The sequence below is a fragment of the Oryx dammah genome, unplaced genomic scaffold (genome assembly GCF_014754425.2).
Source record: "Oryx dammah isolate SB20612 unplaced genomic scaffold, SCBI_Odam_1.1 HiC_scaffold_28, whole genome shotgun sequence".
Taxonomy (NCBI): domain Eukaryota; kingdom Metazoa; phylum Chordata; class Mammalia; order Artiodactyla; family Bovidae; genus Oryx; species Oryx dammah.
Window position 1 is genome coordinate 46,637,190 of NW_024070212.1, and position 60,948 is coordinate 46,698,137.

The 60,948-nt window shown below is 39.7% G+C and overlaps 1 protein-coding gene across 3 annotated transcripts; it reads right to left on the bottom strand.

Annotated features, from left to right (window-relative positions):
* Positions 1-41,851: 41,851 nt before the first annotated feature.
* Positions 41,852-52,618, bottom strand: RWDD3 (RWD domain containing 3). Of its 3 annotated transcripts, none has more exons than XM_040232254.1 (4): positions 52,462-52,618; positions 44,548-44,988; positions 42,420-42,535; positions 41,852-42,321 (listed from the first exon to the last, which is right to left on the bottom strand). In XM_040232254.1, the coding sequence occupies exons 1-3, from the start codon at positions 52,544-52,546 to the stop codon at positions 42,447-42,449; spliced, it is 615 nt and encodes a 204-aa protein (XP_040088188.1). In that variant the 5' UTR covers positions 52,547-52,618; the 3' UTR covers positions 41,852-42,321; positions 42,420-42,446. The 3 variants fall into 3 exon arrangements, 2 of the variants coding, with proteins under 2 accessions (XP_040088188.1, XP_040088187.1); XM_040232253.1 differs by having other exon boundaries at positions 44,501-44,988; XR_005719498.1 differs by lacking the exon at positions 44,548-44,988 and having other exon boundaries at positions 52,462-52,586.
* Between the last annotated feature and the right edge of the window lie 8,330 nt (positions 52,619-60,948).

A 60,948-nucleotide genomic window follows, 5' to 3' on the forward strand; every position in this document is an offset into this window, starting at 1 on the left:
TGGACCAGGCATCTGCTTTGTGGGTGACATGAGATGGCAATACCATCATGTAGACGTTAGCATCACCACTTTACCGAGCAGGAAATGCAAAGTGCTTCGGCAGCTTACCTGAGATCATGCTAGGGAGTTGCTTGGCTACTTGAAAAACTCATCTGACTGCAAAGCCCCTGTGACACAGTATGCTCTGGGCTGCTGCTCTTCTCTCAGACCCTTTCCCATGTGTGCCCTTCACTAGCACTGCCTCCAACCCAAAAACTAATCCCTGGAGAAAAGACCTGGGCCCCGTACATATCCCTGTACCAGTTCTCCTTAGGCAGGCCACAAAAAATTAATATAAGTGGCAGGATAACAAAGAAGTTAACAGTATAGGTCATGGCATCATATGACTTAGATTAGCTTCTCTGTTCTATGACTTCCTTGCACAGGCAATTTTATTCCTTGTGCCGTGGTTTTCTCCTAAATAAAATGGAAGTGATAATAATGCCAGTACTATGAGGTTAGAGTGATAATTGAATGAGTTACCAAATGTGAAATTCTTGGTGCCTGACTCAGAAAAAATGCTGAGCAATGTTGGCTGTTATTTCTAGCTCTTTTGCCCACACTGCAATGAAGATTTGGTTATCCACAACTCAGCAAGTTAGTTGATCAGCTTCCAAACACCAGGTTTTATTGAGCCTCTAATACATTGCAGAAGGACCTGGCAACCCACTCCAGTGTTCTTGCCTGGAGAATCCCAGGGATGGGAGAGCCTGGTGGGCTGCCGTCTATGGGGTCGCACAGAGTCGGACACGACTGAAGCGACTTAGCAGCAATACATTGCAAACTAAACAGCAAATAGCCTGAAAGTAGTTCTCATCCAAGATGTACATGCATGCTCAGTTGTGTCCAACTGTTTGCGACCCCATGGACTGTAGCCCACCAGGCCCCTCTATCCGTGGGATTTGCCAGGCAAGAATATTGGAGTTGTTGGTTGCCATTTCCTTCTCCAGGGCATCTTCCCAACCCAGGGATCGCATTCACATCTCTTGTGTCTCCTGCATTGGCAGCTGGATACTTTACCACTTGTGCTACATGAGAAGCTCCTCATCCAAGACGTTAGGTTGTAAATGTGTTGACATAATGGACCATTAGGCGAGGCCTCCCTAAATCCCTGTGGTATGACTGTGTTCCACCACACGTAGAAACACTTGATCCACATCCAAGACTGAGCGACACAGACGAGCTGATCTGCATCTGCTGATCATTTTCATTTTTGAATTATTTAGTGTTTAACCTAAATCAATGATTCCATCTTTCTGGGGTTAATTTTTCAACTCTTAAATAATAACAAGGGGTAGAGATGAGCAAGTGGTAGTGAAACAGAATAGGAGGAAAGAGTTGTCATAAGCTTTGCCTGTTAAATCACTACAGCTTTCAAATAAACCTATTCTTTTAACATTGAGGAAATAGGTAAGCCATAGTTACTCTTGCAACCTTATTTCCAATGTACAAATGTAGAAATTGAGGTTCAAGATCACCCAGCCAGTAATTACAATTTTGAAAACTGAACCCTCAACAGTTCAGTTCAGTCGTTCAGTCGTGTCCGACTCTTCGCGACCCCATGAATCACAGCACGCCAGGCCTCCCTGTCCATCACCAACTCCCACAGTTCACTCAGACTCACGTCCATCGAGTCAGTGATGCCATCCAGCCATCTCATCCTCTGTCGTCCCCTTCTCCTCCTGCCCCCAATCCCTCCCAGCATCAGAGTCTTTTCCAATGAGTCAACTCTTCACATGAGGTGGCCAAAGTACTGGAGTTTCAGCTTTAGTATCATTCCTTCCAAAGAAATCCCAGGGCTGATCTCCTTCAGAATGGACTGGTTGGAACCCTCAACAGATGCCTGCTATTTTTGTAGTTTTAACCTGCTCTTCTAATGAAAAACTTCAAACATCCTCTTTCATTGCTTTTATTTGATAAAATTCATCTTACACATTACAACTATTTGACTCTTTTAGCTGATTATATAAAATAATAAAAATATATTGATAACATAGAAATCTTTAAATGAGAATAGCTTCAAATGCCACCTTCCATATAGGCTCCAATATATGATAAAACTAAGTACCTAAAGATTTTATAATTTTTATTAGAATTGATGCAACGCTGAATTAAAAATCATGAGTCCTTCAATGCCCACACCCATATAACCTAAATTAGTCGTTTGAAATACAATATTCATAGAATGAATGTTGAATAAACACTTGCATTTCTTGCCAAGGGGAAATAGCAATCACATCACATAGATATTAGCATTACCACTTTACCAAGCAGGAAATTCAAAGCACTCCAATGGACTCTGTAGATACTCTTGGTGAACACTCTCTAATCCTTTCCTCTTGGTTGGAAAAAACAAAGGGACTTAATTTATGGAATAAGGATAATTAAGATAATAAGGATAAGGTAAACTGAATGAAGTATACATTCATTCTTTTCGGAGGAGCCCAACTCTTCATATCCTAAGTCACCCTCAGGTGAAAATGTCTTAAGAGACACTCTGACCGCAAGTCAAAAATCTATATGACGGAAGTGGACTGTGCTTGTTGTGCCTTTTTCTAAGCTATATTTCATAAAAATACTCTCTCTGGATCAATAAAATGCAAATCTTAAAATTATCTTGTAGTACCATCAAAATAAAAGGAACCTTGAGAATAAAGTTGTCATTCTTAATTAAAATGAGCTTTTTAATTTCTTTACTCTAAATAACTAAAGTAGATATTAATACTATAAACACTTAACTGACTAAAGAAAGATTCTACCCAAACCCCCAATTAGAGAACACTTAATTTATATATGATGCAGCTTGTAACTGCGTAGCAGAGTGGTTGGGGTAAGTCTCTTTGGTCTACTTTTTAAATGATTAAATACTCTCCATCCAACTGAAAAGATGTCTTTAGAGTTGCATTTTGCATGCTAAAACATTATTTAAACACATAAGCCATTGCTCAAGATTGAAGGGAAAAAAGCCTTAATGACAGTACATTTGTTATATCTTTATTAAAGATGGACTGTTCCATAGGATTATGTGCAGTTGAAAATGAGGCTCAGTTTAATAACAAGCAAGCTTTACTAATACTACAAAAATTATAAAATTTTAATGTTTAATGTGTTCCTTAATTATAGAAATCTCTGCAAAGAATAACATCCTTGAAATTTACTATGCAAATGCTCTTAATTTATGACAAATTGCTCCTTAAAACACAAGTATTAAATCTCTATTAGATTTGTTGAGGTAATATACTAATATCCATCACTAAGGTCTTAAATTTCTGAGTAGCAATGCTGTTTGTTAGATGCAAATAAGGATTTCCTTAATTAAAATACACTATCCCCAGTCTCTCAGCAGATTTAACTCAGTCTTTATATAGGACAGGTTCATTATCTACCTCAAGTTAATAAAAGTATGACCTACTGTGGTTATTTCCTTTAAATTTTAATTTTAATTACTATTTTGTTAATGGAAATAAAGCACTAAAGAATTGTGAAGATGATCCAAAAGCAATTTTAAAAACTTAATTAAAATACCTCTTGAAAGCTTAGAAAGGAATTTAGCACTTACATGGTTTGATAACTGATGGCCTTACAAATATAGCATTAAATACCAACTCCATTTAAAAAAAAAATCTTTGGATGAATCATACTTTAGAACTATAGTGCTTCCTTATTCTGCATCTTGAACTAATGGTCCAACTAAATAGGATAAACATAAAACTTGTAATTCCGAACAGGCAAAGGTTCTTAACAAAGAAATGAAATGAATAACCGTTACACAATGCCTTCACAATACATAAACCTTAAATGCATTCAGAGTTTTTGCATAAAACCATCATGGTTTAATCCAGATAATTGCAGATGTGTTCAGTTTGTCTTTTGGTCCTTCGGGACATGAATATAAAATTAAAAAACTGGTAGGATGTTGTATAAAATTCAGTACCAGAGTTTTATTAGGCAGCTTCCTCTCCAATCTAAATTTCAAAGGTTTACACATATATTATTGATCTTATCTGTGAAAATATTGGTTCAGTAAGTAGCCTTTAAACATAACACAATCCATAGATTTTATTGAGATTCACTGCTTCTCATGAAAAAGATAAGAATATGAGATGCAGGATATAACAAAGAGCATGCTCCAGGCAAGAAACACAGTCTTTGTGATGCTCAAAATATATTTAGCAGCTCTTATATTACAAACCTTGCAGTGTTATGGTTCATAATGCAATGTGCATTTTGTAGCAGACTATTTGACTACTTCCAGTAAGTAAAATCCCTGAATTCAATAGCAATAATAACTTTTCTCTTCTTATAGATCTGTTTAATGGAAAAGGCATTTTGCCAGACACCACCCTCTACCCTGTCAAAAAAAAAAAAAAATACGTATGCCATTCTATTAGCATCAAGTTGCAGATCTATTCCTTTAAACACTGGAATTTCAACTTCAGAAATTAAAGATTTTTTATTAAAAATGAAAAATAAATATATGACTAAAATGATCAGATAGCAACTAAGTTGAAGCACAACCAAATTTCTGTAATTCTGTATTACACTAGAAATGTGATTTAGATTCAAAACCCCAAATTTTTACGTTATTGAACCAGCAGAAGAAATTTTGTAAAAATAGGAGAGACCATCTTTTGGTTTTGTTTCTTTTTTTCCCCCCAGTTCACCACACAAGAATTGCCAAATTGTAACTGAGTTATTTTCTGAGACTTTATTTGCATGTCAGATTTTTTAAATTTAAGATGAGCATTACCCTAGAAGCAATAAATAAGAATTAAGTTGGCCCTAAAAAAATTTATAAAAGCTCAATTTAGCCTTATAGCATAGCTGAAAGATTTACAATGAAATTTAGCAGGAAGCAAAACTGCTTCTACACCAGTAATTAAAGAAAATGGAAAGTTAAATTGAATAAAAGATAGTTTATTATTCTTAAATGCTCTGGGAATAATAGATTTAATTTGAAGAGAAAGCAAATGTAGATGAGACATTTGTCAAAATCCTGAAGGGAACTTGTAAGCTTTTTCAAGGTCTTTGGAGGTTGTTGTCATCAATTCTGTTTTAGGGCTTCATTTCATATGCATACATAATAATCTGTGTTACTTGTGCAGTCAAGGTAAATTTAAACTTGAGTGCCTTTCTCTTCTCTTATTTTTTAATATTTTTTAGATATATAAATATATATATTTTTTAAAGATATTTTTAATATTATCTTGATTTTTACCAACAATGATAAGAGTGATTTTTAAGTGATAATCAGCATTGGAAAAAGAACACTGATGGAGAAAGACTTTTCTGGAGATAACTAAACATTCATTGGAAGAAAGGAAAGGAGGGAGTGAGGAACAGTTAAAAAGATTAGAGACAAGGAGTAGGGAGCTAATAAAGAAGCATGGACATCATAAGAAAATAGCAACTTGAGGTCTGTTCTTGAAATTTTATATTTGGTTGGTTGTATATGTGTGTGTTTGTGTATTAAAAAAACAGGCAGAAAGAGAGGGAGAAAGAACAGTATGATTTCCTGACATCCATCCTTCCATTTAAGTTAGTTTTTTTAAATCTCAGTTGTTTCTTTTGAGAGCAAAACATGCCAAAGTGGTGGACCATTCATATGATTGCTTAACTATAGTGGCTTATGTATCTAGATTAATAAGCATTGAGAAGAGGCATAATAAATAATACTTGCTGCTGCTAAGTCACTTCAGTCGTGTCCGACTCTGTGCGACCCCATAGATGGCAGCCCACCAGGCTCCCCCATCCCTGGGATTCTCCAGGCAAGAACACTGGAGTGGGTTGCCATTTCCTTCTCCAATGCAGGAAAGTGAAAAGTGAAAGTGAAGTTGCTCAGTCGTGTCCGACTCTTTGCGATCCCATGGACTGCAGCCTACCAGGCTCCTCTGCCCATGGGATTTTCCAGGCAAGAGTACTGGAGTGGGGTGCCATTGCCTTCTCCGAAATAATACTTACAATTCAGAATTTTTACATAAAACCACAGTGGTTTAACTATATTATTATAAAATATTTTGTTTGTATTTTGGCCCTCCAGGACCTATGCAAATTATTGAGCTTATAATGAACTGCATAAAATTCAGTACCAGAGCTAAAAGCAAGAAACAAAAACAAGAAAAATTCAGAGCCTTTACCATATTCAAGTGTATCGGGATTCTCTAAGAATGTATAGCCCTTCCTGCATGAGTCTGAACTTTTCTCAGGGGGTATCCATCAGTGTTAGAGTTCTGTGAAACACACTAAGTTAGAATCAGGAATCGGACAGAAATTCCTACCACCACCCATGTTGTTCAATAGTGCTCTGGAGGATCTAGCCAGTGTAGTAAAACAGGGTAAAGAAATGTGGCATAAGTCAGAAAGGAAGAGAGAGCATCATACTTTGCAAATGAGATTAGAAAATCCAAGAGAATCAACTAAAATCTATTAAAACCAACAAAAGAGTTCAGAGGAGTGGTAAAATACAAAACCATTAATTTTCACTTATACTAACAACAATCAGTTGGGAAATATAATAGAAAAAATACTCTACTGAAAATAAGAATTTAAAAGGGGATGGGGGACAGAGAGAGAGATTACCCAAAAGAAAAATGGGTAAAGAATATTAACAAGCAATTAAAAGAAATATGCAGATAGCCAATTAACATGTTAACAGATGTTCAAACTCAATGATAATCAAAAATATATAAATTAAAACAAGATACCATTTTCCCCTTATGAGAACTGAAATGATTAAAAACATGGATAATACCCTGTCTTGACATGAAATGTGGAAGCAAAAGACAGTTATACAAGTAGTATCATTCAGAATCCACATAAGAAATAAAAAACACACTCAAACTGGGAAATCTGAAGAACATTTAATAAAAGGATTATTCATGAGGGTGTGGGCAAGGGTGAAGGGAACCCAAAAGGGATAAGGCAGTACCCAAGGCTAAAAAGCTGTGCAGAGAATCTCACCTATTAGAACTGTGACCTTGGGTGTTCCGAGTCAGCCAGCCCTCAGCAACTCCACAGGAAGAACCAAGAGAAGCAGTACCTCAGTCAAACTCTCCTCCCCCTCACCTCCTGTCAGTGACCTACCCTGCAACCCTTCTATTATTAGCTCAGCCCTACCAGAAGCCAGAAGCCAAAGGATGGTACTCCCAGATCAGCCTCTGTGGGCACAAAACAAGGAAGAGAAAAGAAGAGGGTGCACTTGAAGAGGCAATAGAAGATACCTAGCCTATGAGTGTTGAGGGAAATACACTTTAGCAAAGACAAATTGTATGATAATTCAGCAGCACATACATTTAAATACTCATGCATACGTCAAAGGAAGCAAGGACTTAAAATGGAGAAAAGCAGTCTCTTTAAGAAGTGGTGCTGGGAAAACTGAAGAGCTACATGTAAGAGAATGAAATTAGAACATTCTCTAACACCATATACAAAAATAAATTCAAAGTAGATTCAGTCAGTTCAGCTCAGTCACTCAGTTGTGTCCGATTCTTGGTGACCCCATGGACTGCAGCATGCCAGGTTTCCCTGTCCATCACCAATTCCTGGAGCTTGCTCAAACTCATGTCCATCAAGCCAGTGTTGCCACTGAACCATCTCATCCTCTGTCGTCCCCTTCTCCTGCCTTAAATTTTTCCCAGCATCAGAGTCTTTCCCAATCAGTCAGTTCCTTGCATCAGGTGGCCAAAGTATTGGAGTTTCAGCTTCAACATCAGTCCTTCCAACGAATATTAAAGCCTGATTTCCTTTAGGATTGACTGGTTGGATCTCTTTGCAGTCTCTTTGCAAGAAACTCTAAAGTCTTCTATGATACCACAGTTCAAAAGCATCAACTCTTCAGCACTTAACTTTCTTTAGAGTCCAAATCTCACATCCATACATGACTACTCTTCAAGAGATGGGAATACCCAACCACCTAACCTGCCTCCTGAGAAATCTGTGTGCAGGTCAAGAAGCAACAGTTAGAACTGGACATGGAACAATAGACTGGTTCCAAATAGGAAAAGGAGTATGTCAAGGCTATATATTGTCACCCGGCTTATTTAACTTATATGCAGAGTACATCATGAGAAATGCTAGATGGATGAAGCACAAGCTAGAATCAAGATTGCTGGGAGAAATATCAATAACTTCAGACATGCAGATGACACCACCCTTATAGCAGAAAGTGAAGAACAAAAGAGCCTCTTGATGAAAGTGAAAGAGGAGAGTGAAAAAGTTGGCTTAAAGCTCAACATTCAGAAAACTAATATCATGGCATCCAGCCCCATCACTTCATGGCAAATACATGGGGAAACAGTCGAAACAGTGGCTGACTTTATTTTGAGGGGCTCCAAAATCAATGCAAATGGTGATTGCAGCCATGCAATTAAAAGATGCTTACTCCTTGGAAGGAAAGTTATGACCAACCTAGACAGCATATTGAAAAGCAGAGACATTACTTTGCCAACAAAGATCCATCTAGTCAAGGCTATGGTTTTTCCAGTGGTCATGTATGGATGTGAGAGTTGGACTGTGATTAAAGCTGAGCGCCGAAGAATTGATGCTTTTGAACTGTGGTGTTGGAGAAGACTCTTGAGAGTCCCTTGGACTGCAAGGAGATCCATTCTAAAGGAAATCAGTCCTGAATATTCATTGGAAGGACTGATGCTGAAGCTGAAACTCCAATGCTTTGACCACCTGATGCAAAGAACTGACTCATTGGAAAAGACCCTGATGCTGGGAAAGATTGAAGGCCAGAGGAGAAGGGGATGACAGAGGATAAGATGGTTGGATGGCCTCACTGATTCAATGGTATGAGTTTGAGTAAACTCCTAGAGCTGGTGATGGACAGGCAGGGCTGGCATGCTGGCAGTCCACAGGGTCACAAAGAGTTAGATAAAACTGAGCAATTGAACTGAACTAAACTGAAACATGACTACTGGAAAAACCATAGCTTTGACTATGCGAACCTTTGTTGGTAATGTCTCTGCTTTTTAATATTCTGTCTAGGTTGGTCATAGCTTTTCTTCCAAGGGGCAAGTGCCTTTTAATTTCATGGCTACAGTCACCATCTGCAGTAATTTTGGAGCCCAAGAAAATAAAGTCTCTCTGTTTCCATTGTTTCCCCATCTATTTGCCATGAAGTGATGGGACCAGATGCCATGATCTTAGTTTTTTGAATGTTGAGTTTTAAGCCAGCTTTTTCATCCTCCTCTTTCACTTTCATCAAGAGGCTCTAGAGTTCCTCTTCACTTTCTGCCATAAGGGTGGTGTCATCTGCATATCTGAGGTTATTGATATTTCTCCCAGTAATCATGATTCCAGCTTGTGCTTCATCCAGCCCAGCATTTTACATGATGTACTCTCCATGTACGTTAAATAAGCAGGGTGACAATACACAGCCTTGACGTACTCCATTCTCAATTTGGAATGAGTCCATCATTCCATGTCTGGTTCTAAAATTTGCTTCTTGACCTGCATACAGATTTCTCAGGAGGCAGGTCAGGTGGGCTGGTATTCCTATCTCTTTAAGAATTTACTACAGTTTGCTGTGATCCACACAATCAAAGGCTTTAGTGTAATCAATGAAGCAGAAGTAGTAGATGTTTTTGTGGAATTCTCTTGCTTTTTTATTGATCCAATGGATACTGGCAATTTGATCTCTGGTTCTTCTGCCTTTTCTAAATCCAGCTTGAACATCTGGAAGTTCATGGTTCACGTACTGTGAAGCCTCACTTGGAGAATTTTGAGCATTGCTTTGCTAGCGTATGAGATGAGTGCAATTGTGTGGTAGTTTGAGCATTCTTTGGCATTGCCTTTCTTTGGGATTGGAATGAAAACTGACCTTTTCCAGTCCTGTGGCCACTGCTGAGTTTTCCCAATTTGCTGGCATATTGAGTGCAGCACTTTCACAGCATCATCTATTTGGATTTGAAATAGCTCAACTGGAATTCCATCACCTCCACTAGCTTTGTTCATATGATGCTTCCTAAGGTCTACTTGACTTTGCACTCCAGGAGGTCTGGCTCTAGATGAGTGATCACACCATTGTGGTTATCTGGGTCATGAAAATCTTTTTTGTACAGCTCTTCTGTGTAATCTTGCCACCTCTTCTTAATATCTTCTGCTTCTGTTAGGTCCATACCATTTCTGTCCTTTATTGTGCCCATCTTTGCATGAGATGTTCCCTTGGTATCTCTAATTTTCTTGAAGAGATCTCTAGTCTTTCCCATTCTGTTGTTTTCCTCTATTTCTTTGCATTGATCACTGAGGAAGATTTTCTTATCTCTCCTTGCCATTCTTTGGAACTCCGCATTCAAATAAGTACGTCTTTCCTTTTCTCCTTTGCCTTTCCCTTCTCTTCTAGAATAAATACCTTAATGTAAAACTGGAAACCATAAAACTCCTAGAGGAAAACATAGGTAGAACACTCTTTGACATATGTCATAGCAATATTTTTTGGATCTGTCTCTTAAAGCAAAGGAAATAAAAACAAAAACATACAAATTGGACCTAATTAAACTTTAAAGCTTTTGTACAAGCAAAGAAAACCATTGACAAAACAAATAAACAACCTACTGAATGGGAGAAAATATTTGCAAGTTATATGACCAATAAGAGCTTAATATCTGAAATACATAAACAACTTATACAACTCATCCTCCCCAATTAAAAAATTGGCCAAAGACCTGAATAGACAGTTGACCAAAGAGAATCTGTAGATGACCAACTGGCAAATGAAAAGACTTAACATCACTAATCACCATGGAAATACAAATGAAAACCACAGTGAGATATCACCTCACACATGTCAGATATCATCAAAAAGAGTACAAAAAATAAGTACTGGCAAGGATGAAAAGGGAATCCTCATACACTCTTGTTGGAAATGTAACTTGGTATAGTCAGTGTGGAAGAACAGTGTGGAGGTTTCTCAAAATGTTAAAAATAGAAACACCATATTACCCAGCAATTCTAATCCTGAGGATATATCTGAAAATACAAAAACACTAATTCAAAGAGATACATGCACCCCAGTGTTCATAGTAGCTTTATTTACAATTGCCAAGATAGGGAAGCAACCTAGTGCTTACCCAACAGATTAATTGATAAAGATATGGAGTGTGTGTGTGTGTGTGTGTGTGTGTGTGTATACACACACAACAGAATAATACTCAACCATTAAAAAGAATGAAATTTTGCCATTTACAACAATATGGATGGACTTGGGGGAATTACACTCTAAAATAAGTCAGACAGAGAAAGACAAGTACTGTACAGTACCACTTACATGAGGAATCTAAAAAAAAAAAAAATACAACAAACAAATGAATATAACAAAAAAGAACCAGGCTCACAGATACAGAGAACAATCTAGTGGTTACCACTGAGGGGTGGAAGCAAAAGGGAAGCAAGAGAGGGGTAGGGGACTAAGAGGTACAAACTATTATGTATAAAATAAGCTACAAGGAAATATTGTATAACACAGGGAATATAGCCAATATTTTATAATAACTAAAAATGAAGTGTAACTTTTTTAAACTGTCACTATATTGTACACCTACAATACTTTGGCCACCTGATGTGAAGAGCTGACTCATTTGAAAAGACCCTGATGCTGGGAAAGATTGAGGGCAGGAGGAGAAGGGGATGACAGAGGATGAGATGGCTGGATGGCATCACTGACTCGATGGACATGGGTTTGAGTGAACTCCAGGAGTTGGTGATGGACAGGGCGGCCTGGTAAGCTGCAGTTCATGGGGTCGCAAAGAGTTGGACACGACTGAGTGACTGAACTGAATGTATGAAATATTTTTACATTCACTATATTTCAATTAAAAATAAATACATAAATATTCCCATATAGTCATATTTGTTCAGTCAATTTAAAAAAGAAGTTGGTAAGAAAAACATCTATTAGCAGTCTTCCTCTATGAGAAGCAAAGGGAAGAAGCTTAGACTTCAGACTCAGCCCGGTCTGGGTTTGCATCCCCTTGACCTGCTCGGTCCGTGTTCTTTTGACTTGAAAAAAAAACAAAAACAAAAACAGAAAGTCAAACTGATCTGAGAAAAAGTTTTTGTCAAAGTTTACACCACCAAACTGTGAGGAAGTCTTCAGAAACACCTGGATCCAGAAACTTGAACTTTATTAGATTCTTTCTCTCTACCTCACCTACCAAGCCTCTCCTCAAAGAGTCTACTGGCTCTGCTTTCCATAATCAGTTTCATTCTCTGAGGCCCTCTGTTACCATAAGCTCCATGCATGGCCATAGAATATACCAAAAATATATCTTTCAAGAATCATGACCAGAGACAAAAGAGCTTCCTGGTATTTAAATTGAAATTGTCTCAGGAAACGGCACTGGGTGGACATGCCTGGATCCCAAGCCAACCACCAATGAATTCATATGACAAGCCAGGGCAGCAGAGCATGGTGACAGCCCTTTCTAGCACAAATGTCCCCTCTGTGGCCAAAGGACATGAGCATTTTGTTTGGCCCCTACTACAACCACAGGTATCAGATAGAGGAAACACAGTCTCCCCAGAAGAGAAATATTCTTCTGGATAATAAAAAGGTAAATGAACACAATATACATAGTTACCTTGGACAAAGTACTTAACATTTCTGAATCTATTTCCTCATGTGTAAAATGAAGGAGGTGGTGGTACCTATATCATACGTTTGTTGTGGGATTAACATTATGGGTTAATTTTATTCTTATTATTTTATCATTCTCTTTATTTATCTTTATATTTCCACATTATTTTATTTTTTAAAAGAACATGTATTACTTTCATTCATGAATAAGAAAGCTTTTCCCATTTTGAGAAGAAAGAAGAGTTCAACAGCATAATTGAGGGAAAGCCAACAGGTAAGTTAATCATTAATTATTTAAAATTTGTGTTATTTTTACTCTGCCCTGGTAGCTCAGATAGTAAAGTGTCTGCCTGCAGTGCAGGAGACCTGGGTTAGATCCCTGGGTCGGGAAGATCCCTGGAGAAGGAAATGGCAACTCACTCCAGTATTCATGCAGTATTCATGCCTGGAAAATCCCATGGACTGAGAAGCCTGGTGGGCTGCAGTCCATACGGTCGCAAAGAGTCGGACACGACTGAGCGACGTCACTTCACTTCACTATGCAACCATTACTAATGAAACACACAGTTATTACTCTCTGTGTTTTCCATAGTTTGTTGCTGTTCAGTCACTAAATCAAGTCGTCCAACTTGATTTAGCCCACCAGGCTAAATCCATGAGATTTCCCAGGCAAGAATGCTGGAGTGGGTTGCCATTTGCTCCTTTAGTGTATCTTCCCAACCCAGAGATCAAACCTGCAGGCAGATTCTTCACCACTGAGCCACCGGGGAAGCCCTACATATGTCATTAGGTTGAAAGTGAAAGTCGCTCAGTCACGTCCAACTCTTTGCAATTCCATGGACTATACAGGTCATGGAATTCTCCAGGCCAGAATACTGGAGTGGATAGCCTTTCCCTTCTCCAGGGAATCTTCCCAAGCCAGGGATCCAACCCAGGTCTTCCGCAATGCAGGCGCACTCTTTACCAGCTGAGCCGCAAGGGAGCTTAAGTTAAATCCTCACAATTGCTCCATCGAGTACTTGCAATTCCCATTTTACTGACCAAACTGAAACTTAAAGAGGTAAACTAACTTGCCCAAGAGCTGTCCTGAACCCCGCAGGCCTATAAGGCCTCTGCTTGCCCAGTTTCAAGACCAAAGAGCCTGGAGTCAGCAACAGAGACATCAGTGGTTTAATGGATGGGGGAGTTCACACATCTGAAGCAAGGTCCTGGAGCTACACCTTATCGTGTGCAGCAGACTGTGGTCAGGACGCGACAGCGGTCTTCGGGGAGGGGAGGTTACCAGTGACCGGGGGACTGACATCAGGTTGGCTCATTGGCTACTGGGAAAACCATTAGAGAAGCATGCCCCTCATCATCCATTTGACAAGAACAGTCACTAGCTGGGGCCTGGGGCAAGTATGTACGAAGGTCAGTCATGTACATAGTGTGTGGTTGAAGCAGGCATTGTTCTGCAAGGGATATACGGAGAGCAAGAAAGCAGCCATCTTGAGAGGCCTGGCCATATACCAAGGACACAGAACCAGTAATTAACAGAGCTGCTATGTAAATTCAGTTCTGTCTAAAGGGATCTACAAACTGCAACCTGTGAGCCAAACCCCATCTGCCTTCTGTTTTTCTAAAGCCCATGAACTGAGAATGGCCTTTACACTTTTTAATTGTTAAAACAAACGAAATACTTTATAACATATGCAAATTAAATGAACTTCAAAGTTCAGCGTCCATAAGTAATGTTTTGATGGAACACAGCCATACCCATTTTTATTACATCTCTCCATGGCTGCTCTAGCAGTCAGACACAACTGAGGGACTGAGTATATACACACACACACACACACACCTTTACAGGAAAAAGTGTTCCAACCTTGGTCTAAATCCAAAATCCATTATCTTCCAAGTACATCTCATTGTCTTTCCTTGATAGTGCCCAAAAATTATATATTGGATGCTGTAATTAGGAATTTCTGGTTGCCCAAGCAAAAGAAATTCAGTGCAAGAGGACAGAAGAGCATGAGCAAGTTCATCTTGGGGGAGTGCAGAGAAATTTCCCAGCATGCATACTCTGTGGTATCTGACTCTTTGCGATCCCAGGGACTGTGGCCTGCCAGGCTCCTCTGTCCAAGGGATTTTCCAGGCAAGAATACTGGAGTGGGTTGCCATTTCCTCTTCCAGGCAACCCTCCTGACCCAGGGATGGAACCCATGTCTCCTGGGTCTCCTGAATTGCAGGTAGATACTTTACTGCTGAGCTACGGGGGAAGGCCACAGAGAGATAAAGAACAAAAAAAAAATTATCTGCAGTCATACCTCCCTAAATGTGTCTGTTCTCAAAAGCTAAGCAAGATTGGGCCTTGTTAGTACTTGGATGGGAGATGAAAACTACTGTACCAAATGATGACATCTGCTCAGGACAGAGTAGGGGAAGGAAATAAAGTTATTGGTTCCTGCATGGCACAAGCAGTGACCACCCACTGACAGCACACTGTCAAAAGCCTGAACTCGATATCACACATTATTCACAACACCTAGTGGGGGGTGGAGACTTAATCTAGACATAAAGCCTGCACTATGATAAATTTACACTACTCAAAAGCAACAAAGTTAAAGGGGTGAGATAAGAAATGGTGTATTAAAATTCTTATAATCAAAACAAAAAAATTAAACTCAGTTTGTAAATATCAGAAGCTAGTCTATTTTTCACTAAACATCAAAAATATCGACTTCCAGATTTAAAGCAATCCTAGGGAGTTTTCTAGTACATTCCCTGGCTCAGAGGTTAAAGCGTCTGCCTGCAATGCAGGAGACCCTGGTTTGATCCCTGGGTCGGGAAGATCCTCTGGAGAAGGAAATGGCAACCCACTCCAGTATTCTTGTCTGGAGAATCCCATGGGCGGAGGAGCCTGGTGGGCTACAGTTCATGGGGTCGCAAAGAGTCGGACACGGCTGAGTGACTTCACTTCACTTCACATTTACACTATCCTTGGAAAATTATTACCTGCTATCTTCGCAAAAACCTCTTAAGGCTGTACAACCACATGCTTTCAAACAATCTTTTCTTATAACCTTTATATATAAGTGATGTTTCTGATATAACCAAAACATGACCAGTAAGAGTAATTTTTAATCAGAGATGGAATAGTAAATCCGTGACTTTCTTTTATCACTGATTTTTTTGTGTAGCTTAGATACACAGGAATTTTACCCAGGCTCTCAGTTCTTTATTTATGAATCTAAGCTAATATGGAATATTTAAAGAATCAGATTTAGAAATTTTATGAACTCCCTTTTATGGTCTCTGACGATAAATACAGGCCTTGTCATCATTGTATCACTAGACTATTTCTCAAAGTTAAAAGTCTGAGTTCCCCTAAAAGAACTAAGGAGCCACTGGGCCACCAGAGGAGGACTAGACCAGACACAATGTGAGTGCTGACTGCTGCTTGTTAGTTGCGTGATCTTAAGCAAGTTACTTAATCTCTTAGCATCTATTTTCTTTACTGTTGAGAAAAACAAAGTGTTAGTTGCTCAGTCATGTTCAACTCTTTGCAACCCCATGGACTATATAGCCTGCCAGGCTCCTCTGTCCACAGGATTCTCCAGGAAAGAATACTGGAGGGGTTGCCATTCCCTTCTCCACGGGATCTTCCCGACCTATGGATTGAACCCAGGTTTCCTGCACCATAGACAGATGCTTTACTGTCTGAGCCACTTGGTACTGTTGAGAGGTTGTGTGTATTAATGTCTATCAAAGCCCTTTGTATACTACTACATGCTGTAAGAAATGTCAGTTTGTATTATTGTCCTTAATAATTGTCCCTAGGATCTCAAAGACTAGTGATTTAGAAATACAACATATTTCATAGATAGATCATTTTTAAGCTTCTAACGACTGCTTAGGGTTAAGAAACCCTGGCATATATTTCATGCACAGCATTACAAGTAGGAATTCAATAGGAAAAAAGTTGATGGATTGAGAGAAATAAAGAACGTATTTTTCTAACTCACTCATATTTTCTTTGTCTCACTGGGCTTGATAAAGCTACGGTGAAGTCTTGATTGGAGATTGCATTATTACCTGGCACGTACCCTTTCTCTTCTGCAGAATTTAGGTTCAAATGATGATGACAAAACCACCACGTGTCTAAAAACTGATCTTTTCAATTCTAATGTGTAACAGGTTGAGACTGCTGTGCCTGTTAATTAACCCCTGCATCCCATCAAGGTAATTGAGGCATGAACTTAAGATAAGATTTATATGGCAGATAAAGTAAAGACTTTCAGAGCTTGCTTCTTCCACCCTATGTCCCTTCCTATCTCAGTCTGATAAAAAGCAGATTCCACAGGCCTGAGTCCATACCCACTGAGAGGAATAAGGTTTGCACTTTTAAATCAAGTGTACCACCTAACAAAATATGTCAAATGTATGTTTTATAGATGCCTGGCCTTACAGAGCTGTTTTGTTCTCCTTGTATGTATTTTTGTATAGAGAAAAGATAAACAGATTCCATTGTCTTTTCTCACTTGATTAAATGTTGTAGTATTAGGTCAGTGATAAGATATCAACTACTTTAACTGGGAAATTATTTTAGTTACAGACAATGATCTGTTTGCCTTTGTTCAAAATCAGCTCCAGGATGATCCTTCTTATATTTCCATTAACTATGAAATTAAATAGAGGAGGCAATTTTTAAAAGAGAAATATTAGTTTTAGCCTGAAACCCTAAGTGTTGAGTTTCTGCCTGCAGTGGGTTTTTTTCAATTAAATTATAAAGCATGGGTAATAGAGATTTATAATGGGAGTGCTGATACAATCTTAACTATAGGGAAAGCATCCGACATGCTCTATGCAGTATATGAATGGATTATTTGCATTAAATTATCTTTAGGAAATGCAAACAAAACAAAGAAAAATGTAAAGCTTGTAGCTTTATTAGCATAAAATTAAAGTTCTTGAATGCATAATTGTTCCATACCCAAAGCATTAACGAATTTTATTCTTAGAGTTCAAAGACCTCCTGATTAATATGCAAAATAGCCTCATTTTATAAGTGGGTTTTTTTCCCCCCTTCTCAGAAGAGACAGTTCTTTGCTACAGGAAATTACTATGAAGTTTAGAAAACACTAACTAATATTGATATAAAAGCCCTCAAATCTATGTAGCCAAAAACAATGACAACTAGATGCTATTAGAATATTTATATTTCTTCAGTCTGTGTATGACTATAAAATGTATGTTTAACCAAATAATGCTCGGCTTAGGAAAATAAAGTTTACAAAACAAAAACGAAAAACACTGTCTTTCTCTAGAAAGGTTTACTTACTCGTGTTAAGTTCAGTTCAGTCACTCAGTTGTGTCCGACTCTTTGCGACCCCACTAACAGCAGCATACCAGGCATCCCTGTCCAAAACCAACTCCCAGAGTTTACTCAAACTCATCTCCATTGAGTCAGTGATGCCATCCAGTCATCTCATCCTCTGTCCTCCCCTTCTCCCACCTTTAATCTTTCCCAGCATCAGGGTCTTTTCCAAAATGAGTCAGCTCTTCACATCAGGTGGCCAAAGTACTGGAGTTTCAGTAATTATTTAAAACTATTAAAAAGAAAATTCAATAGAAAGACAACTTCCAAACCTACTACATGCATTTAAATTCAGCTCAGCTAAGTTCAGGCACTCAGTTGTGTCCTACTGTTAGCAACCCCATGCACTGCAGCGTGCCAGGCTTCCCTTGTTTTGCCCAAGTCGCGAAATCTCCCAATGACCACCAGGGAGCCGATATCCGATGCAAAAGCAAGAGAGTTTTTATTACCAAGCTCGAGCTGGGGCTCCCACCGTTACTGATGCAGCGGCTAAGGAGAGGAGACCCGAACTCTGGGTTACATTGCTTATATAGGGTATTCTCGTGTGAAAAATTCGAAAAATGGGTTTCCGGGTTGGGAGACATCTAATTGATTACCTTTTGTGGAAGGGTTAAGTGTTGGGTTCTGATTGGTTTTCATTTCCCGGGCTTAATTCGAATTTCCTGGGCAGGTCATAAGTCCTAAACCTAAAGTCAGGAGATCCTAATCTGGGATCTGATTGGCTCGCAGGTGGTGGGGTGAGGTCAGGGGATTTCCTCAGAACTCTAAAACGGAGTCTTTTTAACAAAATGGGGTGGCTTAGTTTCTTCACCCTGTCTATCACCAACTCCCGGAGCTTACTCAAACTCATGTCCATCAAGTCAGTGATGCCATCCAACCATCTCATCCTCTGTCATCCCCTTCTCCTTCTGACTTCAATCATTCCCAGCATCAGGGTCTTTACCAATAAGATATTGAAGTTTTAGCTTCAACATTAGTCCTTCCAATGAATATTCAGGACTGATTTCCTTTAGAATGGACTGGTTGAATCTCCTTGCAGTCCAAGAGACTCTAAAGAGTCTTCTCCAACACCACAGTTCAAAAGCATCAATTCTTCAGTGTTCAGGTTTCTTTATAGTCCAACTCTCACATCCATACATGACTACTGGAAAAACCATAGCTTGACTAGATACCTTTGTTGGCAAAGTGATGTCTCTGTTTTTTATTATGCTGTCTAAGTTGGTCGTAGTTTTTCTTCCGAGGAATAAGCGTCCTTCAATTTCATGGCTGTGGTCACCATAAGCAATGATTTTGGAGCCCCCAAAAAATAAACTCTCTCACTATTTCCATTGATTTCCCATCTATTTGCCATGAAGTGATGGGACCAGATGCCATGATCTTCGTTTTCTGAATGTTGAGCTTTAAGCCAACTTTTTCACTCTCCTCTTTCACTTTCATCAAGAGGCTCTTTAGTTCTTCTTTTGTTTCTGCCATAAAGGTGGTGTCATCTGCATATCTGAGGTTATTGATATTTCTCCCAGAAATCTTGATTCCAGCTTGTGCTTCACCCAGCCCAAGCTTTCTCATGATATACTCTGCATAGAAGTTAAATAAGCAGGGTGACAATATACAGCCTTGATGTACTCCTTTCCCAATGGACAAGTCTATTGTTCCATGTCCAGTTCTAACTGTTGCTTCCTGACCTGTATACAGGTTCTCAAGAGGCAGGTCAGGTGATCTGGTATTCCCATCTCTTTCAGAATTTTCCACAGTCTATGGTGATCTACAGAAAGGTTTTGGCATAATCAATAAAGCAGAAGTAGATGTTTTTCTGGAACTCTCTCACTTTTTTAATGATCCAATGGATGTTGGCAATTTGATCTCTGGTTTTCTGCCTTTTTCAAATCCAGCTTGAACATCTGGGATTTCAAAGCTCACGTACTGTTGAGCCTGGCTTGGAGAATTTTGAACATTACTTTGCTAGCATGTGAGATGAGTGCAATTGTGCGGTAGTTTGAACATTCTTTGGCATTGCCTTTCTTTGGGATTAGATTGATAAATGACCTTTTCCAGTCCTGTGGCCACTGCTGAGTTTTCTGAATGTTGAGCTTTAAGCCGACTTTTTCACTCTCCACTTCCACTTTCATCAAGAGGCTTTTTAGTTCCTCTTCACTTTCTGCCATAAGGGTGGTGTCATCTGCATATCTGAGGTTATTGATATTTCTCCTGGCAATCTTGATTCCAGCTTCTGCTTCTTCTAGCCCAGTGTTTCTCATGAGGTACTCTGCATATAAATTAAATAAGTAGGGTGACAATATGTAGCCTTGACTTACTCCTTTTCCTCTTTGTAACCATAGGTATTTATAGAACCATTCAAATTCAGCTTCTTCATCATTACTGGTCGGGGCATTGACTTGAATTACTGTGATATTGAATAGCTTGCCTTGGAAATGAACAGAGACCACTCCGTTGTTTTTGAGATTGCATCCAAGTTCTGCATTTAGGACTCTTGTTTATTATGAGGGGTACTCCATTTCTTCTAAGGGATTCTTGCCCACAGTAGTACATATAATGGTCATCTGAGTTAAATTCGTCCATTCCAGTCCATTTTAGTTTGCTGATTCCTAAAATGTATGTTCACATTTGCCATTTCCTTTTTGACCACTTTCAATTTGCCTTGATTCATGGATCTAACATTCCAGGTTCCTATGCAATATTGCTCTTTATATCATAGGCTTTACTTCATCACCAGTCACATCCACAACTGGGTATTGTTTTTGTTTGGCTCCATCTATTCATTCTTTCTTAGAGGGCACAAACAAAACTACGTGTTCACCAATACCCAGGAGAAAGGAGCAGTGACCCCACAAGAGACTGACCCAGACTTGCCCATGAATGTCCGGGAGTCTCTGGTGAAGGCATGGATCAACAGTGGCTGCTGCACGGTTGTGGGCACCGGAACAGCAGTGCCTGCATGGGACCTTTTGAAGGAGGTAGCCATGATCTTCATTACCTACACCATAATCTGGCCTCAGGTCAAACAACAGGGCAGGAACACAGCCATGCCCATTAACGGAAAATTGGATTAAAGATTTACTGAGCATGGCCCCCATGCTGATTAAAAAGCAGATATGTTACTTTGCCAACAAAGATCCCTCTAGTCAAGGCTATGGTTTTTCCAGTAGTCGTGTATGGATGTGAGAGTTGGACTATAAAGAAAGCTGAGCGCTGAAGTATTGATGCTTTTGAACTATAATGTTGGAGAAGACTCTTGAGAGTCCCTTGGACTGCAAGGAGATCCAACCAGTCCATCCTAAAGGAAATCAGTCCTGAATATTCATTGGAAGAACTGATGTTGAAGCTAAAACTCCAATACTTTGGCCACCTGATGCAAAGAGCTGACTCATTGGAAAAGACCCTGATGCTGGGAAAGATTGCAGGCAGGAGGAGAAGGGGACAACAGAGAATGAGATGGTTGGGTGGCATCACCAACTCAATGGATGAGTTTGAGTAAACTCTGAGAGTTAGTGATGGACAGGGAGCCCTGGCGTGCTGCAGTCCATGGGGATGCAAAGAATTGGACATGACTAAGTGACTGAATTGAACTGAACTGAGCATGGCCCCGCCCATCAAAATAAGACCCAGTTTCCCCTTCAGTCAGTCTGTCCCATCAGGAAGCTTCCATAACCCTCTTATCCTTCTCCATCAGAGGGTGGACAGAATGAAAACCACAATCACAGAAAACTGTCCAATCTGACCACTAACCATGGACCATAGCCTTGTCTAACTCAATAAAACTATAAGCCATGCCATGTAGGGTGGGATGGATCATGATAGAGAGTTCTGACAAAATGTGGTCCACTTGAGAAGGGAATGGCAAACCATTTCAGTATTCTTGCCTTGAGAACCCCATGAACAGTATGAAAAGGCATTTAAATTATGTGATTCCAAATTCAGTTTTACAAAGCAAACTCCCTCAATGTCCCAGTCACCAAGATTTGTAACAAGAAAATAATAATAACAAAGTTTAAATTGCACAATTTTTTTAAAGTGTGCCAACAGATAAATGATTCTTCAGAATTATAATTTTTTCTTATTTTTCTAAATAAATATTAAATACCTTAATCTTTGGAAGTGATTTACTGGATTATTTCCTATAATAAGTTTCTTTCCAATGTAGACAGTACCAGTGATTTTTATTCTGAATATTTAAATCATTTTAAATAATTTATGCTCTTTAGAGTATTTGACACATATTGCAACTCAAACTGCCACAACATATTGTTGAAATCAAGAAAATTAGTAATTGCTTTTGATCAAGAAATAGCATTTCTAAAAAAGAGATATGTCTTAAAATTCAGCAGAGTCCCAAATGTATCTCATTCATTTGAATAATGGTGCATAAGTCTATAGGACTCAACCTCCAGCTGTAACACTGGGATCACCACCTGGTTAGGAATAATACTCTCTCAATAAACAGCATTTACATGGCAAGAACTGATTAAGAATCTACTGTAAGCCAGGTGTGTATTGGGCTTCCCAGCATTACCATTATCCTATTTGGACTTCATATTTATATTTCATATTTATGTTCACCAACTACAGCCTGCTACAGCTAGTTTTGAGATTATTCTGTCTGGCAGTGCATTAAGTTCTTAGAGTGTTCAGAATATAAACTCATGCCAAACACACTAGGTAAACAGTTACTCTTTTCAAAAAAAATTGTTCTAGAGTTAGTGAAAAAGCAGGATGAACAATTCATCACCATCTTTTTCAAGTACCTAACATGTAATTGATACTCAATAAGCAATTGAGAATAATTAGATGATCATATTAAACCATAATCCCATTCTACTTAAAATTCATAAAATTCAGAAATGTTTAAAATTATACTCCAAATGGGAAAGAATACAGATCACATTTTTAAATCTCTACTTTGGATGTGAAAATGGTTTTACTCATAAGTTGTCTTGTCAATAGGAGACTCTGCTATTGCCTCCACATCTATGGACCTAGCAGAAGCAGAAGATATTAAGAAGAGGTGGCAAGATTACACAGAAGAACTATACAAAAAAGATCTTCATGACCCAGATAACCCCGATGGTGTGATCACTCATCTAGAACCAGACCTCCTGCAGTGCAAAGTCAAGTGGGCCTTAGAAAGCATCATATGAACAAAGCTAGTGGAGGTGATGGAATTCCAGTTGAGCTATTTCAAATCCAAATAGATGATGCTGTGAAAATGTTGCACTCAATATGCCAGCAAATTGGGAAAACTCAGCAGTGGTCACAGGACTGGAAAGGTCAGTTTTCATTCCAATCCCAAAGAAAGGCAACGACCAAGACTGCTCAGACTACCGCACAATAGCACTCATCTCACACGCTAGCAAAGTAATGCTCAAAATTCTCCAAGCAAGGCTTTAACAGTACATGAACCATGAACTTAAAGATGTTCAAGCTAGATTTAGAAAAGGCAGAGGAACAAGAGATCAAACAGCCAACATCCACTGGATCATCAAAAAAGCAAGAGAGTTCCAAGAAAACATCTATTTCTGCTTTATTGACTATGCCAAAGCCTTTGACTGTGTGGATCACAACAAACTATGGAAAATTCTTCAAGAGATGAGAATACCAGACCACTTGACCTGCCTCTTGAGAAATCTGTATGCTGGTTAGGAAGCAACATTTAAAACTGGACATGGAATAAAAAACTGGTTCCATATTGGGAAAGGAGTAAGTCAAGGCTGTATACTGTCATCCTGCTTATTTAACTTATATGCAGAGTACATCATGAGAAACCCTGGACTGGAAGAAACACAAGCTGGATTCAAGACTTCGAGGAGAAATACCAATAACCTCAGATATGCAGATGACACCACCTTTATGGCAGAAAGCAAAGAACTAAAGTGCCTCTTGATGAAACTGAAAGAGGAGAGTGAAAACATTGGCTTAAAGCTCAACATTCAGAAAACTAAGATCATGGCATCTGGTCCCATCACTTCATGGTAAATAGATGTGAAAACAATGGAAACAGTGAGAGACTTCATGTTTTGGGGCTTCAAAATCACTGCAGATGGTGACTGCAGCCATGAAATTAAAGATGCTTACTCGTTGAAAGAGAAAATGGACCAACCTAGACAGTATATTAAAAGGTAGAGACTTTACTTTGCTAACAAAGGTCCGTCTAGTCAAAGCTTTGGTTTTTCCAGTAGTCATGTATGGATGTGACAGTTGGACTGTGAAGAAGGCTGAATGCCGAATAATTGATGCTTTTGAACTGTGGTGTTGGAGAAGACTCTTGAGAGTCCCTTGGACTGCAAGGAGATCCAACCAGTCCATTCTGAAGGAGATCAACCCTGGGATTTCTTCAGAAGGAATGATGCTAAACCTGAGACTAATCTTGATCCCAGCTTGTCTTCATCCAGTCCAGCGTTTCTCATGATGTACTCTGCATAGAAGTTAAATAAGCAGGGTGACAATATGCAGCATTGATGTACTGCTTTTCCTATTTGGAAACAGTCTATTGTTCCATGTCCAGTTCTAACTGTTGCTTTCTGATCTGCATACAGGTTTCTCAAGAAGCAGGACAGGTAGTCTGGTATTCCCATCTCTTTAAGAATTTTCCACAGTTTATTGTGATCCACACAGTCAAAGGCTTGGCATAGTCAATAAAGCAGAAATAGATGTTTTTTTGGAACTCTCTTGCATTTTCGATGATCCAGCAGATGATGGAAAAATGATCTCTGGTTCCTCTGCCTTTTCTAAAACCAGCTTGAACATCTGGAAGTTCGTAGTTCATGTATTGCTGAAGCCTGGCTTGGAGAATTTGTGCATTACTTTACTAGCATGTGAGATGAGTGCAATTGGGTGGTAGTTTGAGCATTCTTTGGCATTGCCTTTCTTTGGGATTGGAATGAAAACTGACCTTTTCCAGTCCTGTGGCCACTGCTGAGTTTTCCAAGTTGCTGACATATTGAGTGCAGCACTTTCACAGCATCATCTTTTAGGATTTGAAATAGCTCAACTGGAATTCCATCACCTCCACTAGCTTTGTTCATAGTGATGCTTCCTAAGCCCCACTTGACTTCACATTCCAGGATGTCTGGCTCTAGGTGAGTGTGAGTGATCACATGATCATGATTATCTGGGTGGTGAAAATCTTTTTTGTACAGTTCTTCTGTGTATTCTTGACACCTCTTTTAATATCTTCTTCTTCTGTTAGGTCCATACCATTTCTGTCCTTTATTGAGCCCATGTTTGCATGAAATGTTCCCTTGGTATCTCTAATTTTCTTGAAGAGATCTCTAGTCTTTCCCAATCTATTGTTTTCCTCTATTTCTTTGCACTGATAGCTGAGGAAGGCTTTCTTATCTCTCCTTGCTTTTCTTTGGAACTCTGCATTCAAATGGTTATATCTTTCCTTTTCTCCTTTGCTTTTCACTTCTCTTCTTTTCACAGCTATTTGTAAGGCCTCTTAAGACAGCCATTTTGCTTTTTTGCATTTCTTTTTCTTGGGGATTGTCTTGATTCCTGTCACCTGTACAATGTCACGAACCTCCGTCAGCCATCAGGAAAGGTGGCTGCAATGTCCAAGGTAAGGAACAGTGGCTGTGCTTTGCTGGAGCAGCCATGAAGAGAGACCCCACATCCCAGGTATGAGAAACCCAAGTAAGACAGTAGGCGCTAAGAGAGGGCATCAGAGGGCAGATAGACTGAAACCACAATCACAGACACCTAGCCAATTTGATCACATGGACCACAGCCTTCTCTAACTCAGTGAAACTAAGCCATGCCATGTGGGGCCACCCAAGACAGACAGCTCATGGTGGAGAGGTCTGACAGAATGTGGTCCACTGGAGAAGGGAATGGCAAACCACTTCAGTATTCTTGCCTTGAGAACCCCATGACCAGTATGAAAAGGCAAAAAGATAGGACACTGAAAGATGAACTCCCCAGGTTGGTAGGTGCCCAATATGCTACTGGAGATCAGTGGAGAAATAACTCCAGAAAGAATGAAGGGATGGAGCTGAAGCAAAAACAATACCCAGTTGGGGATGTGACTGGTGATAGAAAGAAGGTCTGATGCTGTAAAGAGCAAATTGCATAGGAACCTGGAATGCTAGGTCCATGAATCAAGGCAAATTGAAAGTGGTCAAACAGGAGATGGCAAGAGTGGACGTCGACATTCTAGGAATCAGTGAACTAAGATGGACTGGAATGGGTAAATTTAACTCAGATGACCATTATATCTACTACTGTGGGGAGGAATCCCTTAGAAGAAATGGAGTAGCCATCACAGTCAACAGAAGAGTCAGAAATGCAGTACTTGGATGCAATCTCAAAAACAACAGAATGATCTCTGTTCGTTTCCAAGGCAAACCATTCAATATCATGATAATCCAAGTCTATGCCCCGACCAGTAACACTGAAGAAGCTAAAGTTGAACAGTTCTATGACGACCTACAAGACCTTCTAGAATTAACACCCAAAAAAGTGTCCTTTTCTTTACAGGGGACCTGAAAGCAAAAGTAGGAAGTCAAGAAACACCTGGAGTAACAGGCAAATTTGGCCTTGGAATACAGAATGAAGCAGGGCAAAGGCTAATAGAGTTTTGCCAAGAAAACACACTGGTCATAGCAAACACCCTCTTCCAACAAACAAGAGAACACTCTACACATGGACATCACCAGATGGTCAACACTGAAATCAGATTGATTATATTCTTTGCAGCCAAAGAGGGAGAAGTTCTATACAGTCAGCAAAAACAAGACCAGGAGCTGACTGTGGCTCAGATCATGAACTCCTTTTTGCCAAATTCAGACTTAAATTGAAGAAAGTGGGGAAAACCACTAGACCATTCAGGTATGACCTAAATCAAATCCCTTATGACTACACAGTGGAAGTGAGAAATAGATTTAAGGGACTAGATCTGATAGACATAGTGCCTGATGAACTATGGACAGAGGTTCGTGACATTGTACAGGAGACAGGAATCAAGACCATCCCCAAGAAAAAAAAAAATGCAATGGACATGAGTTTGAGTTAACTCTAGGAGCTGGTGATAGACAGGGAGGCCTGGCTTGCTTCAGTCCATGGGGTTGCAAAGAGTTGGACACGACTGAGCAACTGAACTGACTGACCGACTGACTGATTGACAGACATGTATAAGGCCCCCCGCCCCAGGTGACTCAGTGGAAAAAAAAAAAAAAAACAATCTGCCTGCCAAGCAGGAGACTCAGGGTCAGGAAGATCCCCTGGAGAAGGAAATGGCAACCCACTCCAATATTCTTGCCTGGAAAAAACCATGGATAGAGGAGCCTGGTGAGCTATAGACCATGACATCACAAATGAGTCAGACACAACTTAGCAACTAAACAACAACAGACATTTATCCCATGATACAATGTCACTACACATATCATATAAGTCAATATAAAGCATGTTGCAAAAATGACTAGATGATTTAAAACTTGTTCAACTCAGAAACGGCCAGTACTCCAACAGAATGGCTGAGATTAAAACTGCTTTTTTTCCTTTTAATTTATTTATTTTAATTGGAGGCTAATTACTTTACAATATTGTAGTGGTTTTTATATTTTTGCCAAGGATAAAACACCAGCCTTTTTGCTAACTCCACTAATGTTGCTAACCCCACTAATGTTGCTAACCTAAAGGTTATAATCAGTATTGTTATTGGCAGGTGGGGGGGGGACATTCTCTCATTATTTTTTGCATTTTCAGTTTTTAAATGGAATAGAGCAAAGTATTTCATGTATAAAATACTTCACAGTTTACCAAGTGTTTCCATACCAGCCACCTATTTTCAAGAGACTTAAAGAGGCTTCCCTGAGAAATTACTACCCACAAATCACTACCTGTGACAGTTCTATTGTATTTCTAGCTGGTTAAACCACATCAATAATATAGAATTTAATGCTGGTTGCCACGTTTTCAGAGGGGCATTGACTAATTAGAGTGTAATGAAATGTAAATGTCCAGATGACTAGGAGAAGTCATAATTTTTGATAAATTATTCAAACAACTTGGGAAGTGAAGAATAAGGAAAGGCATAATATCAACTTTCAGATATTCGAAGGGCTGTCATGGAGAGATGAGTACACTAATTCTGTGTTTCTCCAGAGGCCAGAATTAGGATACAAAGCTGGAAGTAAGGAAGGCAAATTCTGACTGAAAGTAGAAAGAACTTTTTATCCACTTGTGCTGTCCAATAACAATAACAGCTGCCTCTTGAGGATGGTACCAATCTCCGGAGGTGTTCAGGCAGAAACTGAATGTCTGGCAGAGTTATAATTTTTAAAAATTACTGTACCAGGTGGAGAACTAGGCTAAAAATCTCTAAGTTTCTTTCTAAGTCTCAGATTTTACTTTTCTTGATAAAATGAAATACATAAATGCAATACAAAATAAGAGTTTTATTGTATGCTCATTTCTATAACAGTATAATATTCTCGATTAAGTGTTTAAATTTAAGATTCTATGATACACAGGATGCTTACTTCCAACCAAAAAGAGCCATTTGGTCATTTAAAATATCCAATGAGTGAAATAAGAAGTATAACAAGTTTCGGGCAACAGACCCTTATATCCTATTCACAGATAAATAAATGCAATCATAAGAAAACATCTTTCATTTGTGAGGAAGCCATATAAAATTTACTATGAATAGGTATAAATCTAAGTCTAATTTTATGAATCAAAAATAAAGTCCTTTCTCTCTCCTCTCTAACATGCTAGAACAGGATGGAGCAGAATAAGCTGTAACTATTAACAGTGGTTCACTTGGCTCCCTGAATCCTCCTTGATCATATGTAAGACTAAAGAGCTAATGTATTTCTCTTTCACAGAAGGTTTATAGACCTGGGTTCTAGTCCTGGTTTTGCTACCACGTGTATGGCCTTCAGTGAGTAATTTACTTCCATATCACACTTCAAAAAACAGTTGGATTAAAGCATCATTTTAATTCTTTCTGGTTCTAAGGTTATGACTTCTAATATGATATCCTACTTATGCAGTCAAGCACTGTCGACCTTTAGGAACAAACTATAAACCTAAAAACATTTTTTAAAGCCTATAAATGTGAGCAACAATGGAAATAACATAAAGAAAAAAGATATAGAAGACACATTGTGATCAGTTGGCTTACTGATTGAAAGAAAATGCACTCTCATTGGGTGATGATGGCTATAAAATCTAAGCCCTGTTACCCTAAAGTCATAAAATTTGGAAGAAGTGGGAAGAGAGAGAGGAGGCCACAAAGAAGAAAAAAATTTTTAAAAAGAGGGACAAGAAGAAAGAAATCAATAAGCAGCCAAACTCTGCAATGGCAGGATTATAAAAGAGCATCAGAAATAGTGAGCAGGAAAAAAGAGAGAGAAGAGAAAATGAGCTGTGAGAACAAAAAGAAAAGAAAAAACACTTGCTGAAGCTTGAAACAGTGTGGTCCACTGAGGCTGGACAGTGGTGGAAGCTGAAGCTCATTCAGTTGTACGGACCAGGAGTGGGCTTCCTTCTACCACAGCAGAGTGGACTCATGGCCATTAGTGACAATCTGGATGCACTGAGCTTAGACTGTGTCCAATCCACTCTGCATATCACAGGAGTGTCTAACATCTTTAAAATGTTTTCACCTCTAAAATGTTTCCACAAGAGTCTTGTAATTAAAATAGGTGTGTATATATATATATATATTCTGCCCTTCTCTCCATTCTCTTTCTATTTGGACTTCTTGGGAATTCACATTTGTGGGGGCTGACGATGTAAATCCAGCAGTGGGATTAATGAAAACCACGAAGTGCACATAAATCCACAGCAGACTTTTCTCTATTTTTTTCCCTGTGTGTTATTTTCATGGGACTCTAGGTCTTCAGGAGAATTCTGAGCAAAACACCTAATGTCATCTGGCTATCTTAGCACCATGCAAATTTCCAATAATTATTCATAATAATTCTGGAAAACAGAAAGATTATAATAATAAAAATAAAAGTATGCCAGATCAGCTTGTACTTAATTAGAAACACTGAAACAGAAACTAAGACTAAGCTGCTATTTCCCTACAAAGAGTCAAAGGAATACTTATGTGTAAGATAGGACATAGGATGGTATTTAGAAATACTAATGTACACATCTTCTCCCTTGGCAATTTCTTGTATCCTTTCCTCAGTCCAAACAATTAGCATGTCCCACTTTCTCTGCAATAGGGAATGGCCACTGAAGCTGAACACAGGTAAACAAAAGAATTCAATTCTTAGACAATATTCTTCTTTAATCTTACAAGAATATTGTACTGTATTGTATTTTTGGCTGCACCATGAGGCATGCAGGATCTTGGTTCCCCAAGCAGGAATTGAACCCATGCCTCCTTCAGTGCACGGACTCTCAGCCACTGGGCCACCAAAAAAGTCCAGCAACATGTTTTGTAAGTTTACTTTCGATTAAGAAAATCTAGATTTATAAGAATTCCAAGCAAAAGTTTAACCCATAAATAATAGATCTGGAGTAGTTCACAATTACTCACATTTTTAGCTTCTGTTACTTATATTAGGTATCAAACTTCATATCTAACAGGACTGGACTTGATGACATCTGATAGAAAACTTTAAATGCGGTTTAAAGCCACAAAGGTATATTCTTTCACATAAAGCATAACCCAAGCTTGCCATTGGAATTTCAGCCATCCTGTTCACATTCCAGGCAGTAAAAGGGAGGAATAGGTAGCCGCTCCCAGTTGGTCAACATCTTCAAGAAGCCCTTCTGCAAATCACATACAGTACATCCATTTTACCCAGAATTTAGTCTTATGGCCATACCAACCTTCAAGGGAAGGTGCAAAATACAGTTTTTACTCTACATAGCAATGTACCCAGTTAAGAAACTACTTGCAAAATTACTAGTAAAAAACTACTAAGAAAGAAGGTTAGAATGGAAATTAGGTAAATACTTAGTGACCTAGGAAAACACCACTAGTGTTTCTCTCTTCAGAGGACATAATAAGGGTAGGGATTAATGGGGCTTTAGAGGAGACGTTTCAAGTGAGAGAGAGAGCAGAGCCTGGAGATAAGTAGAACCAACCTGAAAGGACCAAGTGGGCAAAAGCAAAGGTGGCATTCACAGACTGCCCCAGAGTAAGCCCTGAACAGACCAGCGAGCCCCAGGGAACAAGGTGGCAGTAGTCACTGCTCTCTCACTGTCCAGGTTCCATGTGAGTACCGAAGCTCATCAGCGCAGAGGAGCTGTGTTAGCCATCCTGGCCACTGGTTTCTGGCCAGAGCTTCCCAAGATCCAATGGCCTGTTAACGCACCAGGAAAAAAAGTGCTCCTCTAGGCTCTGAGACTTGCCATAGTCTGGGTGAGCAATCTCCCTTAAAATGGCTCAGGATATTCAGAGGACTCCTGAAGCAGAAACTATGATACTAAACATCATGGGTCCTGTAATCATAGATTTTGTTTTGTTTGAATTTATATATATATCTGGTCCCATCACTTCATGGGAAATAGATGGGGAAACAGTGGAAACAGTGTCAGACTCTATTTTTGGGGGCTCCAAAATCACTGCAGATGGTGACTGCAGCCAGGAAATTAAAAGACGCTTACTCCTTGGAAGAAAAGTTATGACCAACCTAGATAGCATATTGAAAAGCAGACATTACTTTGCCGACTAAGGTCCATCTAGTCAAGGCTATGGTTTTTCCTGTGGTCATGTATGGACGTGAGAGTTGGACTGTGAAGAAAGCTGAGTACCGAAGAATTGATGCTTTTGAAGTGTGGTGTTGGAGAAGACTCTTGAGAGTCCCTTGGACTGCAAGGAGATCCAACCAGTCCATTCTGAAGGAGATCAGCCCTGGGATTTCTTTGGAAGGAATGATACTAAACCTGAGACTAAACTGATACATATATATATATATATCCATATGTACACAAACCAGTCTTTCCAGAACCCAGAGGGATAGTTGGAATTTCTCTGTAACACCCTTTGTATTCATTTCACACAACTCAATCTTGACTGAGATTCCAATCAGCAAAGTTCTACCCTCACAAACCTTTTCTCTAGTAATGCAGACAATAAAGGTATATTTAAAACTATAATATACAGAGGATGAGTGGAAGATACATCCAGAAATAATATATTGTAATCAAATTGAGAAGGCATTTGAAAATTGCAGAGTGAAGAGTTCACAACTAAGCCAGTAGAAAATAGGAGTGATACGGTTACTTGAAGATTTACCTAATTCAGTTCTACCAATCCTTATCCACAATTTCAAAGTCCAAAAGTTGCAAAAATCAAAAATATGAGTTTTTTTAACAATGCATTTGGAGATAAAAGCCAGTCTGATCTGAACACATTGGGTATGAAAGTTTAACATACACAATGAGAGACCATTTATTTATTTATACCAATTGTATCATTTATATTACTTAATGTGAATATTCATACATTTCACTGAAGAAATAGCAATGTTTGATTACAGGATGCTCCCCCAGTCTCCATTATGGGGATTTTGTAATACAGAGTATTTTCTTCATATTACCTTTCTAAAACTCCCAGAATTAACAAGAAAAAGGTCTATATTCTAAAACACATCTTAAAAATAAACTAATTATTTAAAATAACATACATCTGATCTCAAGAGTTTAATATGAGTTATTATCATCTGTATTGATGTATAGGATGGGATGGGAGAAACAGAGGTGAGAAGACTAGTCTGGATACTTTCAAAAGTCCCAGCTGGAAAAAAGCAAGTAAAGTATGGTGGCCATGAGATGGAAAAGATGAGAGGATGTAAGAATCACTGAGAACTAGATTTGGCAGCTAACTGGAGGCATGGACGTGAAGGAGTAGTCAAGGAAAATCCTGGGAACCTAGTGATAATTTCAATAACAATATCAACAACAACAACGGTAGAATTGTTAATGAGTTTGTCCTAATTGTACTGGACTTAAGATGCTGGCAGAATATCTAAATTGTATTGTCAGGCAGAGTTAAAAATGGGTGTTTAGAGTTCAGGAGAGAGATCAGTACCAGAGTTGGAAACCTGAGACTCAACCACATGGAGGAGATAATGAAATTTATAGCAATGGATGAAATTCCCAAGAAGCAAAGAAATGAAAAAAAAAGTACATGTGTGGAATTTTGGGAAATCACTAGCACTTTACAACATAGTTCTCTTAATTGCATTAAAGGTCTATTGCTAAAAATTAGCAGAGGCTAATCCTCTCTTAATGATGGAGAAGCAGCATTGTTGGATGTATCAGAAATGCAGCAGATCCATACAGGCAGGAGTGCAATTCCAGAATTCCCTCTTAATAACACTTCAGTGTATCTGTTGCCAACAAAGAACTGAGCAAACATCATTTTGAGATGCCCCAAGGCAGATGAGTTCACTTTTTACCTAAAATCAGTATATGTCCTTGAGTCCACACTTTTTATACTCCCAGGCTAGTAGGAATGTAGCTTTCTATGGAGTCTATTACTGTGACCAGCTCTGTCTCAAGCAGGGCCAATCAAGCCACAGTAAGCTACAGTTTGTCAAGTTGTTAACTTATTTTGAAAATGGTATCCTTCTTACCAATGCTGCCACAGATTCATATCAATATTTAATGTTTTTTAGCAGTGAAAACATAATAGGAAGAGATTGCAATGAGTTAAGCAGATAGGAAAAGAAAGCTACATTCCTCACCTCTAAAAGCAAAACTGCAGATGGAGTAATTCTCTAGAAGTATGATGGCTAATTTTATGTGTCACCTTGGTTGGACCACATTGCCCAGAATTGTGGTCAAACACTATTCTGGATATTTCTGTGAGGGTGTTTGGGAGATGGAATTCACATTTAAATTGGTGGACTTTATGGTAGATTGCCCTCCATAACTTGGGTGGATCTCCTACAATCAGTTGAAAATATGAATCAAACAAATGACTGACCTCCCCTGAGCAAGAGGGCGTTCTTCCAGCCTCGGCCCCCAAACTTGCACTGCAGCGTGGACTCTTTCCTCGGTCTCCCATCTGACAGCTCTATGACTTGAACTGCAACAGGGTCTCTTCCTGAGCCTGCCAGCCACTCTTGGATTTACCAGTCATTATAATCCCTTGAACCAATTCCTTAAAATAAACATACATCCTATTCTGTTTCTCTGGAGAACCCTGACTAGTACAAGAGGGAAAAAAAGAATAAAGCTATATAGCATCAGGTGATCTGAAGAAATTGGAGAAATTGAAACCTGTGATCAGGTTATTTGGAAAAAAGTAATCTAGTCAAAAACCAAACGGTAAAGGCAAACTGACTAAGGCATTAGATTAGTTGAAATGAAAAACTGATCAAAAATAAAGATGCCATTCCTCCACCCCCCAACTTCTTTGAAAGTGAGAGTCACATCTAACTCTTTGCAACCCCATGGACTATACAGTCCATGGAATTCTCCTGGCCAGAATACTGGAGTGGGTAACCTTTCCCTTTTCCAGGGGATCTTCCCAACCCAGGGATCGAACCCAGGTCTCCCACATTGCAGGTGGATTTTTTTTACCAGCTGAGCCACAAGGGAAGCCCAAGAATACTGGAGTGGGTAGCCTATCCCTTCTCCAGAGGATTTTCCCAACCCAGGAATCAAACCAGGGTCTCCTGCATTGCAGGCAGATTCTTTACCAACTGAGCTATCAGGGTTATTTCTCAGTAATTTTCACATATCATTGGCAGTTTTACAACCCTTAGACATTTTTGTCTTTTTCACAAAATGGGGGATTTGCTTCTATTTTTACTTTTTTTTTTTAATTTCAAATTCATTTTTCTGCCCAAACAAATTCAGACTTTGGTGCCTCAACTGACAAAAATGAGTTAACTATTTTATGACAACTCCAAAATTTAAACAGCATCTTTTTCTATAGTTGCATTTGTACAATTATTTAAATGTTACATGTTTCCCTTTTGTGTAAAAATAAATGGAAAATGGCAATTAAAGGGCCAAAAAACAGCGTTAAAGGTCTCATAAAGCTAACACAGTTGTGATAAGATGGAGATCATTTGGTATGCAAAGAAAGGTGGGTGTACAGCTTCTATCACACAATCTTTACTCAGTTGAGTGTTAATTATGAGACAAAGAACAAAATTAAGAATATGTAAGAAATGCTAGAAATATATGATCAAATATTGTTTGATAGACAAAGGTAATTAGGAATTTTAAAATATTTTTAGCTTTCTGGGACTGGACTGTCCCTTATAAGATGGATATCTATTGTTCAACTTTTCACACTCAACCTCCTCACATCTTTTAAGAGCACAGATATGTTGACAGGGTGGTTGTTGTCATTGAGTTGCTCAGTCGTATCCAACTCTTTTGTGACCCCAGGCATTTTAGCCCACCAGGCTCCTCTGTCCATGGGGTTTCCCCAACAAGTATACTGAAGAGGGTTGCCATTTCCTTCTCCAGGGGATCTTCCTGACCCAGGGATCGAGCCCATCTCCCACTTGGCAGGTGAATTTTTTACCAGGGAACCACCAGGGAAGCCCATTGACAGGATACAGCTTCTCAAACTTCACTGTGTATGCAGATCACCTTAGGATCAATTACAGATTCTAGTTCCGTTGGTCTGGGGCAATGCATGAGATTGTGTCCCTGAACCACACCTTGAGCAGCATGGTTGTAAGAGACTCACACTCAAAGGTGCATACAAACATTGCAAAAATTAGCCCATCTACGGTTCACCAAAGTTATCACTAGATGAAAAATGAGTAACTGATATTACTCAATCAAAACTGTTGATATTAAGCCAATTTTTTAATCCAAACTGCTTTTAGAAAAAATATTTTAAATTATTTCATTTGTTGCCCAAACTTCCATTTGTCAACTTGTTGGCTCTAAATTTGGCCCCCATACATGGAGGGCAAAGAGAGACCCAAGAAAGAGACAGACCACTTCAGATTGGTAGGTGGTTATTTTAATAAGCCAGTGAACTTACAGATGAGGCTTGTGTTGGATGGCCACAAGATGAGTAGATCTCTGCACCCCACCAGAATTTTAGAAGCTTAGTTATAAACGCCTTAATCAGGTCCAGTCACGTATTCAGTTCAGGAGTTCTCAACCACATCTTACTGTCTCAAGACTGCATCCTTGAATGGCTCCTAGTGTGGAAATGGTGGGCAGAACATATGTTCCAAGGACAGGAGAGAGATGAGGAGCCTGTGATTGCCCAAGTCCAGCTCTTGGGTCAACCAGCAGTTCACATTCTCTCCATGACCTCCTCCAACACTAGTTGAATTAGTTTTTTTAATTCCTTTTTTTTCCCAATAGATCTATAATGGCAGCAAAGAAGAGTCAAGGAAATATAACAACTTTCTAATATATCTCAAATGGACTCCTTCCTCAGACTTCCTTAATTCATAAGACAATGATACCATCATTCACCCAGCTACTAAGGAAAAAAAACTAAATATCATCTTTAATTTTTCTTCTTCATCTTCTACATTCAATCTGGCATCAAATCTGCTCAGCTCAGACTTTCTGGTGGTCGAGTAATTAAGAATCCACCTGCCAAAGCAGGAAATACAGATTCGATCCCTGGTCTCGGAAGATCCCACATGGCACAAGGCAATAAGCCTGTGGGCCACAACTACTGAGCCCAGGTTCTAAAGCCCAGGAGCTGCAGCTACTGAGCCCAAGCACCCTAAAGCCTGTGCTCTGCAACAAGAAGCCACCACGATGAGAGCCTGCACATCACAGCTAGGGAAAGCCCACCTGCAGCAACCAAGACCCATGCAGCCAAAAATAAATATATATATATATATATATTTAAAGGTCTGCTCAGCTCTATCTCCAAAATATATCTCATATCTGACCACTTTGCTCCAATGCCATCATAAGCAAACCATTATCATCCCTCAGCTGGACCACTCACTGCAACAGGCTCCTAACTGGCGTTCATTCTTCCACTGTTGGCTCTCGTACTGCTCATTTGCTTTGTAACAGTCAGATGATCTTATTAAAGTGTAAATCACATATCACACCTGTCTCCAGTGCAATGAATTCCCACTGCAATCTTTTTAAAGGCTTATACTGGGTTTTAAGACTCAAAAGGATCTGGTTCCTACATCTGTCTCCAAACTTATCACTGTGCATATATATTGTAGACATCACCCCAAGGGTCTGAGAAACGGTACCCTGTTCAGGAAGAATATAGCCATTCCCCACCCCCAAAAAGCCCTTTTGCCAACCACAACCCCATTTGTTCACTTTATAAGTAACTGCCATCCTGACTTTTATTATACCAACTTCTTCGCTTATCTTTTAATTTCAGCACTTGAGTATGCATTCATGATTTAAAGTCATTTTCTTGCTTTTGAACTTTTACAATCATATGGTATACATTTTTTTCTGGGTTTACTTAATTTGTTCAATGTTGCTTTTTTAAAGATGGAGCCGTGTTGCTCTGTATGACTATAGTTCATTCATTTAATTTGCTGTGTAGTATTTCATTGCATGAATATACTGCAATTTACTTGTTTATTCTATGTTGGTGGGTGTTTAGGTTTCTTCCTTTGGCCCGCTAAAAATAATATTGTTATAAACATTCTTATACAGGTAACCTCACACATATGCACACATTTCTGTAAGGTATATGCCTAGAAGTACAAATACTGGGTTATAAGCTATGGAATTGTCAGTTTTTCTAGATAAACTGCTTGTTGAAAGCATTTGGGTCAGTTTATACTCCTGCCAATAGTATATTGGTGTTGCCATTTCTCCATTTCTTTGTTGACTTTTACTATTAATCCATCTTTTAAATTTTAGCTATACTAGTGGGTGGTGAAGTAATATTGTTGGAATTTTGATTTGCATTTCTCATTACCAATGAGGTATTATTTCATCCATGAAATCATGAAGGTTGTAGTTGCTATTGTCTAGTTGCTCAGTCCTGTCTGATTCTTTACGACCCCATGGACTACAGCATGCCAGGCTTCCCTGTCCATCACCAACTCCCAGAGCTTGCCCAAATTCATGTCCATTGAATCAGTGTTACCATCCAACCATCTTGTCTTCTGTCATCCCCTTCTCCTCCCGCCTTCAATCTTTCCCAGCATCGGGGTCTTTTCTAATGAGTCAGCTCTTTGTATCAGGTGGCCAAAGTATTGGAGCTTCAGCTTCAGCATCATCAGTTCAGTTCAGTTCAGTCACTCAGTCGTGTCCAACTCTTTGTGACCCCATGAATTGCAGCACGCCAGGCCTCCCTGTCCATCACCATCTCCCAGAGTTCACTCAGACTCACATCCATTGAGTCCGTGATGCCATCCAGCCATCTCATCCTCTGTCGTCCCCTTCTCCTCCTGCCCCCAATCCCTCCCAGCATCAGAGTCTTTTCCAATGAGTCAACTCTTCACATGAAGTGGCCAAAGTACTGGAGTTTCAGCTTTAGCATCATTCCTTCCAAAGAAATCCCAGGGCTGATCTCCTTCAGAATGGACTGGTTGGATCTCCTTGCAGTCCAAGGGACTCTCAAGAGTCTTCTCCAACACCACAGTTCAAACGCATCAATTCTTTGGCATGTACAAATGAAGTGATGTGTACAAGACCAGGCTTAAGCAGGTCTGAAGGCACAAATAAATTGCATGCTCAAGTGGCTCAGATGTTGTAGTGACTACTCCTGCACAGCTGTTTCTTCCTCAGTCTACACCTAGGCTGTCGTAGTGATATCTATAGTTTATTTAGTGAGGAGGAAAAAACTCCGAGGATGGTTCTTTCCATCACAATATGCTTCAGAAATTACCACTGCAATCTAGTGTGTGTCTGAAAGGTGGTGAAGAGAAATCTCAGTGGGCAGAATTTTCAACAGTACTTCTGGTTGTCTACTGTAACTAGGAAAAGAGATGTCCACAGGTGTAGATCTACAGTGTTTCATGGGCAAGGGGCTAATGGATTGGTCAGGTAGTCAGGGACTTTGAAAGAATAAGATCAGAAGGCTAATGACAAGGAAATCTGGGGAGGGAGTATGTGAATGGACCTCTCAGGATGAGGAGAAAATTTGAGGCCAGTCATAAAATTTGTCCTATGCAATATTCATAAGGCAACCACTGTGGGGAACGTCTTCCTTGATTAAGTGGACAGGATGACTCGTCCTCTGGATGTCAGTCATCCTCATTCCCTAGCATCCCAGTGCTCGCTCAGCGGGCTCATGTACCAACTATGGCAGCAGGAATAGAGGTTATCAACCCAGGGATCGAACCCAAGTCTCACACATTGCAGGCAAATTCTTAACCATCTGAGCCACCAGGGAAGCCCAAGAATACTGGAGTAGGGAGCCTACTCCTTCTCCAGGGGATCTTCCCAACCCAGGAATCGAATCAGGGTCTCCTGCATTGCAGGATTCTTGACCAGCTGAGCTACCAGGGAAACCCCATACATGGACTCAGCAACATGGAATTCTTCTCACCAATACTAATCTTACTATTGTCACTGCCGAGTACCTAACCTGCTAAGAACAGAGGCCAGTCCTGAGAGACACCAGCCATCTGGTGACTAGTTAATCACGTTGGATTCCTTCTCTGGTGGAAGGGCCAGCAACTGTCATGAAAATATTTATTCTGGATATGAATCCTAAGACTCTTGCTGTAAGACTACCAACCATAATCTTACCAACACGGTTATCTCTCAAAACATAAATTCTAAGTGAGAAATTCATTTCAGAAAGGGCTCACTACTATGAAATTCATAGGAATTCCCATGTACCAAATCACCCAGAAGTGGCTGGATTGATAAAGTAATATAATGACCTACTGAGACATACTAATATGATGTTATTTCTCCCATTGCCAGAATACAGAGTTTGAGGAATTATGGAATAAAAACTAGGATGGATTTTTCTATTATGTTTAATAATCCACTCACAGAATTTTTTACTCCCATCCCTATAAATGGGCAAAAAAAGAGGTCCCTACAAGGGCTGGGGTGGTTGATCCATATTATTAAGTGAAATTGGTCTACTGCCACACAGTGGGGTCAGTATGAACTATGTCAAGAGCCCAGGGGATTATCTGGGTTGCCTCTTAATGTTATCTTATTTAACAGTAAAAGTTAATACACAACCAACTCCTAAGGACTCAGACCTATCAGAATTAAGATTCAGCTACCTTACTAGGTAAAGAGCCTTGACCAGCTAGCATGCTGGCCAGGAGCAAAAAAACCAAAACAATGGAGTAGAGGAAGAGGTTATAAATATCAACTACAACTTCATGCCGTTATAGAAACAAGTACTTAAGCAAATCTACTTTATTGTTTGTTCTGTATATTTTTGTGTATATTAACTATTTTTCCTTCCCCTCTCCCTATCAAGTTATATAAAAAATGTTGGTGGTAGTACACTTGATCATCCAGGTGATTCAACCAGAATAACTAACACCTCTAAGAATAACAGTAGGCGCTTCCCAGGTGGCTCAGTGGTAAAGAATCCACCTGCCAACCCAGGAGACACAGGTTCCATCCCTGAGTTGGGAAGATGCCCTGGAGGAAGAAATGGCTCCCCACTCCAGTATTCTTGCCTGGAGAATCCCACGGACAGAGAAGCCTGGTGGGCTGCAGTCCACGGGGTCACAGAGTCAGACACGACTGAGCACGCACGCGCAGTAACTGATGGAACTTACTTGCGATAGGCACTCAGCTCCCTCTCCCTCACTCCACAAGGGCACACCCACCCTCCTATATTCTGCTCTGTTCTCCTGGGGCTAGGGTATTCAGACTACATTTCCCAGACTCCTTTTTGACAACTGGATTCTTGTCAAGTTTGGTCAATAGGAAGCACTGCTGAGAAGTCAGTGGTAGCACAGGTCCCAGCACCGTGATATTTGTTGGCAGTGGTTTCAGGGGAAACAGCGGTAGAGTGATTCTGAACTCCAACAGACCACAGACAGTACCTGTCAGTAACCTTAGCTCTGGTCCAGGCAGTACCATTTGAGCAGATCTAGGATCGCCCACAACACCCTCCAATAGTGCAGCGGTGGGAACAGACTCCTAGCAGTTTCTGAACTCTGAGAATACTAACCTCCCACAGAACAACCTAACTACCTTTACCAGTTATCCAGGAAAAACATCACCAACACCCTAGAATGAGATAAAATGAACCAAAACTCCCCTCATTAAAGCAGCCCCATAGAATGATCAACAGGTAGGTCTAATTTAATTACACGGGTATCTGAAAATGAGACAATCAGATTGGACTGCCATAGTCAGAGCAGCATGCTCAGGAAGCACTACCGGCCACGCCTCCATGTCTCCTTATTTATCCCTCCCATCAGTTATAATTTATCATGACATCACTGCAGATTACAGTGAGAGAGTTTTCTTCCATCACTTGGCCCCTTATTTCAAAGCACAGGTGGATTTATGAACACAAATATCCTTCCTTAAACATAAATGCCTGTGTATACTTTTGGAGCAGATTTTAACACAAGCTTTTATCTTATTCCTGCTCTCCTTATATCAAATACATTTTGAGATTATCAGACTTCACCCAATTTTCCATCAGAAATTAAAAATATCTCCATATAATTTCCTCCCTCTGGTAAGTCAAGTTCATTTTGTGTAAAACATTTCTTCCCTTGTAAAACTAGACTGTAAATTTTTCAAAAAAGAATTTTCTTTTAAACTGACTCTTCAGTCCTATAACTAGTAAGCACCAAGCTATTCTGGGACCCCAAAGAAAGCAATTGTAAATCAAGTTCTATAGAACTTCTTTGGTTTGTATTTAAACTAACCATTTATTCAATTCCACAAAGAAATCAGTGTTATATTTTTCTTAACATTCAACTTAAAACATTAGACATAATAAGCTGAATGAGGGAAAATCATTATCAAATGCTAAAAATGTAAACATGAAGAAAGTAAACATGAAAACAAATCTCTTTTTTAAAATTCATTTAATTACAAGAAAATTAGCCAGAAAATTGCACAGTTCCAAACAAATCCTCTGTATAAACACAAGGGCTCATTTACCATCATCTTTTTATATTTATCTCTGAAATAACATTCCATCTATTGAACTCAGCTTCTACTGGCAAAATTAGAATACATGGGTATTTTTACTGTTTAATATTCCATAAGCAGAATTGGCTTTTGTCCTGAAGTTATGATGGTGTCTGTCATTCCGCTTCAGAGAAACTCTAAAATTGTCCCCTTATGAGTTTCAATTAGCTACTCTCAAAATCCAATGGAAAAAAAAAAAAAAAACACTGTAGTTTCACTAAAAGATTCCTGTCCTCAACTTCATTTTACCAGCCTAAGTACAAATTCAGAGAAAAGCTTCTTAAGTCCTGTGGTTTCAAATTCCTTTTGTAACTCATCCAACGATGAATACTCTTTGACTTCAAATGCCAGAAACCTGCATTATACAAGAGAAATTCATGAATATGCCTAAATTTGTCAGAGTATAATTATCGATTCAGTTGCTTTTCCATCTGCAATAGTACTAAATTATACCTTTTGTGTTCTGTCTGTACTTTTGTTTCAAACAGTACACTCATCATTTTCTCTTTGCATTTCTTTCCACTTGAGTCCACATCCACTTTGCAGGTTTTCTGAAGAATCAGGTACTCCTAAATGATAGAACAATATGTTAAATACATATCTTACTCTGAATCTCAAAGTCTCACTTTTAAAGGAGAAATAATCTGCTGGCCTGTTTGCATGCTGACAGAGTACTCGCTTTCTGAATCAAGCAGTAAGAGAGTTACACTGTTTTTATGTACTTGGAAGTGTAACATTCTGGTGAATGAGGCAGTAAAGAAGGTTCTAATCCAACTACACAGGCTTAAATCTAGACTAATCAGCCTACTAGAGCTGATTCTGGGGTTAGTTACCTAAATCCTCTGTGCCTCAATAACCTATTCCATAAAATGCTTGCTCTTAACAGCTACCTTATAGGGAAGCTGTGATGGTTAAATGAGCTAATATGTTGCTCTTAGAGGAATGCCTGGCACAACAGCATTTAATACAGCACCAGCTGCTGTCATTATTACAGCACTATTACTACCTCAAGGTCAGAATGAGGTTAATAGGCACACAGCACCAAACTTTCCAAATTGATGGAATCCATAAATATGTACCTGTAATTCTCAATCCTGATAAACAATCTTAAAAAAATTAAGAGATATTTACATTAAATGGCATTTTAGGGAAAGTTAATAAAAAAGAAATAACTATTTTTAAAAGTTCTCTGGTCTAGCCATATGATTAAATATATATTCATTAACTGATGGATCCAATCAGAGTAAAAACAGCTGCACTTAGCCTAATATGCCTGAGCTGGCTTAAAGAAACATCTGACCCCTTTGGGGAAATATGAGCAAAGAAATTATGAGCATTCATTTAGTCAGCCAGTATTTTACCCAAAAGAGTCCAGCTTTATAGATATGCTAGGAGTGAGTGAGTGATAGTCGCTCAGTCATGTCTGACTCTTTGCAACCCCATGGACTGTAGCCTGCCAGGATCCTCTGTCCAAGGAATTCTCCAGTCAACAATACTGGAATAGGTTGCCATTTCCTTCTCCAAGATATACTATACATCACCTTAAAATATCTCATTCCTTGGTCAGACCCCAACCCAAGATCTGTATTAAATCTAAAACTGTGTTGTACCAATACACTATAACCGAGCACTACTCTGGTTAACTGACGTTATCAATTATCAAGTTTTGTGTTAAGATACCATCATGAAAAAGCTATGTAATCGTACAAATTTGTAGTAACCCTATAAACCTTTAAGACAATAAGTTATGAAAGATAAATCTGTTTTAAAAAAATTCCACTGTAATTATTCTTGACCCAACCCACTTCAAATCATAAAACCTATTAAGTGATTTGTAGCTCTTTTAAGATTTAACATATAATAAGCAGTTTTCCTTGTCTGGTCCCACATAAAGCAGGTTAGATGTATACAGAATGAGAACTTGAAAAATCCGAAGAAGATGATGATTTTGAAAGCAGCTGCTGAGACAAGTCAAGTGGAAAGCAAAAGTTAGGGAGGAGACGACAAGCTGACAGCACTAATGATTCTACTTCCACTCACGCTAAATCCTGGTTAAGAGGGACCAGCTCCTCTTTCCAGGTACTACAGATACCAAATTCAAGCTTCAGAATGTACCTTTAACTGCCAAGTTAAAATTTTGCAGGCTTACCCACAAATACATACATTGCTGTGTGCTTAACCAAGGCAAGAAATATAAATAGGCACAAAATTAGTGCAAATTTATAAAGTTTAGGCTCAAAGCTAATTACAGAAACAAACATTTGTGTACCATAGAGAGTTCTTTTTTAATAACCTATCACTTTCATTAAGTGGCATGATTTTTAAAACATAACATTCTACTTATTCTTCAAGCTTTACAAGTCTGTAGTTGTAATTAGAAGTTATAGATAGTCTTTAAAAAAGAAAATAAAGACCTATTAACATGGTAAGAGTGCACACAGAAACATCTCAATGATTCATCTGCCCCATTCTTATAAAACACCATTTTAGCAGAAAATAGCCAAATTTACATTCCACATCAAACGTTTTGGCACCTTGATGTCATTTCTGTCTCCCTGCAGTAAAATCAGTATGGTTTTACCCATGAACATCAGTCTTCCTGTCAGCCTTAAATCAGAAGCCCACTTCTCCACAGTTTTGACATATTTAGCCTTCGCTCTCATGTGATCTAAATGCAAAAGAGTCATCCACAACCCATCATCCACAGGCATGCTTGCTGCAGAAGAGCACTTTTCACCGCCACCTCCTGCTTCTGGGCGCTTGAGGATGTGCCTGAGGTTTTGTTGAATCCAGAGAACCAGCTCATGAACCATAGGTTCTGACAAAAGGGTCTCTGCTTGCTCCAGTAACTTCTCCTTCACGATTTCACACTGGGCCCTGGTCAAGTGCTTGGAGTTCACCACAATACCAGGTAGACAGGACGGGTAATTGAGCGGTAAGTGGAATACCAACTGCAAGGGTATATCCATATCTGTAAATCCTTCGGCTTTCGTGAGAATTCTGAACATAGCCCCATCTGTCTCTGGAAAGCATCCAAAAATAATGATTAGTTGTACCTAATTCAATTTGAATGGAACACTAACAAGATAAAATTTTGGTTTCAGATGTCAATTTATTTTTCATGTGAAAACTAAGTTATTTTATGAAGAGACACATCACACTAAGAAAGCCATTATGTACAGGTGTTTTCTTTCAGCCATATATATACATATACATATATACATTCATAGAATTATGCCCAACCAGCACCCAGGATTTCACTGGCATTTACAATTGCTATTCCTCTTTTTATTAAGGTCACCAGAAAGGTTTCTCCTTATATGATTTTTTTTTCCTACCCAGACTTAGTTGCTAATTCTGGAAATTCCTAATAAACTCACATGAACCTTCAAAGAAATAGTATCGTGTATTTATAAAATCAGCAATTAGCTTAAAAGCTATACACTAAATCCAATGAAAATCATGTTGCAGTGAGTCCGAGCAGAAGCAAATACTGGATCCCGTGTGGTGGTTGTAAGGGTGCAGAGAACACCACGACTATGCATACAGACTAACAGCCTGGACCCGCTCTTTCTCACTTCAAATGTATTATTATCAGTGTAACATGAAGGCAGCGAGAGGAACTAAAATGGGGCAGCCATCAGTTCAGCCATTTTCTGGCTCCATGAGGAGGGGGAAACAGGAAAGTACACACAGGATACAAGATGAAACACTCTGCTCTCTTTCAGATTTGCTCCACTTCACCCCTCTGATGTGTTCCACACCACTTCACCCCACTTTTCACAAGTTGATAAAACGTCAGGCTGATTCATTCTGCAGGGGGCAGAAGCACACAGATCAGAAGAGAAGAGTAGAACAGAACTGGGTGCCGAGGAGGCTCTTTGAAGTTAACTTGCCTTCGTCTACGCTACTTCTGTCTCCACAGCCCTTGTTTCATTCTCCTTCACAAGACAGGTAGTGGGATCATTCTCATTTTCATACCTGGATTGCTGCTCAACAGCCTTGACAATGGAAACCTGAATGTATCCTCATTTTAAAGAACTGAACAGAACATTAAAATGGCTCTCTAGCCATCTGATTCCATTTATTCAGAAGCCACGGTTATAGACATTGATTTATATGGGACCAAACACATCTGTTACACAAGGTTTTTCTTTAGCAGAATCTTCAGCATCAGAGGCAAAGCACAACCGTTTTAGGACACTACCCCAAAACTCAGGCAGTAACCATTATAAAGATCATATTAAAATGATATAACTTAAATTTGTATTATGTAAGAAAAATGTGGCCGGATAAAGCAAAGTTTTCCAAACAACTTAGTGCATTCCCCTAAAATCCATCACCAGATTCTCAAAATCTTTCTTTCTTCTATCCTGTTACTTCTCCTTTTAAAAAAAAAAAAATTTTACTATTAAAGTAGGCTCCCTGGATGTCAGTAAGATCATTACCTTTCACTTGGTAAAATGGGTATTATAAATAGACCAACAGACAACGTGTAACCGCTAGACAAACTAAGCCTTCCAGAAATCATCTAGAGGGTCCACTTTCCCTCTCAAGGGGGAGATATAATTTTTAAAGCTCTTTATTCATCATTTAACAAATAGTCACAGGAAACATAAGTGACTAGGGTTCGATCCCTGGGTTGGGAAGATCCTTTGGAGGACTAAATGGCAACTGACTCAAGTATTCTTTTTTTAAAATTCATCTATTGAAAATACTTTTTTTTTAATTGAAGGATAATTGCTTTACAGAATTGTGCTGATTTCTGACAAACATCAACATGCATCAGCCTTAAGTATACATATGTCCCCTCCCTCTTTAACCTCCCTCCCACTTTTTCCCCATCCCACCCCTCTAGGTTGTTACAAAGCCCCAGATTGAGTTCCTGAGACATACAGCAAATTCCCACTGGCTATCTTACATATGGTAACGTAAGTTTCCATGTTACTCTCTCCATACATCCTACCTTCTCCTTCCTCCCCACACCCCCTCGCCCATCCCCATGTCTGTAAGTCTATTCTCTATGTCAATTATTCTTGCCTGGAGAATTCCATAGACAGAGGAGCCTGGCGGGCTACAATCCATGGGGTTACAAAAGAGTTGGACACAACTTAGCAACTAAACAACAAGTCAGCAAATAGAAAATTAATGAGAGAAAAATCCTGACTTTAGCTTTGGAAATTGTGAAATTATTAGTTATGCTTAGAAGGAAAACTACTTTAATTCTATCAAGAATTGGAAAGGACTAACAACCTTCCTACTTGGTTTTCTCTGTGACTCCTTTCACAAACACAAACACACACACACACACACAGGAGTTGCAAACTAAAATTACACAAAATGATGCTATCTCTGTAAGAAAATGAAAATCCCAATAACATACCCCCAATACTGTTGATATTTAATGCATCAGTAAAATTGTACATTCTTTTAAAAACTCATTTTCTCCCTAAAACTCTAGAAGGATGTATATTACCCTTCCTTTCTCATCTGCCCTGGTTTGTACATGCAATTAAACTGGCTCTTTTTGCCTCAGAAATTTTCATGTAATCACATATATTGTCAGTCTGATTTGGGTTATTTTTCCATGAAAAAGAAAACAAGGTTGTTCCTATCTACTTTATGTTTATTTAACAGGTTAGAAACAAAGTGATTAACAGAAAAATAGTGGTGTTCTATATCTTACTGCTAATCTCTGGCCTTCCCTGGCACCAAGATACTCTAGTTATTAAGTTCAACTCACAAACTCATCATTCTCAATAAACATCTATGCCACAGAAAACTTATGCCTGCCCTAGGAATCTACAATTTTCATAAATTCCAAGACTATTTTCACCTAAAGATCCTAGCAAAAGATTTAAGTCTTGCCTCTGGTTAAAGTTCATATACCTATTCCCTAGTTTGTATTTTTTTTTTAATAAGTCTTTATGCCTTAAAGTAAGTGTATCAATTTCATAACCAAAATAGGGGTTTCAAACCTTATTCTTCCTTACAAGTATATGAAAGAAATTATGCTCCTAACTACCCTCCAAACAACAGAAATTCAAACTAGAGCAACTGAAATAAACCCCAAATTCCATACCATTATTTTTAAGAAGAAATTCAATAAATGCTGTACAATAACAGAAGACAGTGGAAAATGTAAACAAATTTAAGAGGATGAATTCTTCAAGATTCATTTAGCGCCTATTAAGAAATCATTGCATCATGACTGCATTATTGCAATCACTGCATCACTGAATCATGGCATCACCGACTGAAGGACAGGAGCTTGAGCAAGCTCCAGGAGTTGATGATGGACAGGGAAGCCCGGAGTGCTGCAGTGCAAAGAGTCGGACACGACTGAGCAACTGAACTGAAGAAATCATTTATATACCACGTACAACTGGCTTTCCCCATACTTTCTTTTTCTTTTTTCTTTTGCAGTATTTACACGTCCTCAGGGTAAGACTTTGTTCAGAAAACCACTAAAAAGTCCCCAACAGCCTCTCTTACTTCATTATACAGGATTTTTTCCCTCTTGCTCCCGGATGCCTCCTCACAAGGATACATCCACCAGTGGATGCAGTATATATATGCAGTGCTGCAGCTGGATTGGTATATATATTAAAAGGTAGTTACAAAAAAAAAAAAAAAAACTAAGAATAAGTGAAGCTCAAAGTGGCAATCCCTCCTTTAGAAGTGAAGTTCAAGGCTGAATTGGTTTTAGAGGTGACCTCAGTACCAACAATCAGCAGGGAACAGGGCTGAGCAGATTTAGAGGGGTCAGTGGGTGACAGTAATGATTCATTTTGCAGGAAGGTCCAGTGTCGTCCGAACATCAGTGTTAGCAGAATACAAAAATTTACTCTGAAGCTACTGTGCAAACATATCATATGATATTGAGTCTTACACCCTCCCATTTTACAACATGCTTATCTGTAAGATGATTTTCCAGAAACACAATTCAATGTATAATAAGCACTGACTATGGTGATATACTCTCTGCAACCTCCGACTACCTCATCAAGAAAATGAAGATTTGTAACATCAACAGTCTCACCTACTTCCCAGGTACCCACATGGCCAGGCACACACATTACCCTTCGTAACTATTCTGAACGTAAGTTGGACCACACCTGATTCTTTGCTCTGGGTGGTCGTCTTGCTCTCTTTTTCTGGACAAGTGTTATCCTTGCTCTCTAAGAACTGTTTTCCTGTTGCAGCAACTCATCTCTATTAAGTAGCATGATGCACTGCAAGAGTCCATATACTCGAGCTTAGTGGTTACTAAACCAGCCTGAGCATCTGTTATCTTCTCTATAAAAGAAAGAGCACCCCTCATTGGGACCAATGACAAGCCTGGTAGATTTTTAACCATGTTTCCTCCTTTAGATGTGTCTGTGCCGTGTGCTTAGTCACTCAATCGTGTCCAACTCTTTGAGACCCCATGGAGCCTGCCAGGCTCCTCTGTCCGTGGGGATTCTCCAGGCACGAATACTGGGATAGCTGACCATCCCCTCCTCCAGCGGATCTTCTCAACCCTGGGATTGAACCCAGGCCTCCACATTGCAGGCAGATTCTTTACCAACTGAGCCACCAGGAAAGCCTAGATTTGTCTAGTTCCCATGAAAAAAAAATGTTAGTGTTCTAACTTACCTTAAATTTCACTGACACATCTGTCTTTCAGGATTCTCTATCACTGTCTTCCCAGTATCTGAGAATAATTCCTTGCCAATTTCATTTGCTTAATCACAGTTTAAGATTACCTTTCTTTTTGAATAAAGTTGTTCAAATTGCCCATTCTTCTTCTACCATTCTCTCAGATATACAAGAGATTATGTATATATGCATAAATACTTCTTGAAAAATAAGCAAAAAATAAAAAATCTTGAAACAAAAAAACAGAATACCTCTCATCAAATAAGATGCATTTAAAGTATCAGGTATATAGCAGGCAACCCCATTAAACCTGGCACTTTGTCTGACTGCACTGCACAAGGAACAGCAGAATGCCCCTGACTTGGCCTACCCATGGCATGCCCTAGTGGACAGGTGTCAGAGCTTTCATAATTTACACCCATAAGAGAAAGCTACAGCTGATGCCTCTTACAATGAACTTACTACAGCCATCACAAAGAGGCCACAGTATATGTAAGTCCCGTGAAATTCTCAGCACAAATTAGTCCAGCCAAAAAAATGCAATTATTCAGACTCTTCAATCTTATGGCCTTAATAGATGACCCCTGGGTTGGCAGCCTGAGCCTTCCTGGGCTACCTCCTACCAGAAGCGCAATCCTACCAATGTTAACCTGATTTCAGGGGCAACAAAGAGAAGCTTATTTGAGGAAAGGCCGGGAAGGAATTGATGGTATTCAGAATGTTCTGGTGTTAAGCTTATATCCTCCAATCCAAGCTGAAAGTGACCACGAGAGTGGTAGCCAGCAGCCCACTGGATGTTTACTGTGGTCTATTAAAGCAGTTCTTACTTACCCTTAATTCCCAGTTGTGAACATCAAACATTCCTATTTCAACCACTGAATTGTTTTATTCTCCAATGAACCTTTCAGCAACAAAATGTCCTAAGTTGTTACACTGAATTCTTTTATAATTCAATTACTTACTGATGCCAGAACACTGAATTAAATTAATTAGGAGGCATGGCTTGAAGTCATGCTCAATTTAACAGCAGATAAAAGGTCCACAGTGTTCTTTGTATCAAAAAATTGCTCCCTTTCTTTCTGTGCTCACTTTTTCCAGTTTCCTCTGAACCATCAGCAGTGTCCTATGCTCAACCATGTGCTGAGGACACAGACCACTATCACTCCATCCTCTTTCAGGCGTAATGGTAAATCCTAGGTTCATTTTCCCAGGATATTCCCAGTTGAGCCATAATAAAGGAATGAAAGAAAACTAATGATATCCTCAAATAACCTGCCTCAAGTAGAAATAATGAAGTAATCAATAAAGACAGTAGTAAAGACACCAAGTAAGGTGATAAAGAATAACAGATGCTATCCTATCAGAAGATGGGTGACCCTCCCCCCCAAAAAAACACTAAAAGTGAGTAAATCTTCTCATAAGGATTTTAAACGTTGTTTCAGAAAGCTGCAAGACAGGCTAGGCATTGAAAAGAAAGCAGCTTCACCACATAAATTGGTTCACGGTGCCCAGAACACAACAGTGCTAAATGAACGTGTACAGACTGGTGATCAAGAGAAAAAAATAAAAAGGAGGCAATCCTCCTCAGGTGAATAACACTTCACATGGACACGAGGAATAGATCCTAACCCTTGATAGCTTTCTCACAACACCCAGACATTTTAGACTCCCTTCTTAAAGGTCAATCAAGTTATGGTCAGAAAGACGATTTTAATAGCAGCTGTAACATGACAGAAGTTTAGATCTCATGCCAAAAAATTTACATAATGTATTTGAAAGCTAGGAGAAAATTGAAAATCATCTGCATCGCTGCACTTTTTCATAAACTGAAGTTTTGTTTTTTACTTAACAAAAGCTACAGACAGGTACAGAGAGTAAGTTTTCGCTACCATGAAAATAAACCCAGAAGAACCGTTCTAAACTGTAAGCTCCGGGGAAAGCGTCTTTGAAAAACCTTGAGTTTTCAGGGACTCAAATGTGAGCGGAACAATTAATGCGCTCCAAGAGCCTGTAATTGACAACTACCTTTAAGCGAACTAAAAAAGCTGAAGAAAAACAATCCAACTGGGAGAGCTCTGAGTGAGCGCTGGTTGAATTCAAAAATTCATTCAGCAATAATTTACTATGAATACCTACCACGTGCCTGGCACTGACCTAGGTGACTGCAGTTTTGTGATTACAAAACAGACAGGGTCCTGCCTTCTTGCAACTTGAGACAACCAAATACCCATTTAGTTAAACTTCAGTGGGTGCCCTGATGGGGAAGTTGGCTTTAAACTAGGGGTGTCAGGAGAGACCTCTTTTTAAGATGAGATCTGAAGAATAAGTTTAGAACACCTAGGGAAAGCCTGGGGGGACGCTGTCCAGGAGGGCGCAGCTGGGAGCCCTCAGCGAGTTGAGGAGTGATCAGGCCAATTGGCGGGTGACACGGGCGCGGGGGGGAGGTCTGTTTGAGGGGGATGCATAGGTGAGTGGCGCGGGGCGGGGGACGGGAGAATGGGGGGAAATCAAGGAATGGGGGTGTGGCGAATGGAGGTGGGAACGGGCGAGTGGGGGACGCGACAGTAGTGGGAGACGGACCAGCGGATGAAGGGGCGCGGGAAGCAGGGACCGGCCGGCGGGCTGCAGGAGCCTGAGCGTTGTGTTCTCGGTTGACTGCAGAGCAGCGGGAAGGGGCGCTACACTATTCATGTGTTAAGGGTCGCCGCACTCTCCCGCCTGCTCCCACACACGCCCAGTCCCGGCGCCTGTCATTCCATCACTCATCTACCCCGGCCCCCAAGTGTGGGCTCGGGGCGGTGAGCCCAGCCGGGGTGGTGGGGAGCCCGGGTCCCTCTGGCGCGGAAGTAGTCACCTGAGAGACTCAGCACTTCCCACTCGTCAGGCCCGCAGAAAATCGCTGCCAGGGCCGAGAGCTCCTCCCGCACCGGCTCCGCCATGGCCGCACGGCCTCGCACGCTCAGCACCGCCCCTTCCGCCGCCGCTGCCGCCCCGGCCGTCCCAGAACAGTGCGGCCAGGCTGCCACCGGGGGGCGCTCCGCGGGCGGGATGCCACTAGACGCCCCGCCCACAAGCCCCGGCTCTGTAACTGCAGCCGGAAGACTCACGCCGTTTGGGGGGCTTTTCTCCGAGAGTGAAGGCCCTGTAGTCCAAGGCAGGGTGTCTGCCAGAGGCCACCGTGCAGCTCACCCGCCGCTTTTCTAACAGAGGGAAGCCGCCTAGCAAAGCCGGAAATTCTCTTAACTTTAGTCCGGGCTTGGTACACTAGCCATTCCCTCCCAGACTTGTCCTTGAAGGGAACTTGGAGGTTAGGAAAAAAAAAAAAAAGCAGGGAAGTGACCAGAAGAGGTTAGCCCCTGTGTGGCTCAGACGTGAACTACGGGTTAGAGACACTGCAGTTAACAGATCAGAGGAGATTCTCCGCCCTCGTGGAGGTACTGGAAACGCAGGCGATCTGGGACACCCGGAAAACCTCCGGGGCAGTAACAACCTCCACATGCTGAGCGGTAACTGGCACTCAGACTCTAGAGCAAGACCGGATTCCTCTTTCTCTTTCTCCTAACGATGGTTCAGAAGGGGAGAGTTGGACCTGCCAGCTCTGGCAGTCTAAGGATGTTACTGGGGTGGCCTCGACCCTTGCGGGGGACCTGTGTACCCAGGTGCTGGGAGCAGTGTCATAACGTTCCTATTTGTCTCTGGCTTCACAGGGTTCCCTGGTGGCTCAGTGGTAAAGAACCCACCTGCCAACGCAGGAGACCCAGGTTCAGTCCCTGCGTGGTGAAGATCCCCTGGCGAAGGAAATGGCCACCCACCCCAGTATTCTTGCCTGGGAAATCCCATGGACAAAGGATGCCTAGCCGCTACAGTCCATGGGGTCTCAAAAGAGTTAGACACCGCTTAGCATGTAAACAATAGCAACCAAACAAACAAAAAAAATCATAGGGGACAGCCCTGCTGAAATTGGCAAGTGGAACTCCTGGGCCTTTGAGGGTACAATCAAGTATGTAATATGGCAAATGCTAGCTTTTCAACATTACTCATTTTGTGATCTTCGATTGATACAAAGCAATGTGATTCTGAACTCCACTCAAATCTAAGAATGTTCAGGTAGCAGTAGGGTAACAGAATTATCAATCCATTCTGTTTCAACGTTGGTTTTGTGAACAAGATTACAATGATTCCGTGTGATAGTTTTTTCAGTATGTTTGACTTATCCTTTTGTTTGTCAAGTAACAATTTAAAATTTTGCAGACCCAAAAAGTAGCTGGTCTAGTTCACAGAAGTCCCACAATTTTTGTTTGTATCAGAAATAACATTTTGTGAGATAAATCAGGGAATTTAGATGGCTACACAGTGACTTCTGTCATTGACCTATGGATGTCAGGGAAACAGGGCTGATTTAAAGACTGAATTCATGTTACCATCATTAACATCCTTCCCACTCCAACTAAGAAGGGGTCTTAAAAAGGAAAAGATACTGTCTTCTGAGAACAGAAAGGAAGTTTAACAAGATAAACTGCAGGAGAAATGCCTTTCAGAGAATGCCGTGGGGTTTTAGTGACCCCAAGTAATTAAGAGCACTGCTGTGTACATAACTGAAAGGTTTATTTAAATGCATAATTATCTCTGATGTGGCCAATTTGTTTAATAATAATAACTCCTTTGAGTTATTTCCAAAGTAGCAGCAGTTCAGTAGGTTCAGTAGCTGCTAAATAGTTTGGTGAGCAAAAGAATAAATTTTTAATTTAAAACATCATTAAATTATTTTTAATTTTAGCTTGAAATCCAATGTTAGTATTAAAAGTGGTAGGAAAATATTAACTTATTTGACTTACTTATTAAATATAATCGACAAAAAATCAAGTAGTTCATATCTTATTTTTGATTTCCTGAATTCAATATAAGTGATGAGTCCAATAATATTAACAGCAAGACTACAGCTGTCAGAAATATTAGGAGGCATCCCTGAAGCCTGTTGTCACAAGGTGTCCATGAAATTGATGTAAGAGTGCATCAATCTATGTAAAATTTTCTTGTCAATAGGTTTCTTCTTTGCTTTTCCTTTCTTCGTTGATTTCTTAACCTGCTTCTCATACTCCGTTTAGCGTGTTTAATTAAAACAGGAGTCGATGTGCATGTCTTTTAAATTGACAGTATCCTCAGGCCCTGAAGTCCTATGAATAAGTTTCTATTCTCTGACATTTGGAAGTAATCATCACAGAGAAAGCATAATGTCAGCTTGATATTTCTCACACTATGAAAATACCAGCTACATGTCAAATATCTGAAGCCTACCTTAATGCAGTAAATTTTCTTGAATTCATATGCTACTGAAAATTCTAAATATTTAAATGTGCAATGATATCTAGACATGTGGATAAATGTCTAGTTAGAGCATGATCTCTTTCTCTTCTTCTCTACTCCTCTGCCCCCAACAGTGTTTGTTTTCCAAAACAATATTGTTTATATATGCAACTTTCCTAAATAGTTGCTTTCCCAAGACCAAAGGAGAAGCTATAAATCTCTCACCTCGAGTTAAAACCACTAGCCCACAAGAAAGAGCTCTTTAACTTTTCTGGGAAAACCTTTCTATTTACTTTATCAAGTGTAGTATGTGGACTGGAATATTCAACTCTGTGTCTGCAATTTTAAGTCAAATTAAGGTAGGAGACAGATGGGCCCCTGGGCTGGACAGCTGGTGTTTGTCAATTGGAGTAAAATTGAAGCTTTGTTCTCATCCAGACTCTTGGGGGACAGCGCTAGTGGCAAAAGCTATGAAGTAAGAGATAAGGTACCTACTCCTAAGGTCAAGGAAGACTTCCCTGTCTGCACATGTGCAGGAAGGCTTCTGGGGGGTCAAAAAGGGAGGGAGTCCAACCCCATATTAAGTGTGAACATGCACCCACAGGCCATCTTAACAAAAAGTTGCACACACATATTGGGAAGGGTCCTAGGACCCTAATTCTGACTCCTAATTCTGAAGTGAATGGGAGTGTGATAAGGAAAATGACCATATTAAGACTATGAGGCAAGTAAAAATGCTTTCAAGAACCACTAAAAGTAAAGAACAAAAGAGGCATTAAATGCCAACTTGCTAAGTGAACCTGAACTCCAGTAAGTTGTGCTACTGGTTTTGTCTAAAGGCTTTACTTACTTCATAAGTACTCATAAGTTGCTTCATAGTTCTTGGGCACTATTGGTCTGGCTCGACAAGCTGAGTATTAAAACACAGAGATGAAAGCAGCAGGCCTTTGCTCTCTTCAGTTTTGAGTCTAGACAGGTAAACCCTGCGTGCAACAATTACACGTTCTTTCATTATGCTGAGATAACAAGAAATGCCACATTCTCTGATTCATGTAAAGTTCACTGTCATGGTTTGGTAACCGTGAAGGGCTGCTGTGGAGCACATACCTCCCACAATTTCCCAGAGGATAAATATGTCTGTAATGCTAAGGAACATAGTAGGTTTCCAAAAGTACATCAAGTCAGTGGTGTTGACTGGCCATAGTTCTTTTTGTTCTGTTACCATGTATGAGTCACAGATTTATTTTTCACCCAGAAAACAAAAGCAAATAGAATGTGTAAGAATTAGATATTGACACTGTAGTCATACCCTTCTGTCATCTGCCTCCACCTTGTCCAAATAATCTGTACTCCCTCCAAAAAATTGGTTACATTCTGCCTGTAAGAAATTGTTTGATTCTCACACAGGAGCAATATCAAAAGTTTCAGCTTACCTTGTAAGAAAACATCCCCATGACCCAGGTCCATTACATAAATGTTCAATGCCTTATCAATGTTATAAAAAGAAGTCTTCAGTTTCATTAGGGTTTTAGACTTTGTCTAACACCCAAGAGTTAATTTTGTTTACTACTGTATTTTTTATTCATTATATATTTTGTCAATGTGTATTACTAGTCTGACCAGTTTTTATTATCTGGATTGGAGGAGGGGGTGCTTGGGAATATGTGAATTTTATAAAACTCCTTTTCTCCAAACTTGTAAAGGAATTATAAATAAGTCAATGCTGCCATCTTGCAAAATAGATTCTCGGTGGTTGAAAGTTGAAAGAAAGAGTATATCAAAGAATCAAAACTGTGACTGGGAAACTTAGATCTGAATTTCCTTATAAGAAAAAGTGGGGGTTCTGCAGGCAGAAAATGTATTAGGCACAAAGATGAAAGGGAGGAAAAAAGGAAGGAGGAGGGGCAAAGAGGTACACTAGGAAGATCAACACTTCAGAACACTATGTGAAAGGATGATTTTCATGAAGTGAAGGAAGTCATAGGTTAGAAGTTTGGCTTTATTTCTAGAAGATTTATTTACCAGCTTTTTATGCATAGAGAGTCCTGAAACTTTATTTATTAATAATATGAGGTCTAGGTTTGCTTCAAAATAATGTAGAAAGGGGGAAGAAGCTGGGGTATGGATGGGGCTGACATGACCATAGTTTAATAACTGATGAGATGGAGTTGTGGGTACCCAAGGATTTGGCATACTGTTCTATTTTTGTGTATTTTATATTCTTTATAATAAAAGTTCATTTTTATATTATTGGTAGATAATCTATCAAGATACTTGAAATTTTCATAATAATTAAGAAAGAAAGAAAAGGGAAAATAGGAGGGAAGAGAAAATAAGAAAAAAAACCAGGGCCAAGTAGAAAGAACTGAGTTGGTGAAGGCCATTAAGAAAGAAGAGAACAGGTTTTCTAGTGACAGGTTCAATGAATGCATGACTTACAATTTGTTCAGGTGAGAAGAGCATAGAACCTAACATTTATTTCAGTGTCCTTCACAAGATACAAGAGGTTTACTCGTAGACATTCAAGTAGAGGGAGACAGGCAGAGCTGTGGGCTCCTCAGTGTAAGCCTCCAAACTCCTTCTGTTTTGTGGTTTGGATCCCATTGGTCGTTCCATGGTCCAGGGTGGCCACCAGAGCACCAAGTCCTCATATAGTCAGGAGGGTAGGGCTCAGGCCATTGGCTGGAATTTAGTCCCATGACTGCTCCCAGCTAAAAGGGGGACCAGGAAATGTCATTTCTGGGAGGCCATGTACCCAACCAAAGGTAGAGGAAGAAGTAAAGTATTATTGTTATCATTTCTTTCTTATTAGGGACAAAGGGAATCAGCCCTGGAAGACAGCTGGCAGTCCCCACATGCAGTTGAGTTCTGGCCAAAAGGTTAGGTGGTCACATACCATAAATCTGTGGAGCTCACCTTTCCCCACCGCTCAACCCCCACCACCCTTTAGTATTTGTCACACTGTCCCGTTTTATTTTCCCATGTCATTTACCATTACCTGAAATCTCGTTTATTTGCTGACCTGTAACTTGTGATTGCCCCTCAGAGAGCAGGGTCTCCCTCCTCCTGAGTACCACCAGATGGGTTCATATGTCCAGAGTGCTGAGGACACACAGGCCCCAAGAGGGTCTGATGGGGTCTGTGGCTCACAAGCTGAGACTTTCTGGGAGGAGCAAGGCAATTCAGAACGACCTGAATAAAGGCAGGGGCCAGCGGCTCTGGTGTTCCTATGGTTAAGGGGTGGGGCCAGCTTGGAGTTCTCTGCACCATGCGGGTTCCTGCAATCTCAACAAGGGAGGGAATGTCCACACTTTCCCAAAGGTAGAACAGAGGGAGTGGGCTGGGGGTGGGGACAGGGCTTGAAAGGTGTAGGCAGTCACACATCAAAAACAGAGTCAGACGCATTTACCATCTGTCTCCACTAGAATTCTATAACTCCCACGATGTCAGGGCCCTATCAGTCTTGTTCACCTCAGTATCCTCCATGTCTAAAACAGTACCTGGCAAATTAGGAACTGAAGAACATTTGCTAATACAAATAAACTCACTGCAAAGTTTATAAACTCTTCATAACCGTTGCTTATTCAACAGAATTATGGAGCGCCTACTATATGCTAGTGACTTGATGAGGTCTCAGGAATTCCGTGGCTAAGTAAGACATATCACTACCCTCCAAGAGCTCCAACTCCAGTCTGGGAGAGGCACCTGCTTTTCCTGGGATGGGATGATGAGTGTCCTGCCAGGTGAACAGAGGGTTATCAGAGGCAGGCCAGGAAAACCATGGTTTGGCCATGGCATTAGAGTTCTCCCATCACAGGGCGAGGGGAAGGGGAGGGAAACTGCAGGCAGAGATGACTGGAGGTAGGTCTCTGCTTTCATTCTTAACAAGCATTTATTGAACACCTTACTATGTGCCAGGTATGACAATGGATCCCGGGGAATCTGTGGTTGCAGTGAAATGAGGGAGACAGGTCTTGAAAGATCGCACTTTTGGTAATGGGCAGTCTGTTGAAATCATGGACGTAGATATGATTGCCTGCCTGCATTTCAAGAATTTCACAATGAAGGTGATATATGTCCCAGCAATTGGAACGGAGCAGCACTGGTTGGCCAGTGTCTAACACAATCTGCATCAGAACAAAAGTCACTTTGTGGTAGAGTCTGTGTATTTCCCTTTTGTTTTCACTTATTTGTTTTACTCTGTGTTTAGTGAGGAGAAAAATCAAGCTGAGAAAACAGAAAAAAAAAGTTTGTGGCACTGTTACCACTTGGAAGGGTCTCTTTGTCTCTGTCTCTCTCCTTAGGAATATAAAAACTATCTGAGAATAAAAGACTAGGCTAGGATACGTTGTCTATAGTTGTTTCAGATAAAATCCTGCTATAGTTATGTGATTCTTATTGCCCTTTGAAACAGGTTGGTCAGAAATTTCTTCACTATAACTTCATTAAAAGCTTTTAGAGGGAACATTATACTTCTAGTAGAAGCATAGCAAGGGTTCCTACTATTGGGATCATATTACCGGATACTTTGTTCTTAGCTCCTTCTTCTTTTTTAGAAAATACTTTCCCACCTCTTTGCCGGGTGAATTATTATTCATTTTTCAGCTCTGAATCCCACCCATGCCTCCTCCTGAGGCTGAGTTGAGGACTCCCTTCTATTTCCCCACCATCTACATATTCACACACCTGTCAGGCTGTATTATATCAATAGTTGCTCATGAGTCTGTGATCCTGGGAGAGTATGACGTTCATGAGAGGAGGGGATGGTTTATTCCATCTTTGAAGGTATCTCTGACTCTTACTTAGCACAGTGATTGGAATACCAAAAGCACTCGTATTTGTAGAATAAATCAAAAATGAATGAATGTGGAACTTTCCTGTTGGCCCAGTGGTTGAAAATATGTCTGCAGCAAAAATACAAATAAATAAACTTTTTTAAAAAATGAATGAATGCATGGTTGTAGTGTCAAAGTAAATAGACTGTGCTTTGTTTTACTTGTTACCTCTACCCCAATTCCCACAGTTTTTTTCACCCTTGAGTATATTTATGTATATCAAAATCAAACAAGTAGATTACTACCCGTGTCTTTACCTGTGAATCACATTCAGAGGAATAAAGAAAGCACAAAAGGACAAAGGAAACAGTGGATTACTCCTTTCATACAGACAGTAAATTCTAAAGTGGAATAGTAGTGCACAGCTATTACTTTACTTGACTATATCATTAACAAAGAAAAATGAATTTTGAAGCAATTATTATAGCTAATACATAACACTAAGTCAGTCATGTGGTAAGTAAATCTACATAGTGAAAAAGTCCCAAACTGAAATGAGACAGCACATGGTATCTGATCCAGTCTGGCTAGAAAGTGATCATATTTCCACCTGAATTTGTGACTAGGGTATATATTTTATTTATTCTTCAGGTTAATATTAATCATTTTTAAAATAAAAAGGTCACTTGAAGATAGGGTATTATATAAAACAATGTAGCCATAGTAATTAATTTGAAGTTTTGACACAAATTTTTGACTGTGTGACTCATGAACACTTATGAAGATTCTCTTCTTTTTTCTTTTTCTAATCCCTCAGAAGAAATGGAGTAGCTATCATGGTCAACAAAAGAGTCCAAAATGCAGTACTTGGATGCAATCTCAAAAACGACAGAATGATCTCTGTTCATCTCCAAGGCAAACCATTCAATATCACAGTTATCCAAGTCTATGCCCCAACCAGTAACGCTGAAGAAACTGAAGACCTACAAGACCTTTTAGAACTAACACCCAAAAAAGATGTCCTTTTCATTCTAGGGGACTGGAATGCAAAAGTAGGAAGTCAAGAAACACCTGGAATAACAGGCAAATGTGGCCTTGGAATGAGGAATGAAGCAGGGCAAAGACTAATAGAGCTTTGCCAAGAAAATGCACTGGTCATAGCAAACACCCTCTTTCAACAACACAAGAGAAGACTCTACACATGGACATCACCAGATGGTCAACACCGAAATCAGATTGATTATATTCTTTGCAGCCAAAGA

Bases quoted from the DNA above. Each gene is read 5' to 3' on its own strand.
- RWDD3 (XM_040232253.1), bottom strand. From the start codon at position 52,546: ATGGCGGAGCCGGTGCGGGAGGAGCTCTCGGCCCTGGCAGCGATTTTC. The intron at 42,536-44,500 runs GTGCCAAAACGT...TCTATCATTTAG, and splicing joins GAGACAGAAATGACATCAAG to GAGTACCTGATTCTTCAGAA. The intron at 42,322-42,419 runs GTATAATTTAGT...TGTATAATGCAG, and splicing joins GTACAGACAGAACACAAAAG to GTTTCTGGCATTTGAAGTCA.